General features: G+C 43.3%; 3 protein-coding genes and 1 pseudogene across 3 annotated transcripts; 2 read left to right on the plus strand and 2 right to left on the minus strand.

The window, feature by feature from the left end:
* Positions 1-13364: 13364 nt before the first annotated feature.
* LOC137097766 (tRNA methyltransferase 10 homolog C-like) lies at positions 13365-16643 on the minus strand (annotated as a pseudogene).
* A 2691-nt stretch (positions 16644-19334) lies between these two features.
* Positions 19335-22162, plus strand: LOC132764745 (arylacetamide deacetylase-like 3). The gene is made up of 2 exons (XM_060758794.2): positions 19335-19414; positions 21388-22162. Exons 1-2 carry the CDS (start codon positions 19335-19337, stop codon positions 22160-22162), a joined length of 855 nt encoding a protein of 284 aa, XP_060614777.2.
* Positions 22163-29454: 7292 nt separating this feature from the next.
* Positions 29455-38583, minus strand: LOC132764746 (arylacetamide deacetylase-like 4). The gene is made up of 5 exons (XM_067472908.1): positions 38403-38583; positions 32967-32971; positions 32132-32348; positions 31958-32021; positions 29455-30226 (listed from the first exon to the last, which is right to left on the minus strand). Exons 1-5 carry the CDS (start codon positions 38581-38583, stop codon positions 29455-29457), a joined length of 1239 nt encoding a protein of 412 aa, XP_067329009.1.
* Positions 38584-58160: 19577 nt separating this feature from the next.
* LOC132764744 (arylacetamide deacetylase-like 3) lies at positions 58161-64133 on the plus strand. Its single transcript, XM_060758793.2, has 2 exons — positions 58161-58240; positions 63073-64133. Exons 1-2 carry the CDS (start codon positions 58161-58163, stop codon positions 63845-63847), a joined length of 855 nt encoding a protein of 284 aa, XP_060614776.2. The 3' UTR covers positions 63848-64133.
* Positions 64134-71465: the final 7332 nt, after the last annotated feature.

The raw sequence follows: 71465 nt of genomic DNA on the forward strand, positions 1-71465 counted from the left end.
TGGCACACAGCAAACAGAGAGAAACTGATTGGCAGCTGAACATACTGGAGGGGTTTGAGGGACTGACTATTGTTGACTCCATCATAGCTTGTGGCCAAGAACAACAGCTTTTGAGAACGGATAAGATCACGGTGGAAATCTCTGATTTGATGATCAATAGAGGTAGATGGACCTCAAAGAGGGCAGTCTGTAACTCTCTGGCAGAACTTTTATCAAAGAGACCATCAGATGTCGGAGTGAAGGCCGTAACTTGATTACGTAGAGACTATCAGTCATATGATCACTCTGCTTGTCTTTTAATAACACCTGAAGACAACTTATGGCCTGGTGAGCTTTTAGCGATTTGATCTCACTTAAAAAAGTGTGGTATTACCATCAGGAAGGTACTTGTGGATCCCTATGTTCGCCCCCTTGTCAACAGGTTGGAACCATCTCACCATGTACCATCTGGTTCCAATGGTAAATCCACAAATGGTTCCCCAGTTAGGACCCCCCTCCCTTCTGGACTGTTTCAGTTCGAAACTCCATCCATATCAGCTGCCCCTCCCCAATTCCCCTCCTCAGTTCCCTTGATAATTCCCTTTCTATGATGACATCAGAAACATCTGCTGACGACTCCCAGAGTAGCCCACGATCAAGCCCCCATCCTGTCGAGAGCTGACTAGCCAAGGAGGCTAACTCCCAGGGAGAGGGAGGGGTTCTGGAAGAGGTGGACAACATTCAGGTTGTGTGGGGGAGGAGATTCGCAGGTCACAAATTTGCCAGGGAGAAGCGCAATAGAGTTCTTGTGACCCTGGAGAAGGTAGGTTGTGGTAGACTCCATGGCAGTCCCTCCGGACTTAAGGTCCTGCTGGTAAATGCCAGGTCCATCAATAGTAAGACTGCTGCCATCCAGAATTTGATCATGGATGAGAGGGCTGACCTGGCCTGCATCACTGAGACCTGGCTGGATAAGCTGGGTGGGGTAAATCTCACCCAACTGTGCCCTCCTGGTTTCGGGGCACACCAGCAGGCTAGGTCTGGGGGGCGGGGAGGAGGGGTCGCAATAGTCTTTCGGCAGTCCATCACTGTGGTCAGATGCACTGTTCCGCAATCATCTGGGTTCGAGTGTATTCACCTGAGGGTGGGGAACCGTGATCGCTTGGGGTTTCTGCTGGTGTACCGCCCACCCCGCGACTCAGCAGTCTCCCTGCCTGAGCTAGCAGATTTGGTCTCTAATTCGGCCCTGGTCTCCCAGCACTTGATTGTGCTGGGAGACTTTAACATCCACGCTGAGACCTCTTTAACAGGAGCAGCTTGGGACTTCATGGCCGCCATGATGACCATGGGGCTCTCACAAATTATATCTGGACTCACCCATCAGGCTGGACATACACTCGACCTAGTTTTTGTAGCGGACAGTGGAACAGTCAGAGTGGAAGAACAAAACATCCTTCCATTGTCATGGTCTGACCATCATCTGATCAGTTTTAGGCTATTTGTGACCTCTAACCTTCCCAGGGGTGGAGGATCAATTAAGATGGTCCGCCCCAGGAGACTGATAGATCCGGATGGATTCCTGAAGAATCTTGGGGCTCTTCCTGCCATGGAACCTGGCGATTCTGTTGACACCTTGGTTGATCACTATAACAGTGAGATGACTACGGCAATAGACATGATTGCTCCTGAGGTTCACCGAGGAGCTGGCTGTGATGAAATGCACGAGAAGGGGGCTAGAGTGCATATGGAGGAAATCTCAAGACGCATCTGACCAAGCACAGGCTAAAGCCTCTCTTAGGGCTTATACCGTGGCTATGCGGGTAGCCAGGGAGTCTTTCATGACTTCCCGTATAGTGGGCAGTCATGAAAGTGTACTTTATAGTGTCTGTATCCAATAGATCATTGGAGCTGTTTCGGGTTGTCGGGGAGCTCCTTCACCCGCCTGTGGTGGAGGAGACCTTTGATGACCCAACAACTCAGTGTTGCGAGTTTGCACACCATTTTGCAGGCAAAGTTGCTCAGATACGCCTTGAGGTGGACTCCAATTTTATCACAGTGCCAGGGGAGGTGACTGAGGCATTTGCTTGTCCAATTTTGTGGGATTCTTTTAGGCTTGTTCTTCCTGAGACCGTGGAGGAAGTCCTTGGTGCTGTGAGGGTGACCATGTCCGCTTTAGACCCTTGCCCGTCTTGGCTTATTAAATTGGCCAGGGATGGGTTGACTGATTGGTTTGTGTTGATTGTTAATGCATAATTGGAGCAGGGGGGGTTTCCATCTCAATTCCATGGAATAACGGCTAACAAAAACAATTGGCTACTGCAATACCCAACATTGAAAATCCATCTCCAACACCTCATGAATTTCTTTACTAGTTTATAAACTACTGTAAACTGTTGTCTTCAATACCTTCCTGATTTTGGTGTGGTGACAATAGGGATGGATTGTAAAAGCCCCTTTGTCTTATCCTTTGCTTTCCCCACTAACTGACACGTCTCACATGTCTTGCAGTAAGTGGTGACGTCCCGACCCATGTTTGGCCAAAAGAAACAGGCTTGTATTTTCTCCTTTGTCTTTTTAATGCCTAAATGGCCGCTAAAAGGTACATCGTGAGCCAACTTAAATATCTTAGCACGATACTTCTGAGGTACTACAAGTTGTGTCCTCTCTTCAAACAATGTTGGGCTCTTTTTCCTTCTAACAACTCTGTATAGACCTCACTACCTCTGAGGATGCTTGCCATATATGCAGGCGAAACGTCAGGAGAAATGCCTCTAGAACATGGCCCTATAACCCGAAAAAACCCACAAGAACCTAGTGATTCCAGCCATGAAAGCCTTCGACAATACATAGAACTATTTATGTGACCACATGCTTTCTAGACAAATCTCTGTAATAGCCAAGCTTTAATACCTGCATTGTTCCTGTTCTTGTAAATAAATCTTATTGTTTATTGTTCATCACATCTGACTCAAGTGTGCCTCTGTGCTTAAAGGTTTAAAAGCAGCTTTAAGCAGAAATCAAGAACTTCATGGTGGCAGCGTATGTTTTAAAGAACTAACCAAGAGTGTGTAAAGCAAGTAACATGTTTGTGAATATGAAACATTGATAGTTTATTCAGAAAAGTTAACCAAGTAAATGATACTGACTGTAAGCCTCAAGATTGCAACAGGACATAAATGTAACCACAAGTGTTGGAGCCAGAAGTTATAAATAAACTGTGTTACTTTGTTATTAAAAAAAGAACTAAATTTAAAGGGTACCTCAGAAACACAAGCCTGAGGGCTAATACAATCACTCTCTTTCATGAGGCCCTCTCCCTCATCCCCACCAGTCACGCTTGTGAAGGGGGCGGGAGCAAGAGCAGGGCCTCTCCAGATGATCGAAGAGATTGCGTGGGTTCGTGAACAGATATGCGATAACTCCCTCATCCCCAGGGCCCTCATCCACATCAATATGAACATCATTATGAACATCATTCACATCAGACACAATCACAGGCTGTCCAGGCTGAGCATCAGGCTGACATACAACACCTAGCTTGCTTCTATTTCAGCCCATCAGGGGAGGGAGCAGGAAGTCTGAGTCACTGTCAGAACTGTATAAGATGTCTTGTATTTTTCTATGAATTTATGCTTGTACCTTTTGAAGCGTATTGCTTGTGCTTGCAACCTTTTTGGCTGAATCGTTTTGCCTTCAACCTGGGGAGCTTGTTTCCCTGTCCTGGTTGGTGTGGTTTAGCAGATGCTCACCAAGCACTGACTTCTTAACTGTGGTCATAGCTGAAATCACTACATCAACACCCATCGTAACCTAATCTCAGGAAAAGAGTAGGCAGCTGGGAGGCCTCCCTGTGACTCTCTCGGAGGAATCAACAACATTCATTTGTATATGCATATATTTGATTTGGAACAGTTAAGCATACAGCAACACCCACCCAAAATGCTCCTTGAACACATTTACAAGCTGCAAATAACCCGAGACAAACTCATTACAATTTTTATGAAGTCAACTGGCAGCTTCCTGGATCTTTGACCAAGCAACCTTTTGTCATGTAAATCAGATTTGTAATAACATAATTGCATCCAGAGAAGATTAGGCCATATATTTACATGTGGATTAGAAAGCAAAAAGGTTATCATGACACCCCAGTTACTGAAGGCATGATGATTGCAGAACATGATGATTCCTTGTGATTAATTCACAAGGAAATCTTGGAAATGTCTTTAATGCTAGGTTACTACTAGGAGTTGGATAGTTTGGTTCGGAAAAGCCTGAAAGTCGTAAGAAAACATACGAATTTGGACTTCCGATGCAGTTTTGAACCATGCAGGAAGGGGGGGGGGGCAGGAATCCGAATTTGAATCATTTACCTTTTTTTCTGAAATATTCTATAATGTTTGGGTGTCTCCCAGGGTTATTTTAATTTTCACAACCATTAAGCAACTTTTGTAAAGCCTAAGAACTTTTAAAATCTCATGCTTTCTGATGGCAATGCTAGGTGGGCATGGCTAATCACAGCCATCTTTAACTGTAGGAACTAAGGAATGTTTTAAAGAAGATCGAAAAGTGGGCTTCGCATCCAAGGAATCAAAGTGGGACAGAGTAATGAAGAGAGATCAGAAATTAATAAAACTGCTCTATCAAACTCTGCTGGAGTGGGACTTGGAAAAGGATAGAGTGAAAGAAAATATGACGAATTGGGCTTTCGACATAGGTCACTCAATATTATTGAAGGACTGGGAAACTGTGTGGAAAAAGAAACTAAAATTCACAAAAGCATCAAATATAGTTGAGGGTTGGTATAAGATTTATTTTAGATGGTACTGGACACCCTCACGCCTATCTAAGTTCAACAAAAATTACAGCAATAGATGTTGGAGATGTGAAAAGGAGCTAGGCACCCACTTCCATATGTGGTGGGGGTGCAAAATAATTAAGAAATATTGGTCAACAATACATAAATACTAGGCCTGGGTAACAACGGAAAAATTTGTTTCTAAAATCGATTCTTTTTGGGGGGGGGGTTTTGCGTTTCGATATTTAAGAGAATTCCGAATTTTTTCTTTTAAAAAGTTCGATATTTACAAAATTTCGTAAATGTAAAAAAAATTATGAAACATTAACGAAACAAATACGAAACAATAACAAATTGATTCGTTAATGGCGGACACGACCGCGCAATAAGCTAAAAAACCTCCAAATGGGACAGGGGAACTTCTGTAGCTTCCCTCTCCCTCTGTTGTTGACTGTTGGTGTGATATTATAATTTTTTTTCACTAATTAAACAAAAAACAACTAAAAAACTTGCCCCAGACATGCGGAAATAATAACGAAACGACCTCAAACCGATAACGAAACGAATACATAACGAATCCGAAGCATTTACGAAACGAATTTAAAAATTCGTTTCATTTTTAAGTTGCTCCTGAATGGTTCGTTATTGCTTCGTTATAAAAAAAATAACGAATTTTTAACGAATCACGAATTAACGAAACGAAACCGCCCAGCCCTAATAAATACACCCAAAAAAATCATCAGTGTGAAATTCGAAATGAAACCGGAGTTTTACCTTCTAAATATAATAGACCTGAACTTAACCGAAAATGAAGAGAGGATCTTCTTTTACATAACAGCCGCAGCAAGAACAACAATTGCACAAAAATGGAAAGAAAAAAGCTCTCCACAAATTGAAGACTGGATAAACAAAATCTTCAACTATTTATTTATTTATTTATTTATTTGCTATAGTTGTATACCGCTGTTTCTCAGCCTCGCCGGCGACTCAACGCGGTTTACAACAAAATACAACAATCAACAGTATACAAATTTAAAACCATAAAAGCATAATACACAATATTCGCACATCAATAATAATCCAATGCATCTCCTGACTAAAATCGTGATCCAGTTTCGTCATCCATATTACCAATCCTTTAATCATTACATTCATTGCACCGAATTAACCAAATGCCTGTTCGAACATCCAGGTTTTTAATCTTCTACGGAACACCATCAGCGAGGGGGCTGATCTTACCTCCATGGGAAGGGCGTTCCATAGCCGAGGGGCCACCACAGAAAAGGCCCTGTCTCTCGTCCCCGCCAGCCGCACCTGTGAAGCAGGCAGGATAGAGAGCAGGGCCTCCCCAGAAGTTCTTAGGGTCCTGGTGGGCTGATAGGCCGAGATACGTTTGGATAGGTAGCTTGGGCCAGAACCGTTTAGGGCTTTAAAGGCCAACGCCAGCACTTTGAATTGAGCCCGGTAGCAAATCGGCAGCCAGTGGAGCTGGTGCAGCAGAGGAGTTGTATGCTCCCTGCGCTCCGCTCCTGTTAGTATCATGGCTGCCGAACATTGGACTAATTGGAGCTTCCGGGCCGTCTTCAAAGGCAACCCCACGTAGAAAGCGTTGCAGTAGTCTAAATGGGATGTAACCAGAGCGTGGACTACCGTGGCCAAATCAGACTTCCCAAGGTACGGGCGCAGTTGGCGCACGAGTTTTAACTGTGCGAATGCTCCCCTGGTCACCGCCGAAACCTGGGGTTCCAGGCTCAGCGATGAGCCTGGAACTAAAGACATTAAAGAAAAAGTAACTGGATAAATGGATTTACTCCCTGTGACCCGAACCTGAAGCCAACAACTCCCCCTCTTTCCCCTGACCCCCCACATCTTCTTTCCCCCCTCCCTTCCTCTCGTTACCCTCCTTTTTTGTTTTTGTTTTTTCTACTTTAGTCTACTTTAGACTATTCTTTCCTGCTTATCTTTAAAAACACATTGTTCTCCCTTTTTCACTGTATTTTTTTATTAAAATGAAAATAAAAATTAAAAAAACAAAAACAAAAAAAACTGTAGTTTGTGAAGGCCAGGCCCTAATAGCAGAGATTGCAAAAGGCCCTGCTGTTAAACTACATTTCCCACACTGTATGGCTGCTCATTAGCCAAAAGGGCTGAAGGACCCAAAATAGCTGTCTGTAGCAGTCTTTGTTTAAATCTATATATTACGGCTGGGCAACCACGGAAAAATTTGTTTCTAAAATCGATTCGTTTTTTGGGGGGTTTTGCGTTTCGATTTTTAAAAGAATTCCAAAATTTTTCTTTTAAAAAGTTTGATATTTACGAAATTTTGTAAATTACAAAACAATACGAAACAATTATGAATCGATTCGTTAATGGCGGACGCGACCGCGCAATACGCTAAAAAACCTCCAAATGGGACAGGGGGAACTTCTGAAGCTTCCCTCTCCCTCTGTTGTTGACTGTTGGTGTGATATTTATAATTTTTTTTCACTGATTAAACAAACAACAACTATAAAACTTGCCCCAGACATGCGGAAATAATAACGAAACGATTTCAAAACGATAACGAAACGAATACAAAACGAGTTCGAAACAATTACGAAACGAATTTAAACATTCGTTTCGTTTTTTAGTTGCTCCTGAATGGTTCATTATCGCTTCGTTATCAAAAAAAATAACGAATTTTTAACGAATTACGAAATTACGAAACGAAACCGCCCAGCCCTACTATATATATATAAATGCTCATGTCGTAATGAGTGGCTTAAAAACAAAAGAACTGCTGGGCCAATATCCACCAAATTTGGCAACAAAACTCCTCACCATACAAGGTGTGACCATCAATAATAATAATAATAATAATAAACTGAAAACAACTTAGAAATTCTTAATAAAAGGAGAAGCCATTACAGCGCATGCGTGCAGCTGTGGGGGGAGCGCACGTGCATGTAAGAGAGCTCCTCCATCGTCTCGCGGCAGAACTTGTGGCGGCAATGGCTGCTGGGCCTCCCGGAGCCAGCCACAGCTCCACCAAAGTTTAAAATCTGAAACACCAGTCTGACCGACGGAGACAGAGGGGCCTCTTCGAGCGAGGAAGCAGAAGCAGGAGGCGCCTTCTGCACTCCGTCACCGTGCTGCTGGTGCTGAGCCTGCCATAGCAACTGCGCCTGGGAGAGGCCTCCTCGCCTTTCCCAGGAGGAGTTGCAGGCAGAGAGGACTCCTGCTTCTTCTTTTTTTATAAAATAATCTTATTTATTATTTATTATTTATTTATTTAATGCACTTATTAACCGCCATTCTCAGCCCATAAGGGCGACTCGTGGCGGTGTACAGTACACATAAAAGACAGTTACAAAATCCATTTCAACAACATATAAACAATACACAAATTACAAACTACACTAAAAATCCGCTTCGTCTCTTAGTGGAATCATAGCCAATCTCATATTCCTTGTTCCATTCCAGTTCTCATTACCATATTGTCTTGCTGTTAGCACTTAATTAAATGCCCTCTCGAACAGCCATGTCTTAAGGCTTCTCCGAAAGGACATGAGGGAGGGCGCCTGTCTGATGTGAGCAGGGAGAGTGTTCCACAGCCGGGGGGCCACCACCGAGAAGGCCCTCTCCCTCGTCCCCGCCAGCCGCGCCTGTGACGCAGGCGGGACCGAGAGAAGGGCCTCCCCAGACGATCTCAAGGTCCTCGTGGGCTCGTAGGCCAAGATGCGGTCGGAAAGGTATTTTGGGCCGGAATCTTTATTGCTTTTCTTAAAATATACAGGTATACAGATAGATAGTGTTTGAAACTTTTGGGCTTGTAAAAGTTTCTCACTGTACTAGGCGATGGTGAGGAAGAGAGAGCGGGGGAGAGAAAAGGGGGGAAAAGAGGGGATAAAGATAAAGATATAGATATAGTAAGTGGTATTCAGTTTGTCTTTCAGCCACTTTAGTTTCCTGCTGTTTTGGGTCTCGTCGTCTTATGAGGCACTGATTTCCTGTTGTGTGGTGGGTGTGAGAAAAGAAATTTTGAAATGAGTAGTGAGGGATAGTGGGGGGTTGTGGTTGTTGTGGATGTTGCGTTGACTTCCTGGTATCTTTGGAGGTTTCTGATCCTTTTCCTTCTTCTTTTCTTTTTTCTTCTTTCTCTTTCTTTTGTATCTTGCTCTCCCCTAGTTAACTTTTCTCAGTCTTGTGCCTTTAAATAATTATTTTCATGTTCTTTTCTTTTATTAAGTATGTTGTTACATGCTTCCAGTCTGTTTCGGCCATCGGTATGCCCTTCTTTTTTGATAGTAGATACGTCAGTTTGTCCTTCTTCTGACCCCTCCGTTGCCAGAGATTTGGCCCTCACCACACAGCCGTTTTGGCCCCGCGCATCCTCCCTCCCTCCCTCCGTTCCCCCCAAGAGGTCTCCCAGAGGCCCTACACCAAGCCCCGCCCGGCCTTCCGATGCAGCACGCCTCTCTTCCCGAGCCCCGCCGCCTTCCTGGCCAGGCGCGGCTTTTTCACCCCCCCCCCCCCCCCGCTTCCCCGTAGCTCATGGGGCAGCCACAGTGCTCTGATCCTTCCTTCCCTTATCTTCTGTTTTTCTCCCCTCCCCGCCTCTTTCTTTCCTTCCTTCCTTCCTTTACTTTATCTTCTGTTCTTTGTTTCCTTCCTCCCTCCCTTCCCTTTTTCCCTTCCCTTTCCTCCCCTTCTTTCCCTTTCTGTCCTACCTTTCCTTTCCATTCTTCCCTTCTTCACCTTATCTTCTGTCCTTCCTTTCCTTCTTTGTTATCTTCTGCCCGTTCTTTCCTTCCTTCCCTTCTTCCCCTTCTGTTTCTCCTCCCTCCTACCCTTCCCCTTCATAGAATCATAGAATCAAAGAGTTGGAAGAGACCTCCTGGGCCATCCAGTCCAACCCCATTCTGCCAAGAAGCAGGGATATTGCATTCAAATCACCCCTGACAGATGGCCATCCAGCCTCTGCTTAAAAGCTTCCAAAGAAGGAGCCTCCACCACACTCAGGGGCAAGAGTTCCACTGCTGAACGGCTCTCACAGTCAGGAAGTTCTTCCTAATGTTCAGATGGAATCTCCTCTCTTGTAGTTTGAAGCCATTGTTCCGCGTCCTAGTCTCCAAGGAAGCAGAAAACAAGCTTGCTCCCTCCTCCCTGTGGCTTCCTCTCACATATACGTGGCTATCATATCTCCTCTCAGCCTTCTCTTCTTCAGGCTAAACATGCCCAGTTCCCTAAGCCGCTCCTCATAGGGCTTGTTCTCCAGACCCTTGATCATTTTAGTCGCCCTCCTCTGGACACATTCCAGCTTGTCAATATCTCTCTTGAATTGTGGTGCCCAGAATTGGACACAATATTCCAGATGTGGTCTAACCAAAGCAGAATAGAGGGGTAGCATTACTTCCTTAGATCTAGACACTATGCTCCTCTTGATGCAGGCCAAAATCCCATTGGCTTTTTTTGCCGCCACATCACATTGTTGGCTCATGTTTAACTTGTTGTCCACGAGGACTCCAAGATCTTTTTCACACGTACTGCTCTCAAGCCAGGCATTGTCCCCCATTCTGTATCTTTGCATTTCATTTTTTCTGCCAAAGTGGAGTATCTTGCATTTGTCCCTGTTGAACTTCATTTTGTTAGTTTTGGCCATTCATCTCTCTAATCTGTCAAGATCGTTTTGAATCCTGCTCCTGTCCTCTGGACTATTGGCTATACCTCCCAATTTGGTGTCGTCTGCAAACTTGATGATCATGCCTTCTAGCCCTTCATCTAAGTCATTAATAAAGATGTTGAACAGGACTGGGCCCAGGACGGAACCCTGCGGCACTCCACTTGTCACTTCTTTCCAAGATGAGGAGGAAGCAGGAGGCGCCTTCTCCACTCCGTCACCGTGCTGCTGGTGCTGAGCCTGCCATAGCAACTGCACCTGGGAGAGGCCTCCCCGCCTTTCCCAGGAGGAGTTGCAGGCAGAGGGGACTCCTGCTTCTGACCCCTCCGTCGCCAGAGATTTGGCCCTCACCACACAGCCGTTTTGGGCCTGCGCGTCCTCCCTCCCTCCGTTCCCCCCAAGAGGTCTCCCAGAGGCCCTGCACTAAGCCCTGCCCGGCCTTCCGATGCAGCACGCCTCTCTTCCTGAGCCCCGCCGCCTTCCTGGCCAGGGGCGGCTTTTTCACCCCACCCCCCGCTTCCCCGTAGCTCATGGGGCAGCCACAGTGCTCTGATCCTTCCTTCCCTTATCTTCTGTTTTTCTCCCCTCCCCTCCCCTCCTCTTTCTTTCCTTCCTTCCTTCCTTCCTTACTTCCTTCCTTCCTTCCTTCCTTTACTTTATCTTCTGTTCTTTGTTTCCTTCCTCCCTCCCTTCCCTTTTTCCCTTCCCTTTCCTTCCCTTCTTTCCCTTTCTGTCCTACCTTTCCTTTCCATTCTTCCCTTCTTCACCTTATCTTCTGTCCTTCCTTTCCTTCTTTGTTATCTTCTGTCCGTTCTTTCCTTCCTTCCCTTCTTCCCCTTCTGTTTCTCCTCCCTCCTACCCTTCCCCTTCCTTCCTTCCTTCCTTCCTTCCATTTCCTTCTTCCCCTTATCTTCTGTCTTTCCCTCCCTTCTTTCCCCTTCTGTCCTACGTGGGGTGAAAGAGCGAAGGGCCCGTCGCACCCCCCCCCCCCACAAGCAACTCCCAAATGTCATGGTCTTCCCCAAACTCCACCGTGTTCAAATTTTGCCATCTTTCTGTTGGTTCACAGTGTTCTCCAGATGTAAGCGGACTGCTATTATTGTTGTTGTTGTTGTTGTTGTTGATGTTGTTGTTGTTGTTGTTCTTATTCTTATTATTAACCTGAAGCTGGCTATCTCTCAGGAGTGGTTAGATTGTTTTATAGTGGTTAGTTATAGTTTTATAGTTGTTGTTTGTTTTATCACACCAACAGTCAACAACAGAGGGAGAGGGAAGCTTCAGAAGTTCCCCCTGTCCCATTTGGAGGTTTTTTTAGCATATTGCGCAATTGCGTCCGCCATTAACGAATCAATTCGTAATTATACGAAATTTCGTATATTTCGAAATTTTTAAAAAGAAAATTTCGGAATTATTTAAAAAAATGAAACGCAAGGGCCCCCTAAAAACAAAACAAATTTAGAACCAAATTTTTCTGTGGTTACCCAACCCTATTACAAACATGTCTAATTTGGCCAGAAAATACTGGAATCTTATAAGAGACATCCCGGGATGTGAGAGACCCCCATTGATAGCACACAAAAGGACTCAAAATATTGGTGATATATTAGTACACTCAGATGTAACCCACAGAACTCGGACCCCCAGGTCCAATTTGGTTGGCAATTACCGTTGTGGGCACTGTTCAGTATGTTCGCTACTGGTGGAAACGAAAATTCTCATACATCCACACCTATCATTTGAGTTCAAATTTTCCCATTTTGCGACCTGCACCTCGAAGGGATTAGTTTATTTACTCATTTGTAGTTGTAATCTTTCCTATGTGGGTCAAACTCGCAGAGAGATAAGATCAAGGATAATTGAACACAGGAGTAAAATCAGAAATCATTCCAGGGAGTCTATACTCTACAAACACTTTGATGATTTACACCATAGCCCAGAATCCTTTAAGTTCCATATCCTTGAAGTGGTTACTCATTCCCATCAAATTGATTTCCACAATAAACTTCTACGGAGAGAAGCATACTGGATTTTTAGATTAAGGACAGAATACCCACATGGTCTGAATGAACTAAATTTGTACAATTGTTACACATAATCTCTGGACTTCAATTATACTACATCCCTACTTAAATACATGGAGAGCACCCACAGTGCCATCTGGTGGTTGCTGTTCACAACCCTTGCTCCTATGGCTCTAACTGAGCTTCCCCTTTTCACCTGAAGTAGTTCTTTTCCCTTTAAATAGAGGGAACCCACAGATCTTTCCCATACTCACAGCCAGAACTTAACATATAGCAGAGTATCATGTGAGTACCCTCTTAATGTGTAAAATGCTTTAATATTTCCACAAAATAATCATTTTTAACATAGTAATTTTCAAATTCTCATAGTCACATTTCGTTCCTTTTATGTAGATACTAGGCTTGGGCGGTTTTGTTGGTTAATTTCATAATTCGTTATTAATTCGTATTTAAATTAGCTTACGATCCAATATTGAGCCATGCAGGACTACTGTGAGGAGTAATTAAAAATCGAAACAATTTTTCCAATTTATTTCGTATTGTTTCGTAATTGGTTCAAAATTTGTTTCGAAATTCGTAATTGTTTCATAATTATTTCCGAATGTCTGGTGCAAGTTTTATAGTTGTTGTTTGTTTTATCAGTAATAAAAAAAATAAATTATCACACCAACAGTCAACAACAGAGGGAGAGTGAAGCTTCAGAAGTTCCCCCTGTCCCATTTGGAGGGTTTTTTAGCATATTGCGCAGTCGCGTCCGCCATTAACAAATCGATTCGTAATTTTACGAAATTTCGTATATTTCGAACTTTTTAAAAGGAAAATTTCGGAATTCTTTTAAAAAAACGAAACACAAGGGCCCCCCTAAAAACGAAACGAGTTTAGAACCAAATTTTTCCGTGGTTACCCAAGCCTAGTCCAGAGCCCTACGATTCATGCCTTCAGATTCCAACATCTGTTTTACTGCATTTTCCATTTCTCTACGTGACATATAGTTTTCATAATCCATGTCGAACACCAAAGGCTGACCAAAGATCATAGCCTGTGCAGCTCTCCAGTTGTAGAGAGCATCTTCTGATCTGGACCAAAACTTCAAGAGAAATGTATTTTCTAGCTCACCATCACTATCTTTCTGAGCTGGTGGATTTAATTCTCCCCTTTCTGCCTTTTTTCTGCCTAAAAACGTGGCTGTTTGAACAGGCGTTTGGATAAATAGTGCAATGAACACGATGAATATAGGAAACGGAATTATGGATGACGAATTGGATCACGATTTTAGTTACGAGACGTTAATGTGTTGTTATTGAGATGTCATTAGTTTGTATTTTATATTGTTAATGGTTTTAATATTGTATGTTGTTGGATTGTCTTTTGCTCTTGTTGTGAAGCGCGTTGAGTCGCCTACGGGCTGAGAAACTGCGGTATGCAAGCAAATAAATAAATAAATAATTTTTTTCTCTCCTTCTTTTCTTTCTGGACTTTCTTCAGAATTTCTTTTTTAGCCAAGAATTGTAAATATTCCCTTTTGGAAGTTTTAGTTGGAGATTCTATTAGGATCTTTAAATCCCGTTCACTGATATTTTCTGGAATGGCTTTACCTGAAAGCCTCCACATTTCAATAAGTTCCTTGTCAAGACCCAGGCGGACCAGCAAGGCAAGACAGCAGTTAAGGAGTTAAACAAAGGTCTTTGATGTCAATTAACATAAGAAAAAGGGCTCTTAAAAGCAGAGCGGTAAACACAAAAGGGCTTGCAGCCAGCAAGAATGTAAATAAACCAAGTCCCAGTCAGTCCTCGCTGGGAAAAGGAAAGCAGCAATAACACAGGCAGTAAGGCTTGAAGTCAGCGGCAAAAACTCAGTCCATTCCAAATCCAAACAAAACAGCAAACAGCAATCCGCATGAAGAGCGGTCCAACGAAGTCACCAAGGAATAAGCAGGAGTGTAGAGTGGTCAGGCAGTCCGAGTGTCAGGACAGGAGATAAGACTCACGAATCCAGTTCCGGCAAGGTCGTCCACACAATCAGGAATCCACGAAGCTGTAAGCAGGAGCTCAGGGCAAGAGTTAAACACAAGGCACACGGTAACACGACACTTTGAACTCTGCAACTAGACTGCTCCCAAACTGCTCCTTAAATCTCATCCGAGTCGCTGGAGTCACTTCCAGGTGCATCCATTTCCACAGGTGAATCACGACTTCTCCATTGCTGCCATTCTGTACTTCGGACTGCTTCCTGCAAAGTAGTATCTGAAACCCAAGTGTCAGTAAAACCCTGGAACTCATCACTAGAAGTGGGAGCATTAACCACATCTAACACTTCCTGGACCTTGGTCCAATCCAGCTCTTCCTCTTCGCTGTCAAACTCCTCACAATCAGCTACATCTTTAAGGCGTTTAGAAACAGATTCCTCATCACTATCCGTGCTGCGTGCTACTCGCTTTACACCGCGGTAATCCTCCACCTCCATTTCCTCGCGAGTAAACCCCTCAAAATCCTCCTCATCTGTAGGCTCTAGGAACAAGTCTCTAATACGCTTCAGCTGTTGCTGAGCGTCTTCCTCTTCCAAACCTCGTTTCCTTCTACTACTAGTAGTAGGTACATGAGACAGACGCTGAGTCACAACATTCCTTGGTAGCTGCTGCACGGGGGTTTTCCTCACTCTCTGATGTTCCTTCACTACTTTCTTCTTGCACAGTAGTTTGCATTACATCTTTCCATCCATCCAAATCTAATTTCTCAGTTGTATTTGGCACAGTATTTGTGTTCAACCAAGCAGACAAAACCAATGTTCTGCAAGTCATCATCTTGCCAGGTGTTACTAAAAGTATTTCCTTTTTCATTCTATTTTGTACAGCCAACTGGAAGACAGATCTTTGGACAACATTCAGTTAAATATTAATGTTGATCTTATAAAGTGATGTTTGAATTTTTTTTTCTATTTTTGTCTTCTTGTTCCAGAGGTACCCATGCCACCCGACTCTCAGGTTGAACCCCTCCAGTACTAACACTTTCTCTCTTTTTAAGCCAGGTGTACAGAAGTGTTTATTATAATGTGTTTAAAACTGTATTTGTGTTTTACATTGGTTGCCTATGGCTGGAGCGGCCCAGCTGTGAGAGATATGTTGCCATGGAAACAAGGCAGAAGAGGAGGTGGGAGGAGCTTAGAGAGAAAAAGGTTTGAAAGTGACAGTTAAGTTTCAGTCAGGAGGAAGAGACCCTGAGAGAGTAGCAGAGTCAAATAGGGACTCTGAGAGAGTAACTCAGTCAGGAGGAAGAGACCCTGAGAGAGTAGCAGAGTCAAATAGGGACTCTGAGAGTGTAACTCAGTCAGGAGGAAGAGACCCTGAGAGAGAGCAGAGTCAGATAGGGACTCTGAGAGAGTAGCAGAGTCAGGGAAGAGACTCTGAAGAGTGAAGGAGTGTAGAGATAGTTAGTGTTCGTGAATATTTCTTCAGCTAGGGAGCTGAAGGGTAAAACTCTGTTAGATTTCTTTGGTTAAAAAGAACTAACAGAGGCTTTGTACGATTGCCAGTCGGTGGAAGACTGGAGTTCTATTATTTGATCCAGTATAGATCAAACAGTGAGAATATTCACAGCAGGGAACACTGAATAATAGACACCTTCACCAGAGCAAGAGTTTATAAGTTGTAACATCAAAAGCCTGAATTGTATCTCAACCAAGTCATATTGTAACCATCAAGTATATGCCAAGCTGAACATCTTTATATTGCAACCACAAGCTTTGTTCAACAATAAACTTGTTCTCTTTGTTATGTTAAAACTGCCTCATCTCCATTGATTTTACGTTCGGTGCATTCCACTCTACCAAAATTACCTCACAACATAAACAGAGACTAACAGAGACTTTAATACCAGCGTCTCTATACATTATGGTGGCAGTTTAATTAGCATTGACGGAGGTTCCTTACAGTTTTTGGTGGCATTCGGTGGCATTAATACTTCTTTACACCAGGTAAACTCACAGGCATCATAATACAATTTAACATCTGATAGGCCCAGGCCTCCTCTTTTTTATTGTCCGTCAAGTTTCTGTGTTTTATTCTCAGTTTTCTGCCTTCCCACTTTGCACTTTAACAACACAACTGTTCAATGCTAAGGCTTCCCACCAAAATGGAACTATAGAGGAGAGTCTACAGAACGAGCCAGTACCTGCCGCATACCAGGACTGCCATCTGTTGAGGAGTTACGAAGGTGGAGGCATTACTTTGCATTCAACCGTCGTATATTAAGCTAAAGCACAGTTCACATGATGTGTCCCTTGAAAAAGGATTAGGAAAGAGGAGGGGAAGCTTGGAGGAAGGGAAGGGAACCGATGAACCCCTCAATAAGCTTCACGGAGCCCCAGGGGTTGTGCGGAGCACAGTTTGAGAACTGCTGTGCTAGATTAAGCTAAAATGTAATTCAAATATTGTCTCCCTTGAAAAAGGGTGTCATGGTATAAACTGCGTGGATGGCATGCATCTGACATAATTAGCCACTCCCTAACCAATTAATGACTGTCTGGGCAGGAGATGGCATTTCATAATTAATTAATTCCCTATGAAATGGTGAGACCGATGGGATGCAGAAACTCAGAAGTCATCCAAGAGAAAGGACAATCCTTTCATCCTTGTATGTCAAGGGGATGGCATTTCTTGCCACTCTGGGGATGCTCGTGTTGTATTCCAGCCTTCTTGCTCTCTTCTTGAGGGCTGCATGGGCCATTTATCGTGATCAGAGAAGGCTGCACATTCCCCCGGGAATCAAATACCCCATAACACTACGAATTTTGTATATCGGAGCCAAAGTTGGAGTGCGTGCGGTAAGTCCTCTGGATTTTAATGCACTTCTCTGTGTCTTTGTGTACATGTTTTGGTGGCACCATCATACAGATGCTTTCTTTCTCTGTGTCGCACCAAGACAAGGGCCTTCCGAAGGGGATGGGTTGCTTTGACTCAGCTCACGGGGATGGATGGTCTCAAATCTTCAGTTCTGATTTTCAGCCTGTAAATGTGGTTCTAGTTCTCAGTTTTGGATGAGCTCCAGAAAAGGTTAAAATAAGGTGGCTTGTCATACAACCTCCAGACCCATTTGTACCTGAAAATGGGACGATATTTCCTTAAGTTCTCTTCAGAGAGAACCTTTCTTTCCAAAGTCAAAACTTGCTTGTTGGAAACTTCTAGAGATATTTGTATGCTCTTTGAGACCATGAGAGCACCGTGATACCATGTCTAGGTTCATCAGGATCCTGCGATTTGCAGTTTGTTGTGGAATAGGAGTTCTTGCTCTAACACTCTCCCGGCACACATCAGACAGGCGCCCTCCCTCATGTCCTTTCGAAAAAGCTTTAAGACCTGGCTGTTCGAGAGGGCATTTAATTAAGTGCTAAGCAACAACATTACGGTAATGAGAACTGGAATGGTATAAGGAAAATGAGACTGGCTATGATTCTACTAAGAGACGAAGCGGATTTTTATGTAGTTTGTATTTGTTGTATAGTCATATGTTGTTGATACTGGCCTCTGTAACTGTCTTTTTGTGTGTACTGTACACCGCCATGAGTCGCCCGTAAGGGCTGAGAATGGCGGTCAATAAGTGCATCTAATAAATAAATAAATAAATAAATAAATAAATAAAAATGGTCCTTCTCCAAGATACAGTTCATGGTAGGTTTTCATATCCAGATCAAATTGGCCTTCGTTCTTGTTCAAAGAGGTGTCTAAAAGTCCATAGAGCACTATGTAAACACCTGATAGTCGACAGTGCCCCAATATGACATTGGGAGAGGCACCAACGAAACAAAGAAGGGAGGGAGGGAGATGGGCCCTCTCTTCTTCCCAGTTGTAGACGCTTCTTCTGATGCTAGAATGGGGCACCAGCAATGACCAGGAATTCAGGTGGCTAGCTGAGAGTAGCCATGCCAAGACAGAAGGTGAAGTTATGTTCTGACACAGTCTCAGTCTTTCTGGACGATGCCACCCAAGCACTGCAACAGGTTTGTGAATGTGCTGACACACACTGCTGTGTCCCTTCCAAAAAGGCAACCCAAAAACCCTAGGGTCTCTGTCCAATTAGACCCTAAGAGGTGAGAAGTTCTGGTATGACAGATTTATTTGATCAGATCTCTCTGTTGGGTCGACAAGTGCCACACACTGAGGACGCAGCTCAGGGGGTTTTATAGTCTTAGGTTTTAAGCCTGGACAGACACACAAACTATTTCACTCACACTTCTCTTTCCCATTGTTCTCATCTGGTGCCTCCTTGTCAACAATTGACAACAGCAATTCACAACCATTTCCCCCCATTGATGGCTTGCAGGTCTTTTGAACTTTCTCTTCTTTCAGCTAACTCTTTCTCTTGTGGCTTTGACTAGAAATTTTTCCATCTCCCTCTTTTTGTCTAAACCTGTTCCTGGCTTGGTAATTTTCCATTGTTTACATTTCTCTTTGCCTCAGTCCCATCAAACGTTCATGGCATGATCTCTTCTAGGTTCGGCCTAAGGCTGTCACTTTCTGTACGTAAGCCCTGTGTCCACATGACATTTATTTCTCCTTTATATTTTCCTGTAAACAGGAATCATTCTTTAAAAAAACTGGCTTGCACAATCCATTCAAATTAGTTGGGTGGTTGTACAGAAGATTTGTACCCAAGTCGAGACGAACGCTGACGATCAAGGACTTGGTGTTTGATGATGTTCCGGTCAGAGTATATTGGCCCAAAACAACTCCTTCTGGGAAGAGAAGAGGAGTGGTTGTCATTGCAGGAGGTGGTGGAGTTGCGGGAAATATTGGTAAGTTCTCCTGGAAACAGAGTTCAGGTAGAGTATATAGGATGTTTCTATGTACATAGTCATGAAACCCATCAGTAATAATCTCTCTTGAAACATGATGTGTTTTTCAGGGATAACTGACATACCATGCCGCTACATTGCCCAGGAAACGGATTCTGTCGTTATGACTGTTGCGTAAGTGACTTCATACTCATTCTGGCTCTATCAGAATGGACATTCTCCCACACTATTCAATCTATTCCCTTTCCAAGAAACTTGGAAAGACACAGAGGCTATTTAAATTTCCACACACAGAGGCTATTTAACATTCCAGCTACATGAGGGTATTCTGGTCACCAGGGGAGTTGTGACTTCACCGTCCACTTGTGACATGCTCTATTGGACAGATGTACTTCCTCATTCTTTTGCATGCTTGCTGGAGATTTTATGATGTTGTAAATTAGTAAAATTAGCCTCCCCGCATAAGCGGTACCTATATTTCCTACTTGACAGATACAACTGTCTTTCAGGTTGACAGCAAACTGCACAAATGGTCAGAAGCTGACTCCGACCCAGGCTGGTGTCGAACTCTTGACCTCTTGGTCAGTAGTGATCTTAATGCAACTGACTCCCAGCCAGCTGCGCCACAGTCCCAGTTCGGTATTTCCTTTCTCAATAAACTATTTTCCTATTGGAGAAGCCAACAAACAAAGAAAGAGGGTGTCTCTCATCCCAAATGGATGCCTTGTTTCAAAATGTTAAGGGAGATGCAGAACGTTCCTTTCCAAAATGTCAATCATGTGGTTGAAAAATTCATATCATGACTGTACTCTGTTATTCATGGTGAATAAAAATGTATGAAGGAAAATGATCCCAGGTGATTTTAGCCTGAAGACACTCATTATTTTTTTTGAAAAAATATCAATCCTATGTGGGGCTGCATTTGAAGACGGTTCGGAAACTTCAGCTAGTTCAATGGGTGGCAGCCAGATTACTAACTGGGGCGGCATACAGGGAGCATACCACCCCCCTGCTATGCCAGCTCCACTGGCTGTCGGTCCATCTCCGAGCCCAATTCAAAGTCCTGGTCTTGACCTATAAATCTCTATACGGTTCTGGCCCAGCTTAGTTGTCCAAACGCATCTGCCCCTACGTCCCACCTCGTAATCTAAGATCATCCGGCGAGGCCCTGCTCTTGCTCCCGTCAACACCACCCGTCAACACCTTTTCCCAGCTGGAAAAGGCCTGGGGTTGCAGTCTTCCTCATGAGGAGCCCCAAAGCCAGGAGCAGGAGAGCTTGCTGGAGATGTTCCGGCCTCTTCTATAGCAGCCTCAGCAGCAGACTTTTCTAGCTCTCTAACCCTTAATATAGGAGTGTTGAATGAAATGTTATGCCTCCACCTTCGTAACTCCTATATTAATGAGTCCCCCTCGGGGTGAGAAAAGCGGTATAGAAATACTGTAAATAAACATAACACCCGGGATAAGTGAAGGAACACTGTACACAAAAACAACACTGTGCACATCCCTACAGGGCACTGGACTTGAATTGTATCTTATAGGCCTGGGTAACAACGCAAACATTTGTTTCTAAAATCGATTTGTATTTGGGTTTTTTTTTTGTTTCGACATTTAAAATAATTACAAATTTTTCCTTTTAAAAAGTTCGATATTTACAAAATTTCGTAAATGGTAAAAAATTAACGAATCGATTTCCGAAACAATAACGAATCGATTCGTTAATGGCAGACGCGACCGGGAAATACACTAAAAAACCTCCAAAAACTTCTGAAGCTTCCCTCTCCCTCTGTTCTTGACTGTTGGTGTGATATTATAATTTTTTTTCACTAATTAAACCATAAAACTGGCCCAGACATGCGGAAATAATAACGAAACGACCTCAGAACAATAATGAAACGAATACAATAACGAAATACGAAGCATTTACAAAACGTGTTTAAAAATTCGTTTTCTTAAATGATTGCTCCAGAATGGTTCGTTATCATTTTGTAATTGGAAAAATTAACGAATTATTAACTAATTACAAATTAACGAAACGAAACCGCCCAGGCCTAGTATCTTATGTTTTTAGGATATTCTGTGTCTAAAATTCAGAGAACGTTATCATGTGGATTGCGGATTCAGACCGTTTCTCATTTCTGCTTCAGGTTTCGTTTGGCTCCAGAACATCCGTTCCCAATCCCAGTCATGGATTGCTGCACAGCTATTATGCACTTTTTGAAAAATGCTGAGGAATACGGAGTGGACCCACATCGCATTGTTCTCCATGGACAAAGTAGCGGAGGGACATTTGCTGCAGCCGTTTCTGAATATTTGGCAGGCAGGAAAGATCTCCCAAAGCTAGGAGGCCAGGTCCTCATCTATCCGGGTTTGCAGGCCGTCGATTTAAATTTGCCTTCTTATCAGCAAAACCATTCGGTCCCTTTCCTGTTCAAGAAACATGCCTTGATGCTTGCTACCCTGCTTCTGACTGGGAAGGAGATCAACGTGGAGGGCGTCATGAAGAATGCTCATCTACCCGAACATGTGTGGATGAAATACAGGAAATGGGTCAATCCCGATGACATTCCAGAAAGATTTAAGGGCAGGGGTTACGTGCCCATGGACCGGCCTCCTTTTCACCAAGAACTTTACGAAATCATAAAAGAAGCAACCAACCCCATGTTTTCCCCACTTTTAGCAGAAGATGACGTGATCCGCCAGCTCCCCAAGACTTTCCTTTTAACCTGTGAATATGATATATTCCGAGATGACGGGCTCTTGTTCAAGAAACGGCTAGAGGACAACGGTGTCCCAGTGACGTGGTATCACATCAAGGACGGATTCCACGCAAATTTGTTTGGCCTTGGTCGTTGGCCACTGGAATACCCAGGAACGAAACTCCATTGCCAGCATATATATAATTTCATTAACAGTATATAAAACACATGTTTTATTTTAGTATCGAAGGCTTTCATGGCCGGAATCACTGGGTTGTCTCAGGTTTTTCAGGCTGTATGGCCATGTTCTAGAAGCATTATCTCCTTACGTTTCTCCTGCATCTATGGCAGGCATCCTCGGTGGTTGTGAGGTCGGTTGGAAACTAGCAAAATTTCTGCTTTCAACCTGCTAGGTGAGCAGGTGAGCTGGGGCAAACAGCGGGTACTAACACTGACCTAGGCTTGAACTGCTGACCTTTTGGTCAGCAGGATTTTTCTGCAGCACAGCAGCTTTCCCTTATCTGACATTCTGTCTCATCCAAAACTCTTATCGAACACCCCCCTTTTCCTCCATTTCCTCTTCAGTTAAAGGAGCGCTCCCCAACAGGGGCGGCCCAACCATTACGCAGAGTAAGCATTTGCAGTATACTTTGTTTTGCCCAGGTTCAGAGGCGGTGCTTCCTCCTCCTGATGTGAAGGCGAGGTGCTGTCACCCCAAGGAGGTGGAGGAGGCAGCGGGAAAGGAGGCGGCCAGTTAGGCTCTCAGAGGAGGCAGCAGCGAGGAGGAGGTTTCTGCCAAAGAGGGCCTCAGCGGCAGCGGTGACTTCCCCCTCGCCCCTCTGCTGCTCCGTGCTCCTTCCTTGCCAGGCTGGGTGCCCAGCCTGGCGAGGAGGGAACACAGAGCAGTGGAGCCGCAAGGGCGAGGCCGCCGCCGATGAGACCCTCTCCTGACCCCCTCTGCTGCTCCATGCTTGAGTCCCCTTCTTGTTTTTACCATGTTCATCTTAAATCCTGTCACTTCCCGAAAAAAAAAATCTTTTGGATTCAATTCTGTAAATTATTACATGGGTCTTCTACAATTCCTAATACATCATCTGCAAAGGCATGTATTTTATACTCATGTTTGCCAATTTTTGCTCCTTTAATAGTTTGGTCTTCTCTTTTCTTTCATTAACGGTTCTAATGCCATTATGAATATTAATGGGGATAGGGGACATCTCTGTCATGTTCCTTTGTTTATATTAAATTCTTCTGTTGTTTGACCATTTATCATCAGTTTGGCTTTTTGTGAGTTGTATATCGCGTTTATTGCATTATTAAATTTAATGCTGAGAAGAATGTGCATTTGCTGAGGGTGGCAACGGCAGGACCTAACAATGGAGGTGTTTTACCTCAGGCACCTTTTGTTCCCACCGCTGCCACCAATTGAGAAGATGCAGATTGTGCAGATGTGGATGATTATGGAGGGAATTAATCTCAGGCCTCAATTGTGTATAAGAATATATTATAGGGGAGGCCAATTATTTGTAAATTAAGATAACTGCCACCAACGTGAGGAATTTGATGTACCACCGATGAGATCTGGCTCTACAGACGCAGATTAATTGAGATGAAACGGTCTTCAACAAAAGATAACAAGTTTATTGTGTACAAAGCGTATGGTTGCAGGCTGTTAAATAACTTATAGAACTTTGAATATCACTTGGTTTGTAATACAGTCCAGTCTTCCAGATGACACAGCTTGTGGCTAACTTTTACTGAGGTGAAGCTCTTTAGTGAACAATGTTTCCTACTATGAATAGCCTTCCAATTTGATCTTTCCTTGATCAAATCTCTGATCTCTAGTCCTTCCTTGACTAGGGATCTTAACAAGCTTCCTTTAGTCTTTTTTGACTAAAGAAACTGGCCAGGTTTCTCTCTTCAGCCCTCCTAGACTGAAAAACCTCCAGCTGCTCACACATGCCTCTCTCCCAGGCTTTTCAAGCCCCCACACTCTCTCACACTCTGGCCCTTTTCCAAAGACGCCTATAACTTTTCCTGCTTGACTCCGCCCACTTCTCACTCTCCTGAGCTAGCCTGCCCGGTCTCCTTGGCAACGCTCACTGTGGATTCAAACCAGATAACTCTAGTTTTAGCTACTGTTACAAACACAAATATATACTCTAACAGTTAAACACATACATAGTATCAATGACTTCTGCACAAATGTCCATATCTAATTCTTGTATCAACAATTTTTAAAAGTCCCAATTTAAATTATCAAATGCTTTTTCTTATTGCCTTTGTACTAGATGGGATTTTTACCATTCTTTCATAATACTTCATCCCTTATTCTTTTCTTAGAGAATTGTATGATTACATCCCTTGGCGTCTTATTTTTCCTAGCATAGAATGATGAGATCCTGTAAATTTGGTCAATTTCTTGTTCCAATTCATCTTCTTCAGATTCCAAACACACAGCGATTAATTTAGTTATAATTTGTCTTATGTCTTCTTTTGTTTCCTCTTGTATATTCCTGAATCTTAATTGGTAATCCATTTGCATTTGTAGTAATTTTTCTTGTTCTAGTTCCATTTTCTCATTTTGTTTTGTAAGGAATGAATGTCTGAATGTATGTAGAAGAGAAGAAACAGGCCTAAAAGGAAAACCAACATGGAGTTCTTGCAAGGCATGATGTGGGATGAACTTGGCAGTCGAAGCAAGGAGGCAGCAAGGCATAACTGAATGACAATGAACAATAAAGTGTGCGGTCAAGCAAGTATCGAGTGTGCAGAAGGTACCACATAAGTCATGAGGATGTCCTTAACTGGAACGGACTTGAAAGGAACAAAACAACCTGATTATTAAAAAGAAAAAAAAGAAGAAAAATGGATTTTGGTCTCTAAATGCAAGGGACCCCAAGAGCATGCACGCTTCCTGATCCATGGCAATGGAGCGTGCGCACCTCCTCGGAAAAGACTGATAATCTTTGCCGGAGGAGGCCTGTGTGTGCGTGAGTATGCATGAATGTGTGTGCGCATGAGAGCTCTCCTTGATGAGATTCTGATATGATTCTGTGATTATTGTTTTTCAATAAATGTTACATGAATAGTGTCAAAACCAAATTTGGTCTCTAAAGTGTCTAATTGATGTAAACTACCTTACTATTCCTTGAACACTCTGCACAAAGAACAGGAACCTCTTTGGGTTCATAACATCCCCGCCAAACGTGCTTGTGACCAAGGCAGGGCCTCCCCAGATGATCTTAAAATCCTCAATGGTTCGTAAGGGGAGATACGTTCAGACAGGTAAGTTGGGTCAGAACCATTTAGGGCTTTATAGGTCAAAGCCAGCACTTTGAATTGGGCCCAGTAGCAAACTGGCAGCCAGTGAAGCTGGCGCAACAAGGGGGTTGTATGCTCCCTGAGCGCCGCTCCTGTTAACAACCTGGCTGCCGTTCATTGGACTAGTTGAAGTTTCTGGACCGTCTTCAAAGGCAACCCCACGTAGAGAGCATTGTAGTAGTCTATACGGGATGTAACCAGAGCGTGGACTACCGTGGCCAAGTCAGACTTCCCAAGGTACGAGCGCAGCTGCCACACAAGTTTTAACTGTGCAAATGCTCCCCTGGTCACAGTCTCCTACTATTACCCATCTGATGTGGTGCTAGACACCTAGAATACTAACAACAGGGACTTAAAAGGTTAAGGAAAGGCAACACTTCAGAGCTAGAGGTGCCCAGGAGGAAGTGCCCAGATGCGAAAGAGGAACGTGGAAATCAAAGATAGAAGGAAGAAGGAAGGACGCTTCTGCTTCCAGTCCTGACTCTCCCCCCCCCCTTTTCTCCCTCCTCCTCCTCTACTTGCCTTTTTTACTTACTGGGAATGGAAAGAGAGTTGGGAAGCAGGGATGGTGCCAGGTAATTTTCAGGGTTAAGCAAACAGAATTTTGCCCCCCCCCCCCAACCAATCACTGAAAATTTATATAATTAGATAATTTTAAAATATAATGTTGGCCCTCCAGATATTTCAGACTTCCTACTGGCTGTTTGGAATTGTGGGAGTTGAAGTCCAAAACACATGGAGGACCGAAGTTGGCCCATGCCATATATGTATATTAGACTTTGGTGATCCAAAAAAAAAAAAGGTTCAAAACTCGTTTCGGATGTAGGGGATGCTGGCGATTCAATTTTGAAATGATTTACGAAATTTTAATGAAAAAAAGATTGGCAATATTAGGAAATCCGAATCGCTTCGTTTGCTTCGTTAATGGAAGGTGCCCTCCCTCCCTCCAGAACCATTAAGCAATTTTGGCAAAGCCTAACAAACAGTTTCAAAATCTCGCGGTTTCTCTTCCTTTCCTGGCGGCGAGCTGCGATGCAGAGGGACGAGGTTGTTGCAACTCAGAATAGGATTCACCTTGCTCCCAAGCACCACCAGACCAAAGCTGTAGAATTTATAGTTTATTGAGGAAAAGATCCAAAGAATGGAAGTGATTAAGTAGATACAAAGTCCCAAAGGTCAGGTTAAATGCAAAATACAGTTCCAAGAAATATTCAGGTTAAAACAAAGCACAATCCTTTCAGCAAAAGTCATGAAACAGGAAACACAAGCCTTCGAGCAAAAGTCAAAACACAGTCAAAAACCCCACGGAGAAACTCTGGCTTCAAGCCCTAGAACTTCGAGGCAGGAACAAAACCCATGAAGCTGTTGGCTAACAAGCTGCGTTGAACTGACAGGTTTACAGCGTCTGTGAAACCCCTAAATAGGCTTTCTAAACATCAAAACACCAAACAGTCTAGTCTCACACTGGTCCCATGACCCTTCGCTGACCTAGCTTCTCCTGGAAGCGATCCGTGAACTCCTTCTAACGGTTTCGTTATCAGTGTGAGAAGGCACCTGGCTGGCCTCTTCTTCAGCTGCATTCCTTTCCTGTGAGAAAGGCTTCCTAGAGGCCGCAACTGGAGGCTGAGGCACAGAATACTGGCCAGGAGAGCCAGGGATCTGGATCCCATCATGCTGCTCAGGACACTGAACCACAACAGAGGTGGGCATGGCTAAGCACAGCTCTTCCTGATGGCCACTAGGGGCATGGCCTTCAAGAAGAGCTGTGCTTAGCCACGCCCACCTCGTCCCTCTGCATCGCAGCTCGCCGCCAGGGAAGGAAGGGAAACCATGAGATTTTGAAACCATTTGTTACGCTTTGCCAAAATTGCTTAATGGTCTTAAAATCAAAATAACTGTGGGAGACATCCGAAAATAATTCCGAAGAATGGGTAAGTGGTTTCAATTCGGAATTGCTCCTCCCAATATTCCTGCATGGCTCGATATTGATTCAAAAGTGAATTTAATCCGAATTAATTATGATTTTAGAAGCTTCCGAACGAACTTGCCCAAGCCATATATATATATATATATTAGGATTGGGCGGTTTCGTTCGTTAATTTCGTAATTCGTTATTAATTCGTATTTAAATTAGCTTACGATCCAATATTGAGCCATGCAGGAATAGTGTGAGGAGTAAATTAGATTCGAAACATTTTTTTCAATTTATTTCATAATTATTTTGTAATTATTTTGTAATTATTTTGTAATTATTTCGTCATTATTTTGTAATTATTTTGTAATTATTTCGTAATTATTTTCGCATGTCTGGTGCAAGTTTTATAGTTGTTGTTTGTTTTATCGCACCAACAGTCAACAACAGAGGGAGAGGGAAGCTTCAGAAGTTCCCCCTGTCCCATTTGGTTGGGTTTTTAGCATATTGCACAATTGCGTCCGCCATTAACGAATCGATTCGTAATTATACGAAATTTCGGAATTATTTGAAAAAACGAAACGCTTGGTTACCCAAGCCTTATATATATATATATATATATATATATATATATATATATATATTCCTTTGAGGCATGAAGGGGGCCTCGGCGGCGCCAGCTTCCCCCTCCGCTACTCTGCGCTCCTCCCTTGCAAGGCTTGGAAGCCCAGCCTGATGAGGGACCCTTTGAGGCATGGAGCAGCAGAAGGCCTCAGCAGCAGCGGTTTCCCTCTCACCCCCTGTGCTCCTCTGTGCTCCTTCCTCCCCAGGCTGGGTGGCAGGCTTGGTTGCCCAGCCTGGCAAGGAAGGCACAGAGCAACAGAGGGACAAGGAGGAAAGCGCTGCCAAAGAGGGCCTCGGCGGCTTCCTCCTTGCCCCTCCATTGCTCTTATCTCCTTCTTCGCCAGGCTTGGCAGCCCAGTCTGGCAAGGAAGGGACCCTTTCAGGCATGGAGCAGCAGAGGGGGCAAGGAGGAAGCCATTGTCGAAGAGGGTCTCAGCAGTGGCAGCTTCCTCCACGCCCCTCTGCTGCTCTATGCTCCTTATCGCCAGGCTGGGTGCCAGCCTTGGGAGCCCAGCCTGGCAAGGAGGGGACGTTTTAAGGCATGGAGCAGCAGAGAGAAGGTCAGGAGAAGGGCATTGCCAAAGAGGGTCTCGGCGGCGGCGGCTTCGCCCTTACCCCTCCGCTGCTCTGTGTTCCTTCCTCGCCACGCTGGGCACCCAGCCTGGCGAGAAAGGAGCACGGAGGAGCGGAGGGGCCAGGGGGAAGTCACCGCTGCCGCTGAGTCCCTCTTTGGCACCAGCCTCCTCCTTGCTTCCGCCTCCTCCGAGAGCCTAACTGGCCCCCTCCTTTCCTGCTACCTCCCCTGCCTCCTTGGGGCGACAACACCTCGCCATCACCTCAGGATGAGGAAGCGCCGCCTCTGTCCCTGGGCAAAACAAAGTATACCGCAAATGCTTACTCTGCGTAATGGTTGCGCCGCCCCTGTTGGGGAGCGCTCCTTTAACTGAAGGGGAAATGGAGGAAAAGGGGGGTGTTGGATAAAAGCTTTGGATAAGACAAAATGTCGGATAAGGGAAAGCTGGATAAGTGAGACTATACTGTACTTCCCTTCTTTAATGTGTTTGTTATTTATGTACTCACATTTGTTTTCGAACTGCTAGGTTGGCAAAAGCTGGACTAAAGCTCAGGCACTCACCCTGATCCAAGCTTCGAACTATCAACCTTCCGGTTGGCAAGATTCATTGCAGCTTGGTGATTACCCTGCTGTGCTAAAGCCCGACCTCTACATGGAACACTTTTTGCCATGGAAGACTTTGAAAAACAAGCCCTGGGAACAGCAACAAAAAAGCCCACTGCGTGGTTCGGTTTTCTGTATGAAACCTTTACCATTTTGAGCCATAGGGGCTGAGCTTAGCACAAAAGACTAAGCTGCTGTGCTGCAGAAAAATCCTGCTGACCAAAAGGTCAGCAGTTCAAGCCTAGGTCAGTGTGAGTACCCACTGTTTGCCCCAGCTCACCTGCTCACCTAACAGGTTGAAAGCAGAAATTTTGCTAGTTTCCAACCGACCCCACAACCACCAAGGATGCCTGCCATATATGCAGGCGAAATGTCAGGAGAGAATGCTTGAAGAACATGGCCATACAGTCTGAAAAACCTCAGACAACCCAGTGATTCCGGCCATGAAAGCCTTCAACAATAAAATAAAACATGTGTTTTATATACTGTTAATGAAATTATTTACATGCTGGAAATGGAGTTTTGTTTCTGGGTATTCCACTGGCCGACCATGGCCAAACAACATTCCGTGGAATCCGTCCTTGATGTGATACCACGTCACTGGGACACCGTTGTCCTCTAGCCGTTTCTTGAATAAGAGCCCGTCATCTCGGAAAATATCGTATTCACAGGTTAAAAGGAAAGTCTTGGGGAGCTGGCGGATCACGTCATCCTCTGCTAAAAGTGGGGAATACATGGGGTTGGTTGCTTCTTTTATGATTTCGTAAAGTTCTTGGTTAAACGGAGGCCGCTCCATGGGCACGTAACCCCTGCCCTTAAATCTTTCTGGAATGTCATCGGGATTGACCCATTTCCTGTATTTCATCCACACATGTTTGGGTAGATGAGCATTCTTCATGATATCCTCCAAGTTGACCTCCTTCGCAGTCAGAAGCCGGGTAGCAACCTTCATGGCCCGTTTCTTGAACATGAAAGGGACCGAATGGTTTTGCTGATAAGAAGGCAAATTTAAATCGATGGATTGCAAAGCCGGATAGATGAGGACCTGCCCTCCTAGCTTTGGGAGATCTTTCCTGCCTGCCAAATATTCAGAAACAGCTACAGCAAATGACCCTCCGCCACTGTCTCCATAAAGAACAATGCGATGTGGGTCCACTCCGTATTCCTCTGCATTTTTCAAAAAGTGTATAGTAGCTGTGCAGCAATCCATAATTGGGATTGGGAATGGATGTTCGGGAGCCAAACGAAACCTGAAGCAGAAATGAGAAACGGTCTGAATCCGCAATCCACATGATAACGTTCTCTGAATTTTACACACAGAATATTCTAAAAACTCCTGTTACAATTCAAGTCCACTGTGCCCAGTGTTGTTTTTGTGTCCAGTGTTCCTTCACTTATCCCGGGTGTTACGTTTATTTACAGTATTTCTATACCGCTTTTCTCACCCCGAGGGGGACTCAAAGTGTTTACACATAATTAATGGCAAAATTCAATGCCAGTACAATTACAATTATACACTACAATTTGACATAAATCAAGTTAAAAACAGTACATCCACAAGCAATTAAACAATCATTAAAACAATAAAACAGTCTTGTCCACCAAATCGCCGTTCCAGTCATTGTCTTTCCGAAATGCTGCATACATTTACTTCTACTCCCCGAAGGCCTGGTCCCAAAACCATGATTTTAATTTTTCTGAAAGCCAGGAGGGAGAGAGCGGATCTTACCTCATTTGGGAGTGTGTTCCATAGGCGGGGGGCCACAGCCGAGAAGGTCCAGTCTCTCGTCCCTGCCAGGCGCATCTGTGCTGTTGACGGGAGCGAGAGCAGGGCCTCCCTGGATGATCTTAGATTACGAGATGAGACGTAGGGGCGGATGCGTTTGGACATGTAAGCTGGGCCAGAACCGTATAGAGTAGGGCTGGGCGGTTTCGTTTCGTTAATTCGTAATTCGTTAATAATTCGTTAATTTTTTCAATTACAAAACGATAACGAACCATTCTGGAGCAATTTTTTAAAAAAACGAATTTTTAAACACGTTTTGTAAATGCTTCGTATTTCGTTATTGTATTCGTTTCGTTATTGTTCTGAGGTCGTTTCGTTATTATTTCTGCATGTCTGGGGCAGGTTTTTTGTTTAATTAGTGAAAAAAAATTATAATATCACACCAACAGTCAACAACAGAGGGAGAGGGAAGCTTCAGAAGTTTTTGGAGGTTTTTTAGCGTATTTCGCGGTCGCGTCCGTGAATAAAATAGTACACTCATGATATGAATTTTTCAACCACATGACTGACATTTTGGAAAGGAACGTTCTACATCTCCCTTAACATTTTGAAACAAGGCATCCATTTGGGATGAGAGACACCCTCTTCCTTTGTTTGTTGGCTTCTCCAATAGGAAAATAGTTTATTGAGAAAGGAAATACCAAACTGGGACTGGGAATCAGTTGCATTAAGATCACTACTGACCAAGAGGTCAAGAGTTTGACACCAGCCTGGGTCGGAGTCAGCTTCTGACCATTTGTGCAGTTTGCTGTCAACCTGAAAGACAGTTGTATCTGTCAAGTAGGAAATTTAGGTACATTTATGCGGGGAGGCTAATTTTACTAATTTACGACATCATAAAATCTCCAGCAAGCATGCAAAAGAATGAGAAAGTACTCCATCGGTGTCACAAGTGGACGGCGAAGTCACAACTCCCCTGGTGACCAGAATACCCTCATGTAGCTGGAATGTTAAATAGCCTCTGTGTGTCTGTCTATATATGTTGTGTGTCTACGGCATTTAATATTTGCCCTGTATATGTACATTGTAATCCGCTCTGAGTCCCCATTGGAGTGAGAAGGGCGGAATAGAAATACTGTAAATAAATAAATAAATAAATAAATCTTTGAGTCAAGTTTCTTGGAAAGGGAATAGATCGGATAGTGTGGGAGAATGTCCATTCTGATAGAGCCAGAATGAGTATGAAGTCACTTACGCAACAGTCATAACGACAGAATTGGTTTCCCGGGCAATGCAGCGGCATGCTTGGTCGGTTCCCTCTGAAAAACACATCATGTTTCAAGAGCGATTATTACTGATGGGTTTCATGACTATGTACATAGAAAAATCCTATATGTTCCACCTGAACTCTGTTTCCTGGATAACTTACCAATATTTCCAAAAACTCCACCACCTGCTGCAATGACAACCACTCCTCTTCTCTTCCCAGAAGGAGTTGTTTTGGGCCAATACACTCTGACCGGAACGTCATCAAACACCAAGTCCTTGATCGTCAGTGTTCGGCTCCACTTGGGTACAAATCTTCTGTACAACCACCCAACTAATTTGTATGGATTGCCCAAGCCAATTTTTTTTAAAAATGATTCCTGTTTACAGAAAAATATAAAGGAGAAATAAATGCCATGTGGACACAGGGCTTACGTACAGAAAGTGACAGCCTTAGGCCGAATCTAGAAGAGATCATCCCATGAACGTTTGATGGGACTGAGGCAAAGAGAAATGTAAACAATGAAAAGTTACCAAGCCAGGAACAGGTTTAGACAAAAAGAGGGAGATGGGAAATTTCTAGTCAATGCCACAAGGGAAAGAGTTAGCTGAAAGAAGAGAAAGTTCAAAAGACCTGCAATCCAGCAAAGGGGGAAATGGTTGTGAATTGCTGTTGTCAATTGTTGATAAGGAGGCGCCAGATGAGAACAATGGGAAAGAGAAGTGTGAATGAAATAGTTTGTGTGTCTGTCCAGGCTTAAAACCTAAGACTATAACACCCCCTGAGCTGCGTCCTCAGTGTATGGCACTTGTCGACCCAACAGAGAGATCTAGTCAAATAAATCTGTCATACCAGAACTTCTCACCTCTTAGGGTCTAATTGGACAGAGACACTAGGGTTTTTGGGTTGCCTTTTTGGAAAGGAGACAGCAGTGTGTCTCAGCACATTAACAAACCTGTTGCAGTGCTTGGATGGCATCCATATGGTCCAGAAAGACCGAGACTGTGTCAGAACATAACTTCACCTTCTGTCTTGGCATGGCTACTCTCAGCTAGCCACCTGAATTCCTGGTCATTGCTGGTGCCCCATTCTAACGTCAGAAGAAGCATCTACAACTGGGTAGAAGAGAGGGTCCATCTCCCTCACTCCCTTCTTTGCTTCGTTGCTGCCTCTCCCAATGTCATATTAGCGTACTGTCGATGACCAGGTGTTTACTAGGCCTGGGTAACAACGGAAAAATTTGTTTCTAAAATCGATTTGTATTTGGGGGGGTTTTTTGTTTCGATATTTAAAATAATTACAAAATTTTCCTTTTAAAAAGTTCGATATTTACGAAATTTTGTAAATGGTAAAAAATTAACGAATCGATTTCCGAAACAATAACGAATCGATTCGTTAATGGCGGACGCGACCGCAAAATATGCTAAAAAACCTCCAAAACCTTCTGAAGCTTCCCTCTCCCTCTGTTGTTGACTGTTGGTGTGATATTGCAGACCGCATCTTGGCCTACGAGCCCACGAGGACCTTGAGATCATCCGGGGAGGCCCTTCTCTCGATCCCGTCTGCCTCACAGGCACGCCTGGCGGGGACGAGAGAGCGGGCCTTCTCGGTGGTGGCCCCCCGGCTGTGGAACGCCCTCCCTACTGAAGTTAGACAGGCGCCCTCCCTTATGGCCTTTCGTAAGAGCCTGAAAACATGGCTCTTCGAGTTGGCCTTCAACTGAGTGCTATATCTTTGGCAATGATGACCGGAATGGACCACGACTATGAGACTGACTATGACCCATGATATGACGAAGCGGATTTTTAGTATATGTCAAGTAGTAGTAGCATGTTATGTATTGTTCTGATTACTGTAAATTGTCTTTTCTATGTTGTTGTTCACCGCCACGAGTCGCCCCCTGGGCTGAGAGTGGCGGTAAATAAGTGCAAGTAATAAATAAATAAATAAATAAATAAATATTATATATTGTTTTCACTAATTAAACCATAAAACTGGCCCAGACATGCAGAAATAATAACAAAACGACCTCAAAACAATAACGAAACAAATACAATATCGAAATACGAAGCATTTACAAAACATTTTTGAAAATTCGTTGTTTTTAATAATTGCTCCAGAATGGTTCGTTATCGTTTTGTAATTGAAAAAATTAACGAATTATTAACGAATTACGAATTAAGGAAACGAAACCGCCCAGCCCTAGTGTTTACATAGTGCTCTACGGACGGTTGGGATCAGCAACAGTGGCAGCATGGACACAACCCATTCTCTTCCCCCCTGTGCTGGTGTATGGTCCAGACAGAGAACCAGTTCAAATAGACCCAATCCAGCTGTCCAGTTGACCTCAAACCTGGAGCTTCAAGCAAATTCCAGGATATTCCCCAACCTTGTCTGAAGTTGGAAAGAGTGGGTTCAACCCAGAATAACTCAAGATGCTCAGCAAAAGTACAAGAATGTCATGATACAATTCATGGTGGGATTTCATACACAGCTCAAATTGTTTTCAATAGGGCTGGGCAATTCGTTTCGTTAATTCGTAATTCGTTAAAAAATTCGTTAATTTTTGAATTACGAAACGATTACAAAACTTTTTTTTTAACCTGGAAGTGTTTTTAAATATCGAAACGGCAGGCGCCAAAAAATTTTGTATTTCCGTCCATTTCGGAAATACGTAAGATGGCCGCCTGCGGATGCTTGCTGAGAGGGCGAGCTTTTACTTTTCCTTGGAAGGGAGAGGGGCGAGCGAGCGGCGAGCGAGAGGGGCGAGCGAAAGGGGCGAGCGAGCGGCGAGCGAGAGGGGCGAGCGAGCGGCGAGCGAGAGGGCCCGCCAGAGTGAGTGGCTGCCTTCCCTCCTTAATAATAATTTTAATTTCTCCTCCCTATTCTACTAAATTAATAATTAAATTTAAAAAATATTTTAAAAATATTGAAAAAAAAAGGGGCGCCATCTTTACAAAATGTTTTGTAAATATTTACGAAATTTTGTAAATACCGAACTTTTTTTTGGGAAAGTTTTGTAATTATTTTAAATATTGAAACAAAAAAAACCCCAATTACAAATCGATTTTAGAAACAAATTTTTGCGTTTTTACCCAGGCCTAGTTTTCAATTCTTGTTGAAGGAATGTCTAAAAGAGACCTGTCACTTGGGTTGCTATTTCCACACTTGTGAGCTCTGCCCTCACAGCCCATAGGACAGATTTCTTTTAGACACCTCCTTGAACAAGAACGAAGGGCAATTTGATCTGGATATGAAAACCCACCATGAACTGTATCTTGGAGAAGGTCCCTTTTTAGAGCAAGAACTCTGATTCCACAACAAACTGCAAATCCCAGGATCCTGTTGAACCTAGACATGGTATCAAAGTGCTCTCATGGTCTCAAAGAGGCTACAAATATCTCTAGAAGTTTCCAACAAGTATGTTTTGACTTTGGAAAGAAAGGTTCTCTCTGAAGAGAACTTAAGGAAATATCGTCCCATTTTCAGGTACAAATGGGTCTGGAGTTTGTATGACAAGCCACCTTATTTTAACCTTTTTTGGAGCTCATCGAAAGGGGCGCTTCCAAAACTGAGAACTAGAACGACATTTACAGGCTGGAAATCAGAGCTGAAGATTGGAAACCATCCGTCCCCATGAGCTGAGTCAAAGCAACCCATGCCCTTCAGAAGGCCCTTGAAAGAAACAAGAAGATCTTAGTAAACTAATCAGGTAAATGCCACGGAAGATGAGACCTGAGAATAATGAGAGGGAGGAAGAAATAAGTAAGAAACGGAAGAAGAGGGAGGAGAGGAAGACGAGAGAAAAGAAGAAGAAAGACCCTCAAGAAGATACCGAAAAGTCACAAAAATAATTTTAATTATGTTTGTATGGGTTTTTTTTGGGGGGGGGGGGGTTGTTCTGTTTTTTTCACACACACACCCCCCCCCCCCCCCCCCAGAATCATAGAATCATAGAATCAAAGTGTTGGATGAGACCTCATGGGCCATCCAGTCCAACCCCTGCCAAGAAGCAGGAATATTGCATTCAAATCACCCCTGACAGATGGCCATCCAGCCTCTGTTTAAAAGCTTCCAAAGAAATAGCCTCCACCACACTCCGGGGCAGAGAGTTCCAGTGCTGAACGGCTCTCACAGTCAGGAAGTTCTTCCTCATGTTCAGATGGAATCTCCTCTCTTGTAGTTTGAAGCCATTGTTCCATTGCGTCCTAGTCTCCAAGGAAGCAGAAAACAAGCTTGCTCCCTCCTCCCTGTGGCTTCCTCTCACATATTTATACATGGCTATCATATCCCCTCTCAGCCTTCTCTTCTTCAGGCTAAACATGCCCAGCTCCTTAAGCCGCTCCTCATAGGGCTTGTTCTCCAGACCTTTGATCATTTGAGTCGCTCTCCTCTGGACACATTCCAGCTTGTCAATATCTCTCTTGAATTGTGGTGCCCAGAATTGGACACAATATTCCAGGTGTGGTCTAATCAAAGCAGAATAGAGGGGTAGCATTACTTCCCTGGACCTTGACACTATGCTCCTCTTGATGCAGGCCAAAATCCCATTGGCTTTTTTTGCCGCCACATCACATTCCTGGCTCATGTTTAACTTGTTGTCCACGAGGACTCCAAGATCTTTTTCACACGTACTGCTCTCGAGCCAGGCATTGTCCCCCATTCTGTACCTTTGCATTTCGTTTTTCCTGCCAAAGTGGAGTATCCTGCATTTGTCACTGTTGAACTTCATTTTGTTAGTTTTGGCCCATCATCTCTCTCATCTGTCAAGATCGTTTTGAATCCTGCTCCTGTCCTCTGGAGTATTGGCTCTCCCTCCCAATTTGGTGTCGTCTGCAAACTTGATGATCCTGCCTTCTAGCCCTTCATCTAAGTCATTAATAAAGATGTTGAACAGGACCGGGCCCAGGACGGAACCCTGCGGCACTCCACTTGTCACTTCTTTCCAAGATGAAGAGGAAGCATTAGTGAGCACTCTCTGTGTTCGTCCACTTAACCAATTACAGATCCACCACACCTTACCTTGTTTCAATATAAAGCTTTTCTTGACCCCTGAATCGAAAGGAAAGCATTTCTCTTTTCCTGCAGATGACTTGACCTCTGTTGCGACTGAGAAATTTGTCTCTGTTTATAAAAGTCTTGCTTTCTATCTTCACTCTTATTACTAGGCTTGGGTAACCACAGAAAAATCATGGGGGACCTTGTCTATGGCCTTACTGAAATCCCTGTTTCTCTGTGTGTGTTTTTTCTCTCTCTGCTTCTTCTTCTTTATCTCTCACCCCCCCCCCCCCCCCCCACCACCACCATGCTTCTCTTTTAAACTGTTTTTGGAAAATTCAATAAAGATTATGAAACTAAAAAAATTAAAAAGAAGGCCCTTGTCTTGGTGCAACACAGAGAAAGAAAAAATCCATATGATGGTGCCACTTATGTATTTAAGGCTTAGGCGATCCCTCGTTGGATGAGTAAGATGGTCTTCCATTATGGATTTCCTTGTGGGTCCGTATGTGGCTGTAGAGCCCTATTCTTGCTCTGCATCTTCTTCCGCAGTGAGGGCATTGGTTTCCAGGTGGAAGGTGGTCCCGGTCGGAGTTGGCTTGACGCGCCTTCCTCCTGGCACGTTTCTCTCTTTCACCCTCCACTCGTGCCTCCTCAAATTCTGCAGCACTGCTGGTCACAGCTGTCCTCCAGCTGGAGCGCTCAAGGGCCAGGGCTTCCCAGTTCTCAGTGTCTATGCCAGAGTTTTTAAGGTTGGCTTTGAGCCCATCTTTCAATCTCTTTTCCTGTCCACCAACGTTTCATTTTCCACTAGGTTCTTGTGGGTTTTTTCGGGCTATAGAGCCATGTTCTAGAGGCATTTCTCCTGACGTTTCGCCTGCATCTATGGCAAGCATCCTCAGAGGTAGAGACCTCTACCTCTGAGGATGCTTGCCATAGATGCAGGCGAAACATCAGGAGAAATGCCTCTAGAACATGGCTCTATAGCCCGAAAAAACCCACAAGAACCTAGTGATTCCAGCCATGAAAGCCTTCGACAATACGTTTCATTTTCCGTTCTTAAGTTCGGAGTAGAGCAACTGCTTTGGGAGACGGTTGTCAGGCATCCGGACAACGTGGCCGGCTCAGCAGAGTTGATGTTGGAGGACCATCGCTTCAATGCTGGTGGTCTTTGCTTCTTCCAGCACACTGACGTTTGTCCGCTTGTTTTCCCAGGAGATTTGCAGGATTTTCCGGAGGCAGCGCTGATGGAATCGTTCCAGGAGTTGCATGTGACGTCTGTAGACAGTCCACGTCTCACAGGCATAGAGCAGGGTTGGGAGGACAATAGCTTTATAGACAAGCACCTTGGTCTCCCTACGGATGTCCCGGTCCTCAAACATTTTCCAGAATGAAGTATTTAAGACACAGAGAAGTGCATTAAAATCCAGAGGACTTACCGCAAGGATTCCAAATTTCATTTGAGTATGCATAATTCGTAGTGTTATGGGGTATTTGATTCCCGGGGGAATGTGCAGCCGTCTCTGATCATGATAAATGGCCCATGCAGTCTTCCAGAAGAGAGCAAGAAGGCTGGCATACAACGCGAGCATCCCCAGAGTGGCAAGAAATGCCATCCTCTTGGCAAACAAGCATGAAAGGACTCTCCCTTCTCTTGGATGACTTCTGAGTTTCTGCATCCCATCGGTCTCGCCATTTAATAGAGAATTAATTAATAATGAAATGCCATCTCCTGCCCAGACAGTCATTAATTGGTTAGGGAGTGGCTAATTATGTCAGATGCATGCCATCCATGCAGTTTATACCACGACACCCCTATTATTTGTCGTGTCAGAACAACCAGTCAAATTATATTACATTTCTAACAGAGCAAAGCAAACAAGCAGATTACAAAATTTGTGAGTATGAGAGTTGATTAAATGTCCTTTGACCAGTATCTGGCCACTTGGAGTGCCTCTGGTGTTGCTGCAAGAAGGTCCTCCATTGTGTATGTAGTAGGGCTCAGGGTGCATTGCAGCAGGTGGTCAGTGGGTTGCTCTTCTCCGCACTCGCATGTCGAGGATTCCACTTTGTAGCCCCATTTCTGAAGGTTGGCTCTGCATCTCGTGGTGCCAGAGCGCAGTCTGTTCAGTGCCTTCCAGGTCGCCCATTCCTCTGTGTGCCCAGAGGGGAGTCTCTCATTGGGTATCAGCCATTGGTTGAGGTTCTGGGTTTGGGCCTGCCACTTTTGGACTCTCTCTTGCTGAGGTGTTCCAGTGAGTGTCTCTGTAGATCTTAGAAAACTATTTCTAGATTTAAGTCGTTGACGTGCTGGCTGATACCCAAACAGGGGATGAGCTGGAGATGTCTCTGCCTTGGTCCTTTCACTATTGGCTGCTACTTCCCGGCGGATGTCAGGTGGTGCAATACCGGCTAGACAGTGTAATTTTTCCAGTGGTGTAGGGCGCAGGCACCCTGTGATAATGCGGCATGTCTCATTAAGAGCCACATCCACTGCTTTAGTGTGGTGAAATGTGTTCCACACTGGGCATGCATACTCAGCAGCAGAGTAGCACAGCGCAAGGGCAGATGTCTTCACTGTATCTGGTTGTGATCCCCAGGTTGTGCCAGTCAGCTTTCGTATGATATTGTTTCTAGCACCCACTTTTTACTTGATGTTCAGGCAGTGCTTCTTGTAGGTCAGAGCACAGTCCAGAGTGACTCCCAGATATTTGGGTGCGCTGCAATGCTCCAGTGGGATTCCTTCCCAGGTGATCTTCAGAGCTCGGGATGCTTGTCACCCTTTTTCAAGGGAGACAATATTTGAATTACATTTTAGCTTAATCTAGCACAGCAGTTCTCAAACTGTGCTCCGCAGAACCCTTGGGGCTCCGTGAAGCTTATTGAGGGGTTCAGCCGTTCCCTTCCCTTCCTCCAAGCTTCCCCTCCTCTTTCCTAATCCTTTTTCAAGGGGTACATCATGCTTTAGTTTAATATATGATGGTTGAATGCAAACTAATGCCTCCACCTTCGTAACTCCTCAACAGATGGCAGTCCTGGTATGCGGCAGGTACTGGCTTGTTCAGTAGACTCTCCTCTACAGTTCCATTTTGGCAGGAAGCCTTAGCATTGAACAGTTGTGTTGTTAAAGTGCGAAGTGGGAAGGCAGAAAACCGAGAATAAAACACAGAAACTTGACAGACAATAAAAAAGAGGAGACCTGAGCCTTCCAGATGTTAAATTATATTACGATGCCTGCGGGTTTACCTGGCTTAAAAAGAGAGAAAGTGTTAGTACTGGAGGGGTTCAACCTGAGAATCGGGTGTTATGGGTACCTCTGGTACAAGAAGACAAAAATAGAAAAAAATTCAAAAATCACTTTATAAGATCAACATTAATAAGAATTTGGGAGAAATACAAAAAAATATTTACCCTATATTCTGGCGTATAAGACTACTTTTTAACCCAAGAAAATCTTCTCAAAAGTCAGGGGTCGTCTTAGACGCAGGATCGTCTTATACGCGGGAGTAGTCGTATACATGGGAGTAGTCTTGTACACTGGTACAAGAAGACAAAAATAGGGGGGGGGGAATCAAAAATCACTTTATAAGATCAACATTAATAAGAATTTGGGAGAAATACAAAAAAATATTTACCCTATATTCTGGCGTATAAGACTACTTTTTAACCCAAGAAAATCTTCTCAAAAGTCAGGGGTCGTCTTAGACGCAGGATCGTCTTATACGCGGGAGGAGTCGTATACATGGGAGTAGTCTTGTACACTGGAGTAGTCTTATACGCTGGAGTAGTCTTATAGAGTGGGTGGTGAAACTTCCAATCGGATTGGAGAATCTGTGTTTGCCGCATATGGTGGGGGGAGCTCAAAAATGGCAATGGCTGTGTCCCTGCCATATGAAAGCATTAAGGGTGACGCTGTACAAGTACGGTAGAAGAAAATCCATTCATCAGGATTCGTGGACTTAATGCAGTCCCGATGATGAGGTGAAGGGGCACCTCACCAGGAAGGTGTAATGAAGGCCGGAGCAAGCTGCAGGCGTCCAGGACACCCGGGGTATGGAAAAAAGAGATAGAGCGGCTCTGGACCCAGACAAACACACCTCTTTTACCTGTCTGACCTCCTCCTCTGCCTCTCAGATCTCGCTCCTGAAGACTGCAGTGAAGCAGTGCAGGTGCGCACGTGAGAGATCTGAGAGGCAGAGAAGGAGGTACAGTAATAGGAAAATTACCATATTGAAATCAAATCTGATGCTTTTTTAAAAAAATTGGTGTGCGATGGAAGAGGGGTAATCTTATATGGCGAATATATCCCAAACTCTATATTTTAACTGGAAAAGTTGGGGGGGGGGTCTTATATGCCCAGTAGGGCTGGGCGGTTTCGTTTCGTTAATTTGTAATTCGTTAAAAATTCGTTATTTTTTTGTTAACGAAGCAATAATGAACCATTCTGGAGCAACTTAAAAACGAAACGAATATTTCAATTCGTTTCGTAAATGCTTCGTATTTCGTTATGTATTCGTTTCGTTATTGGTTTGAGGTCGTTTCGTTATTATTTCCTCATGTCTGGGGCAAGTTTTATAGTTGTTTCTTGTTTAATTAGTGAAAAGAAATTATAATATCACACCAACAGTCAACAACAGAGGGAGAGGGAAGCTTCAGAAGTTTTTTTAGCGTATTGCGCGATCGCGGCCGCCATTAACGAATCGATTCGTTATTGTTTCGTTATTGTTTTGTAATTTTTTTACCATTTACGAAATTTCGTAAATATCGAACTTTTTTAAAGGAATATTTCGGAATTCTTTTAAATATCGAAACGCAAAAACCCCCAAAAAACGAATCGATTTTAGAAACAATTTTTTCCGTTGTTACCCAGGCCTAATGCCCAGTCGTCTTATATGCCAGAATATACAGTACTCGAAAACCCCAACATGGATTTCTCCCTTAGAAGCAGGCGAAAGGAGACTTCTAGGATGGACGGAGTGGCCTACCTACAAGGATATACTAATAAAGAAGGCAGGAGAGATTCAATTAAGATCACCAGAAGAGATCTCCTCACAATATAGGAATGTATCATGGTTCCAATATTACCAACTAAAAAAAATACTTCAAAAAAGACTCACAAGTCAGTTTTGTGGGAAAAGATGAGTTTTGGGAACCCTTAATACAAAAAGACAAGAAGAGCATAACCAAGATTTATGCAAAGTTATTAGAATGGACCACTGAGACTGAATCAATAAAAGAATGTATGGTTAAATGGTCCAGGAACGTAGGGAGATCAATAAAGTTGAAGGAATGGGAACAGATTTGGAAGGTAAAATTAAAATACAGGTATGCGATTGAATTAAAAGAAAATTGGCACAAGATGTTCTTCCGCTGGTACATCACCCCACAAAAATTACGCCTAATGTACAAAAAGACATCAAACAAGTGTGTTGGGGTTCAGCCTGCGTGTGAACCTGAACCTGACCCTCTGATTGCTGAACCTGAACCTGATTCTCTGATTGTATTTTTTCTGATGCTACTGAAAATGTATTTCTCCCTGATGGTAATGAAAATGATTCTGAGGTCAGTGGCTTGGAAAGTGAAACTACACATTCTGATGAGAATGTTGCAGAGCCAAGCGGTGATAGCTCTCCAGAGGAGCTAACACCTGGCTTCCTTAATGAGGATAGAGAAGGACAGATTTGGAAAAACAGGAGTGAATTGCAGAGTCTGCGAAGGTCAAGCAGATTAAGGGAAAAGGAAACACAGGCTTCAAAGCCTGGAGGCGTGTCACGAAACAGCTTCTTCAGTTTTAAGTGCCTCTCGCCGGGTTGTCTCGTTAGATCAGGCATCGTTTAGACTGAGGCATTACCTTGGCAGATTTCCCTGTTTCCTGTGGCCTACATCCCAAGAGGCTTCTAGGGCTCCAAGTATGGTTAGTGGTTTGCTAACAGGTTCCAGGTTTTTACAGTGTTGCTTTTGGATTTTGATCTAATTCATGGATATTCCTGACTGCTGAATTTTACTGTGGCTTTTTGACTTTGCATTTTCCTCTATTTTGTAACCATTTTTTCATCAATAAAAAGGGATTGTTTTTCCCACAGTCAAGTGTGGTGGATTGTTATCTTATGGTCTTGTTTCCTGCTCTGGGTTGCAACAAAGTGTTGGAAATGCGAAACGCAGACGGGAACACTTTATCATATGTGGTGGTCCTGCCCTGAAGTAAGAAAATATTGGGAAATGATACAGGAAGCCAGACAGAAGATCTTACAAACTACAATACAATTTAAACCAGAATACTTCGTACTTGGTATTACAGATGAAGACATTGAGCTCGACAAAAATAAAAATAAATTGTTCACCTATTTGACCGCTGCCGCATGGATCCTTTTAGAAATCGAAGGAAACGGCATCTGAAGAAGATTGGGAGAATAAACTATGGGAAATAATGGATACATTGACTTTTTACTGAAGAGACTCAGGGGGAAAACCTCTGAATCCTACTGATTGGACATTATTCAAGGTTAAAGCTTCAGACAAAATACTCTGGTTCTTGTGACTGAGCTTTTAAAAAAAACCGCATTGAAAACAGCAACATCAAGCCCTTGTGGTGCATACACGTGCACAAATACAAAGTGAAGTAAATCATCATCATCATCATCATTTAATTACTTATTAATCGCCCTCCATCCAAGATGCTCTAGCGATTTACAAGCTAAATTGTAAAGGATAAAAATACATACATACTAGAGCTGGGGGTTTCGTTTCGTTAATTCGTAATTCGTTAAAAATTCGTTATTTTTTTTGTTAACGAAGCGATAACGAACCATTCTGGAGCAGCTTAAAAACGAAACGAATTTTTCAATTCGTTTCGTAAATGCTTCATATTTCGTTATGTATTCGTTTCGTTATTGGTTTGAGGTCATTTCGTTATTATTTCCGCATGTCTGGGGCAAGTTTTATAGTTGTTTTTTGTTTAATTAGTGAAAAAAAATATAATATCACACCAACAGTCAACAACAGAGGGAGAGGGAAGCTTCAGAAGTTCCCCCTGTCCCATTTGGAGGGTTTTTAGCGTATTGCGCGGTCGCGTCCGCCATTAACGAATCGATTCGTTATTGTTTCGGCAATTTTTTTACCATTTACGAAATTTCGTAAATATCGAACTTTTTTTTTAAAAAAATTCGGAATTCTTTTAAATATCGAAACGCAAAAAAACCCAAAAAATGAATCGATTTTAGAAACAAATTTTTCCGTTGTTACCCAGGCCTAATACATACAGATATTGATAAAATTAACATAGATAAAATGCTCTAATGAAAAGCCAGATCTTAAGTGCTAGAATAAGCCTGATGGAAAAATTCCTTGCTCCAACGATGTGTTGATGATTAACATAAACCAATCGATCAGACCATCCTTGGAATCATCTAACTACGATGATTCTGGAAATAGCAGCATCAGACATGGAAACCTGAAAGGGTACCATAGCTGGAATTGCTTTTAATGATTTATTTAGCTTGGGTTGCGTACGTATTTACGTGGATTTTCATCTTTAGGACTTTCTCATCCCCTTCTGCCCTATCTGCAGATAGAACTGAATTTTATGATTCACCATCTTGCCCTGTCTGGAGTTCGCAGTCAGGCTCTCAATTGGTTCAATTAATTTCTTTGTGCGTAGAATATATGGACCAAGTCTCCGAAATTTCCCCCCTCCTATTCGGGGTACCCCAAGGTGCAATTCTCTCCCCTCTTCTTTTCAACATCTACGTTAGACCCCTTGCCAGTTTGGCTCGGAGATTCGGCCTGGACTGCTACCAATATGTGGACGATACCGAACTCCTGTTGCGCTTGGAGCCTGGAGTAACGTCAATACCTGACAATTTCACCTTATGTCTGGAGGCTCTGACGAACTGGCTATGTGCTAGCAGACTGAAAGTGAATCCGGCGAAGACTAAGATCCTACAGCATGGCCACCCGATAGGTCCGACCCATCCGTTACCTACCTTTGATGGCGCTGCTCTATCTCCATCGCCTACCGTTAAGAGCCTAGGTGTCGTTTTGGATTCACAGCTGACGATGGAAGCTCAGGTCGCTGCTGCCAGCAAACAGGCCTTTTTCCATCTACGACAAGTGAGACAACTGGCACCTTACCTGTCGGATGAGGCTCTGGCAACAGTCATTCAATGCCACGGTCACATCTAGGCTGGACTATTGTAATGCCTTGTATGTTGGCCTTCCTATTTCTACGACCCAAAAGCTCCGTATTGTCCAGAATTCTGCAGCCAGGTTACTCACAAAAACGCCAATGAAATGCCATATAACACCAGTGCTGCGGCATCTACACTGGCTCCCAATTGAGTATCGTGGTTTGTATAAGATGCTGGTCCTGACCTTTAAAACTTTTTATGGCCATGTTCCACTGTATCTTAGAGACCGTCTCTCCTTCTCCCATCATTGGAGGTCACCACGATCATCCCAACGCAATTTGCTCTATATACTGGGTCCTAGGGAAGTGCACTTGGAAAGCACCAGATGCAGATGGGCCTTTTCTATTTCAACCCCTGCCTTTTGGAATTCCTTGCCTCCCTATTTGAGAGCCATGTGTAACTTAGGGCATTTTATCCTAGCACTTAAGACCTGGCTTTTTACTAGAGCATTTGACCCATGTTAATTTTAATATTTGTATGTATGTGTTTTATCCTGTATAATTTCTGCAATGTAAATCACCTGGAGCATCTCAGATGGAGGGCGATTAATAAGTAATTAAAGATGATGATGAACTATTTATGTAACCACATTCTTTCTAGACAAATCTCTGTAACAGCCAAGCTTTAGTACCTGCATTGTTCCTGTTCTTGTAAATAAACCTTATGGTTTATTGTTCATCACATCTGACTCAAGTGTGCCTCTGTGCTTAAAGGTTTAAAAGCAGCTTTAAGCAGAAATCAAGAACTTCATGGTGGCAGCGTATGTTTTAAAGAACTAACTTTAAAGGGTACCTCAGAAACACAAGCCTGAGGGCTAATACAATCACTGTCTTTCATAAGTTACCTCAAGTAAGCCAAGGGCTTATAAAGATTGCTATGTGAGTGGGTGCCAGTGCATTTTCAAAAAGGTTTTTCAGCCAGGAAGAAAGTGCCAGCTTTCTATCTTCAGCTTTTTTGGGTTTTGGAGCTCTTAAACGCAGGAGCCTCATTCCAATCTCAAGTGGTGTTTTGTAGGTCTGAGTAACAACGGAAAAATTTGTTTCTAAAATCGATTCGTTTTTTGGGGGTTTTTGCATTTCGTTATTTAAAATAATTACAAAATTTTCCTTTTAAAAAGTTCGATATTTACGAAATTTCGTAAATGTGAAAAATAATTACAAAACATTAAAGAATCGATTTCCGAAACAATAACAAATCAATTCGTTAATGGCGGACGCGACTGCGAAATACGCTAAAAAACCTCCAAAAACTTCTGAAGCTTCCCTTTCCCTCTGTTGTTGACTGTTGGTGTGATATTATAATTTTTTTTCACTAATTAAACAAAAAAACAACCATAAAACTTGCCCCAGACATGCGGAAATAATAACGAAATGACCTCAAAACAATAACGAAACGAATACAATAACGAAATACGAAGCATTTACAAAACTATTTAAAAATTCGTTTTTTTAAAAAATTGCTCCAGAATGGTTCGTTATCGTTTTGTAATTTAAAAAATTAACGAATTATTAACGAATTACGAATTAACGAAACGAAACCGCCCAGCCCTAGTGTTTTGCTGTGTTTATTATTATTTCCCAAATAAATCCTCAACATCTTTATAGGGGGCTTGACTGATATCTTTGGGGAGTTCCTGAGATGGGGGGCCACCATAGAGAAGGCCCTCTCCCTTGTCCCCACGCCTGTGAAGGGGGCGGGAGCAAGAGCAGGGCCTCTCCAGATGATCAAAGAGATCACGTGAGTTCGTGAACAGATATGCGATAACTCCCTCATCCACATCAATATGAACATCATTATGAACATCATTCACATCAGACACAATCACCTGGCTTGCTTCTATTTCAGCCAATCAGAAAAGGGAGCAGGAAGTCTGAGTCACTGTCAGAACTGTATAAGATGTCTTGTATTTTTCTATGAATTTATGCTTGTACCTTTTGAAGCGTATTGCTTGTGCTTGCATCCTTTTTGGCTGAATAGTTTTGCCTTCAACCTGGGGAGCTTGTTTCCCTGTCCTGGTTGATGTGGTTTAGCAGATGCTCACCAAGCACTGACTTCTTAACTGTGGTCATAGCTGAAATCACTACATCAACACCCATCGTAACCTAATCTCAGGAAAAGAGTAGGCAGCTGGGCGGCCTCCAAACCCTCCTTGTGACTCTCTTGGAGGAATCAACAACATTCATTTGTATATGCACATATTTTATCTGGAACAATTAAGCATACAGCAACACCCACCCGAAATGCTCCTTGAACACATTTACAAGCTACAAATAACCCGAGACAAAATCATTACAATTTTTAGTCAACTGGCAGCTTCCTGGATCTTTGACCAAGCAACCTTTTGCCATTTAAAGCAGGTTTGTAATAACATGATTGCATCCAGAGAAAATTAGGCCATATATTTACGGGTGAATTAGAAAAGCAAAAAGGCTATCATTACATTCCAGTCATAGAATCATAGAATCATAGAATCAAAGAGTTGGAAGAGAACTCATGGGCCATCCGGTCCAACCCCCTGCCAAGAAGCAGGAATATTGCATTCAAATCACCCTAAACTTTCCGTTTGTAGGAGTTGTTGTTTTTTGAGTGATTCTGATATAAGGATCAATTTTTTATTTTTAGGGTTTTTAAAAAGTAATTCCTCGTTCTTGTTTAATTTTTTCTAGAATCTCTTTAACTTCTTTGTTTTTATTTTTCCTGTTAATGTTGTCTTGTTGAATTAGGTATCCCCTCATGACTACTTTCATGGCCTCCCATTGTATGGCATCGGATGTATCTCCACCTTTGTTTAAATTTAGGTATTCTTCTAACAATTTCCTTTTCCTTTCAATATCTTTTTCTTTCTTCAACAAATTATCTTTCAGTCTCCATCTAAAAAATGTTTCATTTCCTCTAATTGTCATTTCCAAAGCGCAGTGATCAGAGAAAGTTCTCACGGCTATCATTATCTTTTTTACTTCTAGAGTCAGTGTTTTAGTTGTCCATGCCATATCGATGCGAGACCAAGAATTGTGTCTTCCGGAATAATATGTGTAGTCTTTTGTCACACCTTTGTGATGTCTCCATGTGTCTTGTAAATTTAATTTTTTCTAATTGTGATAAAAAAAATGGGAAGGAGGCTGGCTCTGTTTGTACCTGTGAGTTTTTTGGTGTTGCAATAAGATTTGTCCAGGGAGGCATCTACAACCCCATTAAAGTCCCCTAGTATTATTAACTCATCCCACTTTTCATTGTCTATTTCTTTTTTAGTTTCTTTATGAATTTCATTTTAGGGCCGTTTGGGCAATAAATATTGCAAAATAATTTTTTTTGATTCTTTATTTCAATTAAAATGCCAATATATCTTCCTTCCGGATCTTTAAAGATTTGTTTTGGTCTAAGCCAGTCTTTAGCATATACCACCACTCCTCTTTTTTCTTTTCACAACAAGATGCGTAGAATTCTTTTCCTAATTTGTCTTGGATTAAATATTTGGTGTGTCTGCTTGCCATGTACGTTTCTTGAAGAGCAATGAGGTCCGGATTCTTTTGCTTCAAGAAGTTGAATTTCTTCTTTTATTAGGTGAGTTGAGGCCATTAATATTATTGGAGTATATTCTTATATCCCTACTCATGAGTATTTTCCGTCATCTCCCACTGCAGGACTTCTTGGGGTAGGACCAGCTGATAATTTTCTGTGAGAACTCTCATACTCTCTTAAGTTCTCTTTCCTCTTGTCTGACTCGCATCATACTGTGTTTTCCTTCACTGTCCTCGTGTTCCTCTCCTGCTTGGTCCTTTCCTTTATCCTGCCTGGTATTGGCGTCTCTTGATCTCTTTCCATTTGTATTGTTGTGGGATTTACTTTGCGGGGGTTCTTGTGCCTTAGCCTTGACTTTATTTACATAAAAAGTTTTTGCCGATTCCTCCGAGTTCAGCCAGTACCTTTTGTCATTCAATGTGACTGTGATGCCTTCCGTTTTTTCCCACCTCAATTTTATCTTCTTTTTGATGAGTTCTTCTGCTAAGAAGGTATATTTTCTCCTTCTGGCAAGGGTTTGTTGAGTCACTTCCTTCATGATGATAATTCTTTGATCTTTGTAGAATACTGGTTTCTCTACATTTTCTTTCAGTATTACATCTCTTGTACTTTTACGGCAAAAGCTGATCACCACGTCTCTGGCTGTTTTATGTTTTTTGGCGTATCCTGTTGGTACTCTGTAGACACTGTCCACATCCTGGCCAATTATTTCGGTGCTCACATCCAGTAGTTCTGCGAGCAGGGTAATCATTATCTGTTTGACATTCTCATTTTTCGATTCTTCTAGGTTTCTGATTCTTAGTTGGTATTCTAATTCTCTATTTTCTAGGAGTTCTACTTGTTGCTGTATTTTTTGGCTTATATTTTCTACTTTGTTTATTCTAATCTTCATTTTCCCTATAAATAGAAGGTCAGCTGCTGACTTCACCTTGTTGTCTTGTTTTTTTATTCGTGTTCTATTTTGAAATGGTCGTATGACTGATCAAATAAATAAATACTATTATTATTATTATTATAATCTCCATTTTCCCTTGAGAATTTATTAGTTTCTGGTTTTCCTTTTTCATTTTGTCTACATCCTCCTGTATTTTGCATATGTCTCCTTTTAATTCTATCTTCATGCTCTCAATTTTGTCTTGCAATTTTTTATGATTTTTCTCCTGCTTAGCTGATAATTGTTTAATTTCAGCTAAAATGGTATTCAATACTGTTTCTTCTGTCAAAGAGTCTCTTTTTGCTTGCGTCTTTTGTAGCTGTGTTTTCCTTTTTACCCCTTGAGTTGCCATTGCTGTTCTTCTTTGTTTTTGGTTGGTTTTTCAGCTCCTGCCTTTTCTTTTGTTAGGCAATGGGGGCTAACTGGGTCCCAGTCCCAACACTCCCTAGCCTGGGGGAAGATTCCTTTACTCAGATGAGGAGTGAGGGGAAGGGTCTTATTGTTTAGCCCTCAGGGGTTTTTTTAATTATTATTATTATTATTATTATTATTATTATTGTTGTTGTTATTTTTATTATTATTATTATTGTTTACTTACTTACTTATTTATTTATTTATTTTATAAGCCCCCTTAAAAAAATCCTCCCTGCCTCTTCTTTCCCTCCTTTCTTTTTTCCCCTTCCTTTTGTCTTTTCCCCCCTAAATTTCCCCCCTTTGAATTTGACTTTTATTTATTTTCTCTTATTTACTCTTATTTGTTCTTAATTGTTTGTTATTGTTTTACCTTCTGTGTCCTTTAATTGCTTCCTTCTTTAAAAGGGGTACTTCTAATTTCTTCTAAGTTCTTCCCTTCCCTTTATATCCTTCGTTCTTCTTCTTTTCCGCTCTTCTTCCGCCCTACTTCCGCCTTCTGGTGGTTTGCTTCGTTGCGCTCTCATCTGTAATCTCGCGATATTTCTGCTCTCGCCGATTCCCGCTGTGACTTTCCCGCGAAGTTTCGCGGGATCTCGCAAGGCCTTGCACGATCTCCTTTGTTCTCGCGCGGTCCCTTTGCTTCTCGCGCCGAGCTCCACGTGTCTTCGCCATCCTGCTCCTCCCCCAATGGCCTCCTCCTCCTCATCATCACCCTCTCAAGGTCTTCTTCTCAAGGCCAACTGGGAGATAGGGGAGATAAGGCCGTTGTCCCTGCTTCTCCAACGTCCAGCGGTTTCAAGGTCAGTTTTTTCCCTTTAATTCTTCATGGCATCCCACTTTACTTTAGGGTACTTCGGGGTACTGGTATAGGAGGGATATGGGAGGGAGGTTTTCTCCAGTTTGTGTTCTCAGCTTTCTTAGCTTTCCCTTAACGATTCTGGGTTTAAATTGTTATGGAGTTGTTCTGGGTTTTAGGTGTTGCTGCCGCAGCCCGCTATCCCATGAGCCTTTCGCCCTCTGGCTCCCTGCCAGCCAGCCCTCTTCGGGTTGGTCGTTGGTTGCCTTGAACTCTGGCTCCAGTTCTGCTGTCCCTTTCGGGAGGGAGCAATTCAAGGTTTAGCTCTACCCAACCGCGGAGTTTTGTTAAATTAGATACAGTTAGTTAGGTATTTAAGTGGATAAGTTAAGGGGTCCTTCCCCCCTCCTTCTTCCTTCCTTCTCCTTCTCCTTCTCCTTCTCCTTTTACCTTAGTTGCTGATGGATCTTTTAGTGTCCTTTGTCATGCAGAGGATCTTCCTGTTGCTATCTGTTGTCAGCTTAAGTTCTTGGAAGAGCTCCTGCGTTGTTCCGTAATGGTCCTATTTTTTGTTGAAATTCTCCTTCTTCTACTCGATTTCTTGTGTCAGTGACGGATGGAGTTTTAGGAAGCTTTGCTTCCTGCCTGAGCTTGAGCCCCCCTGTTGCGCTCCGTTGCCGGGTGTCTTTAGGTATCCCCTTGAGGGGGGTACCTCTTTGACACCGTCGTCCGAAGGCACCATAGGATCTTGCCTCCGTGACCTCAGTCCATCAATGGAGGAGAGGTAATAATCTACATCTCTGGCTCAAAAAACTCAGGCTTCAAAAAACTCAGGCTTCTCCTAAAATAAGGCATCTTCATCTTTACAGCAAGTGAGAAATCAAAATAAACCTGAAGTAAATAGCTATTTCACCATAGCCTCCTCAGAGTAGCAACCTCCAAACTGCTCCCCTGAGCCAAGCCTTTGTCCACAGGTCTCCTCAGAGAGAAAGGCTCTCCAGAAGCTCTCCTTCAGGATTTCCCCTTCAGCATGTCTCCATCAGCTTCTCCTGCTGGAAACTCCATGCTGGTAAAAGAGAACTCCAACAGCAGCCCACCAAAAGTCCAGCATCCACCACCATGTATTCAAAAACCTCAAACAGTTGTAGCCCCTTGGGTGTGGTACAAGATTGCTGGTTGACCTACTTAGCCAGCTGAACAAGATAATTACACACAATAAGGTTTCTCTTCACACACACTCAAATGGTCCTGCAAGGCATTAGCATAATAAAAACCTTCATAAATCAAACTCAAAAATCCCTAAATCCTCTAGGACTTGGTTGTGTTTTTGCACTCCTAGTGGCTTGGTCAAAATATCTGCAAGGTTCTCTGTAGTACTACAATTGGTCAGTGAGGTTTTACCATCTCTTACAACATTCCTGACACAAGTGTACTGAATGTCTATATGTTTGCTCCTTTGCTTCACCCTTGCTTGTGTTGCCATTAAAATACAAGTTTTGACTGTATGGTTAACAGCTTTAAAAATCCCTTGAAAAAGGATTAGGAAAGAGGAGGGGAAGCTTGGAGGAAGAGAAGGGAACCGCCGAACCCCTCAATAAGCTTCATGGAGCCCCAAGGGCCCTGCGGAGCACAGTTTGAGAACTGCTGTGCTAGATTAAGCTAAAATGTAGTTCACATAATGTATCCCTTGGAAAGGGAACAGGAAAGAGGAGGGAAAGCTTGGAGGAAGAGGAAGGAAACCATTGAGTCCCTCAATAAGCCTCACAGAGCCCCAAGGGTTCTGTGGAGCACAAATGGAGAACCGCGGTGCTAGATTAAGCTAAAATGGTTTGTTGCAATAATTAATTATTCATTTCCATCCTGCCTTAAGCAGGCAGTGGTAAAACCTCTATTAAAGAAGGCCTCCCTTGACTCAGCCATACACCCATTTCCAACCTCCCTTTTCTGGGAAAGGTTCTGGAGCGGGTGGTTGCCTCGCAGCTTCAGAGATTCCTCGATGACACCAAATCAAATCAAATCAAAACATTTATTTCGGTCATTGACCAGCACAGGAAATAGAGTCACATTTCCATACAAACCTGGCATGTTTGGTACATTAAAAATATAAATATAATTACTAAAAACACAATATGGGTGAGGGAGCAGAAGGGGAAACCGGGTAAAAACATACAATGCCCAGATCCATCACCAAATTGTAGATTCAGGGAAGACTACTGGACACACAGTTGACTTTTGGAACTAGTCATTCCCTGACGGATTTTGTATGCTGCTGCACAGAACTTTGCGACATTGTAGGTTGTAGCTGAATTAGTATCTGCAAGTAGCAGGGAGGTATAAAATTGTCCTGAATGGCCTGGGTGCTTGTATAACAGAGGTAAGAGAAGCCTGGCAAGGGTATCCCTGTAGAACGGGCACTGAAGGAGCACATGTTCTATTGTTTCTACATGACCCAAGTCACAGGGGCAGAGTCTCTCTGGGAAAGGGATCTTCCGGTAGCGGCCTTCGAGTACAGCTGATGGGAGAGCGTGGCATCAGGCCAGGGTGAAAGCCCTTCGATGAATAGGAACCTCTAAGTATGTTAAATATGCCATAGCTCCCCATAGGTATCTGCTGTCTTCACTGATAAGGACGGTTGGAGCCGAGGCCAGGTCTAGTTGGCACTCTGTGTCTGTGATACGTTGTTTAATAAGTGCTTTGGCTTGATTGTAATCCATAGCTAATAGTAGACCTGGAGAAAATCCCAACGAGGAGATTTTGGATGCTACCGCCTGCTTCCATGTGGATTGGAAGTCATCCCCCATGGTTAGTGGGGCAAGGCCAAGGGGTGCACGGGACAGTCTGAGCCAGAGGTTAACTATGGCCACCCACACCCTGGCCTCCACTCTCATAAAACCCATCTCTAGTCGCAGGGTGGCATTAGAAACACATTTAGGTACCTGCAAGGCCGATCTCAGAAACATGGACTGAACCACCTCTAATGGGGCAAAACTGGGGAAGGGGCCCAGCTGAGCACCATACAAGAGTTGGGCTAATGACTTAGCTTCAAACAGCTTGAGCGCTGCTGGTGTGAAGTGGCCCCCTCTTGTCCTGAGATATTTAAGAATGGCAATTGAGCTCCTCTGCGTGGTGTTGGCTACTTGATCCCCATGAGCTCTTCTGCTACCATTAGATTGGAAAACTACACCTAGATAGTTGAAGGATGTAACTTGTTCAATTTTATGACCATCTATGCTCCAAGAGTAAGTCCTGGGCCTATTAGCGAAAGCCATGATTTTGGTTTTATTGTAATTGAGTTGGAGCTGATCTGTGTTGCAATGTTGTATTAATGCTCTCAAAGCTCTTTTGAGCCCAATGGGTGTTCTAGAGAGTACAACAGCATCATCTGTATAAAGCAGGATGGAGATGTGTCTAATAACTTTGCATAAATCTTGGTTATGCTCTTCTTGTCTTTTTGTATTAAGGGTTCCCAAAACTCATCTTTTCCCACAAAACCGACTTGTGAGTCTTTTTTGAAGTATTCTTTTAGTTGGTAATATTGAAACCGTGATGCATTCCTATATTGTGAGGAGATCTCTTCTTGTGATCTTAATTGAATCTCTCCTGCCTTCTTTATTACTATATCCTTGTAGGTGGGCAGTCTCCTTTTGCCTGCTTCTAAGGGAGAAATCCATATTGGTGTTTTCAAGTAAATGTTTTTTTTTTTTGTATTTCTCCCAAATTCTTATTAATGTTGATCTTATAAAGTAATTTTTGATTTTTTTTTCTATTTTTGTCTTCTTCTCTTCTTGTACCAGAAGACAGGGTACCCAACCCATTAGGCTTGGGTAACTAAGGAAAAATTTGGTTCTAAACTCGTTTTGTTTTCAGGGGGGCCCTTGCGTTTCGTTTTTTTAAAGAATTCCGAAATTTTCCTTTTAAAAAGTTCGAAATATACGAAATTTTGTAAAATTACGAATCGATTCGTTAATGGCGGGCGCGATTGCGCAATATGCTAAAAAACCCTCCAAATGGGACAGAGGGAACTTCTGAAGCTTCCTTCTCCCTCTGTTGTTGACTGTTGGTGTGATAATTTATTTTTTATCACTGATAAAACAAACAACAGCTATAAAACTTGCACCAGACATATGGAAATAATTACGAAATGATTACGAAACAATTTTGAACCAATTACGAAACAATACGGAAAAATTGGAAAAACTGTTTCGATTTTAATTACTCCTCACAGAAGTCCTGCATGGCTCAATCTTGGATCGTAAGCTAATTTAAATACGAATTAATAACGAATTACGAAATTAACGAACGAAACCGCCCAAGCCTAGTACCCATGCCACCCAACTCTCAGAGTGAACCCCTCCAGTACTAACACTTTCTCTCTTTTTAAGCCAGGTAAACCCGCAGGCATCGTAATATAATTTAATATCTGGAAGGCCCAGGCCTCCTCTTTTTTATTGTCTGTCAAGTTTCTGTTTTATTCTCGGTTTTCTGACTTCCCACTTCGCACTTTAACAACACAACTGTTCAATGCTAAGGCTTCCCACCAAAATGGAACTGTAGAGGAGAGTCTACTGAACAAGCCAGTACCTGCCGTATACCAGGACTGCCATCTGTTGAGGAGTTACAAAGGTTGGAGGCATTACTTTGCATTCAACCATCATATATTAAACTAAAGCACCGTTCACATGATGTACCCCTTGAAAAAGGATTAGGAAAGAGGAGGGGAAGCTTGGAGGAAGGGAAGGGAACCGCTGAACCCCTCAATAAGCTTCACGGAGCCCCAAGGGTTCTGCGGAGCACAGTTTGAGAACTGCTGTGCTAGATTAAGCTAAAATGTCATTCAAATATTGTCTTCCTTGAAAAAGGGTGTCGTGGTATAAACTGCATGGATGGCAAGCATCTGACATAATTAGCCACCCCCTTAATGACTGTCTGGGCAGGAGATGGCATTTATAAATAATTAATTCCCTATTAAATGGCGAGACCGATGGAATGCAGAAACTCAGAAGTCATCCAAGAGAAGGGAGAGTCCTTTCATGCTTGTTTGCCAAGAGGATGGAATTTCTTGTCACTCTGGGGATGCTCGCGTTGTATGCCAGCCTTCTTGCTCTCTTCTTGAGGATTGCATGGGCCATTTATCGTGATCAGAGAAGGCTGCACATTCCCCCGGGAATCAAATACCCTATATGGGTACGAATTTTGTATGCCGGACTCAAATTTGGAATGCTTGCGGTAAGTCCTCTGGATTTTAATGCACTTCTCTGTGTCTTATATACATAAGTGGCACCATCATACAGATGCTTTCTTTCTCTGTGTCACACCAAGACAAGGGCCTTCCGAAGGGCATGGGTTGCTTTGACTCAGCTCATGGGGACGGATGGTTTCAAATCTTCAGCTCTGATTTCCTGCCTGTAAAAGTGGTTCTAGTTCTCAATTTTGGAAGCGCCCAGTTCGATGAGCTCCAGAAAGGGTTAAAATAAGGTGGCTTGTCATACAACCTTCAGACCCATTTGGACCTGAAAATGGGACGATATTTCCTTAAGTTCTCTTCAGAGAGAACCTTTCTTTCCAAAGTCAAAACATGCTTGTTGGAAACTTCTAGAGATATTTGTATCCTCTTTGAGACCACGAGAGCACTGTGACACCATGTCTAGGTTCAACAGGATCCGGGGATTTGCAGTTTGTTGTGGAATCAGAGTTTGGCTCTAAAAAGGGTCCTTCTCCAAGATACAGTTCATGGTGGGTTTTCATATCCAGATCAAATTGCCCTTCGTTCTTGTTCAAGGAGGTGTCTAAAAGAAATGTGTCCTATGGGCTGTGAGGCCAGAGCTCACAAGTGTGGAAATAGCAGCCCAAGTGACAGGTCTCTTTTGGACATTCCTTCACCAAGAATTGAAAGCAATTTGAGCTGGGTATGAAATCCCACCATGAATTGTATCATGACATTCTTGTACTTTAGCTGAGCATCTTGAGTTATTCTGCGTGGAACCCAATCTTTCCAACTTCAGACAAGGTTGGGGAATATCCTGGAATTTGCTTGAAGCTCCAGGTTTGAGGTCAACTGGACAGCTGGATTGGGTCCTATTTGAACTGGTTCTCTCTCTGGACCATACACCAGCATAGGGGGGAAGAGAATGGATTGTGTCCACGCTGCCACTGTTGCTGATCCCAACGGTCCATAGAGCACTATGTAAACACCTGGTCATCAACAGTGCCCCAATATGACATTGGGAGAGGCACCAATGAAACAAAGAAGGTAGGGAGAGGGGCAGGGAGGGAGATGGGCCCTCTCTTTTTCCCAGTTACAGAGATGTTTCTTCTGATGTTAGAATGGGGCACTAGCAATGACCAGGCATTCAGGTGGCTAGCTGAGAGTAGCCATGCCAAGACAGAAGGTGAAGTGATGTTCTGACACAATCTCATTCTTTCTGGACCATATGGATGCCATCCAAGCACTGCAACAGGTTGGTAATGTGCTGAGACACACTGCTGTGTCCCTTCCAAAAAGGCAATCCAAAAACCCTAGGGTCTCTGTCCAATTAGACCCTAAGAAGTGAGAAGTTGTGGTATGACAGATTTATTTGATCAGATCTCTCTGTTGGGTCGACAAGTGCCACACACTGAGGATGCAACTCAGGGGGTTTTATAGTCTTAGGTTTTAAGCCTGGACAGACACACAAACTATTTCATTCACACTTCTCTTCCCCATTGTTCTCATCTGGTGCCTCCTTATCAACAATTGACAACAGCAATTCACAACCATTTCCCCCTTTGCTGGCTTGCAGGTCTTTTGAACTTTCTCTTCTTTCAGCTAACTCTTTCCCTTGTGGCTTTGACTAGACATTTCCCATCTCCCTCTTTTTGTCTAAACCTGTTCCTGGCTTGGTAATTTTCCATTGTTTACATTTCTCTTTGCCTCAGTCCCATCAAACGTTCATGGGATGATCTCTTCTAGATTCGGCCTAAGGCTGTCATTTTCTGTACGTAAGCCCTGTGTCCACATGACATTTATTTCTCCTTTATATTTTTCTGTAAACAGGAATCACTCTTTAAAAAAACTGGCTTGCACACTCCATTCAAATTACTTGAGTGGTTGTACAGAAGATTTGTACCCAAGTGGAGTCGAACACTGACGATCAAGGACTTGGTGTTTGATGACGTTCCGGTCAGAGTGTATTGGCCCAAAACAACTCCTTCTGGGAAGAGAAGAGGAGTGGTTGTCATTGCAGAAGGTGGTGGAGTTAGGGGAAATATTGGTAAGTTCTCCTGGAAACAGAGTTCAGGTGGAGTATATAGGATTTTTCTATGTACATAGTCATAAAACCCATCAGTAATAATCTCTCTTGAAACATGATGTGTTTTTCAGGGCCAACTGATCTACCATGCCGCTACTTTGCCCGGGAAACCGATTCTGTCGTTATGACTGTTGCGTAAGTGACTTCATACTCATTCTGGCTCTATAAGAATGGACATTCTCCCACACTATTCGATCTATTCCCTTTCCAAGAAACTTGACTCAAAGAATTATTTATTTATTTATTTATTTGTGGTATTTATTAGGGCTGGGCGGGTTCGTTCGTTAATTTCGTAATTCGTTATTGATTCGTATTTAAATTAGCTTACGATCCGATATTGAACCATTCAGGAGCAACTAAAAATCGAAACGAATTTTTCAATTCATTTCGTAATTGTTTTGAAATCGTTTTGAAATCGTTTCGAAATTGTTTCGTTATTATTTCCGTATGTCTGGTGCAAGTTTTATAGTTGTTGTTTGTTTTATCAGTGATAAAAAATAAATTATCACACCAACAGTCAACAACAGACGGAGAGGGAAGCTTCAGAAGTTCCCCCTGTCCCATTTGGAGGGTTTTTTAGCGTATTGCGCAATTGCGTCCTCCATTAACGAATCGATTCGTAATCGATTCGTAATTGTTTCGTAATTTCCAAAATTTCATATATTTTGAACTTTTTTAAAGAAAAATTTCGGAATTTTTTTAAAAAACGAAACGCAAAACCCCCTAAAAACGAATTGAGTTTAGAAACAAATTTTTCCGTGGTTGCCCAGCCCTAGTATTTATGTATTGTCGAATTTATTTATTTATTTATTTCACAGTTTTCTATACCGAGCTTCTCAACCTCATTGAGGGACTCAGCCCGGTTTCCAGCCATAAAAAACATATACACTCATTAAAATATCATATATCACAATTACAAAAACAACTTTAAAAACACTATATATAAAACTACAGTGGTCAATCGTCCTATTAAGATGGATCTACATCAACTTCCATCCAGGGTCCTATGGTGTTGTCTCGTTCATCGAAGGCCTGACTCCACAGCCACGTCTTCACCCGTTTCCTAAATGTTAGGATGGATGGGGCGGTTCTGGCCTCCAGAGGGAGAGAGTTCCAGAGTCGCGGGGCCACCACCAAGAAGGCCCTGTCCCTCGTCCCCACCAGGCGCATTTGCGAGGCCGGTGGGACTGAGAGCAGGGCCCCTCCAGATGATCTTAATAATCTTGATGGTTCGTAGGGGAGAATACGTTCGAAGAGGTAAACAGGGCCGGAGTCGTTTAGGGCTTTATAGGTCAACACCAGCACTTTGAATTGTGCTCAGAAGCTAATTGGCAGCCAGTGGAGCTGGCGTAACAGCGGAGTGGTGTGCTCCCTGTACCCCTCACCCGTTAGTAATCTGGCTGCCGCGCGTTGGACTTGCTGTAGCTTCCGGGCAGTCTTCAAAGGCAACCCCACGTAGAGAGCATTGCAGTAGTCTAAGCGGGATGTAACCAAAGCGTGTACTACCGTGGCACATCTCAGACTGCTGCTGCTGCTCCTGCCACAGGGGTCCTGAATCCTTCCATCCAGCTTGGCTGCCCTGGGCTGCTTGTGAGTAGGAGAAGCCCCAGGCCCTTTCCAACTGGGTGCGACTCAGCAATCCTCCAAGGAGGGAGTGACTATAAAGCTGCTCCTAAAGCAGTGGTTAACCGCTGCCATTCCATGAGTTTTCCATCATCTCATCTGCTATCCATCAAATCCGGAAATTGTGTTGACCATCTCTTCGGCCCGATTAGTGTGGCATCTCGTTGTCTTCCAATTTTGGATAGAATTTTAGATAGATTGTGCTGACCATCATTTAATTCGTCTATGCTGACTTCCTTGATTGTGTGGACCATCTTTTTGATTGTGTTAACCATCCTTGTCTGTGCTGACCTCTTTTGATTCTGTTAACTATCGCTGATTGTGCTGACCATTTTTAGCGTGTCTGGTGCGGAGCACTAATTATTGTTCTGTTAATAAGTGATGTGTATAATTATCTGGGGTGTTTTAGCACTTTACCTGACCAGCACTTTAAATCTACTACCTTTGTGACAACTGGATCATTAATTCATTGAGCCTCAGCGCTTTAATTGTTTCAACCAACCATCTTGCGTTGAGTCCTCCATGACGCACTTTACTTTAGCACTTTAGAGCTGATTGATAAAGCCATTGTACTTTAAAGCCGATTTAACAGCTACCACCCATGTCGTTACCCATTCCCTGGCATTTGTTATTCTTGCTGCTAATTGTTTATGATAGAGAGAAGGAGTGGAGTAGTTCTGAAAGACCTGTTTATAACACATTAGGATTGGGAAATAAACTATGGGTTAATGTTATGGCCACCGTACGCGTCATGGAGGAGGGAGAGGGTTCCATTAACCGAGGAGCCCCCATAGAAGTCGTGGTGGGGAGGGGGAGATACGGGAAAGGGAGACCTTTAATTCGGCCTAGGGAATGTGGAACAACATTAGTAATCCCAAATCGGTCTCCTGATATGATAAGTCGGTGTAACCAGGCTGGCGGTCCCTCCGAATTGAAAGTTGTGCTGTTGAATGCCAGATCTGTCAATGGTAAAACAACTTTCATCCAGGATTTAATCCTGGATGAACAGGCAGATCTGGCGTGCATCACGGAGACCTGGTTGGACGAAGCGGGAGGCGTGAATTTGACCCAGCTTTGCCCGCCAGGTTTCTCTGTGCAGCACCAACCGAGATCCGGAGGGCGGGGAGGCGGAGTTGCAGTGGTCTATAGAGATTCCATTCTTCTGACCAGGGCCCCCATCCCGCAGTCTACAAATTTTGAATGCGTCCACCTGAGGGTGGGTGACCGGGACAGATTAGGGATTCTGTTAGTGTACCGTCCACCTCGCTGCACTACAGTCTCCCTACCTGAGCTTGCGGGGTTGGTTTCGGACCTGGCATTGGAGTCCCAACGGCTGCTTGTGCTGGGGGACCTCAATGTCCATGCCGAGGCTGCCTTATCGGGAGCGGCTCAGGACTTCATGTCTACCATGGCAACCATGGGGCTGTCCCAACAGGTATCTGGCCCCACCCACTGTGCTGGACATACATTGGACTTGGTTTTCTGCCAGGGATGGGAGGAAGGTGGCGGTGTTGAGGAGTTATCCATCTCTCCGTTGCCATGGACCGACCACCACCTGGTCAGCTTTAGACTCACTGCACCCCCCAACCTCCGCAGAGGTGGAGGACCCATTAAACTGGTCCGCCCCAGGAGGCTTATGGATCCAGATGGATTCCTGATGGCTCTTGGAGAATTTCCCGCCACCTCGGTTGGTGATCCTGTTGATGCCCTGGTCGCTCTCTGGAATGGGGAGATGACTAGGGCAATAGACACGATCGCTCCAGAACGTCCCCTCTCAAGTAGCCGAGCTAAACCAGCCCCTTGGTTCACCGAGGAGCTGGCAGCGTTGAAGCGAAAGAAGAGGGAACTAGAGAGCGTGTGGCGTTCGGATCCGAGCGAGCCAAATCGAACACGGTTTGTGTCCTTTTTAAGGGCATATGCCGCGGCAATAAGAGCCGCAAAGAAGACCTTCTTTGCGGCCACTATTGCGTCTGCAAAGAACCGTCCGGCTGAACTGTTCCGAGTTGTCAGAGGCCTATTAAAACCCACCACCCAGGATGGGTGCCCTGATGACTCGGCAGCTCGCTGTGAAGCTTTTGCTCAGTTCTTCGCAGACAAAGTCGCTTTGATCCGCTCTGGACTGGATACCATATTAACGGCAGTATCTGAGGATGTAACACGAGCATCTGCTTGTCCGATTTTGATGGATTCATTTCAATTGGTTCAATCCGAGGATGTGGACAAGGTGCTTGGAGGAATGAGAGCTACCACATGCATCCTAGACCCCTGCCCATCCTGGCTTCTGAAGGAGGCCAGAGGGGGATTGGCCGAGTGGGTGAAGGTGGTGGTTAATGCCTCCCTCCGGGAGGGCAAAATTCCAGCCAGCTTAAAACAAGCTGTGATAAAACCGCTGTTGAAGAAACCATTACTGGATCCCACTCAATTCGTCAACTATCGGCCTGTTTCCAATCTCCCCTTTTTGGGCAAAGTCATGGAACGTGTGGTGGCCCCACAACTCCAGGCATTCTTGGTAGACACGGATTTTCTGGATCCGGCACAGTCTGGCTTCAGGCCGGGGCATGGTACCGAGACAGCCTTGGTCGCCTTAGTGGATGATCTGCGTCGGGAGCTCGACAGGGGGAGTGTGTCCCTGTTGGTGCTGCTCGACCTCTCAGCGGCCTTCGATACCGTCGACCACGGTATCCTTCTGGGACGCCTCGCGGGGATGGGTCTTGGAGGCACTGTCCTGCAGTGGCTCCACTCATTCCTCGAGGGTCGGTCTCAGATGGTGTTACTGGGAGACTCCTGCTCAACTCCACAACCTTTGTCTTGTGGGGTTCCTCAGGGTTCAATACTATCTCCCATGCTGTTTAACATCTACATGAAGCCGCTGGGCGAGATCATCCGGAGTTTCGGAGTGCGATGCCATCTGTACGCAGATGATGTCCAACTCTGTCACTCCTTTCCACCTGCTACTAAGGAGGCTGTCGAGGTCCTGAACCGGTGCTTGGCCGCTGTGACGATCTGGATGGGGGCGAACAAATTGAAATTGAATCCAGACAAGACAGAGGTACTCCTGGTTAGTCGTAAGGCCGAACAGGGTATAGGGTTACAACCTGTGTTGGACGGGGTCGCACTCCCCCTGAAGACGCAGGTTCGCAGTTTGGGTGTGATCCTGGACTCATCGCTGAGCCTGGAACCCCAGGTTTCGGCGGTGACCAGGGGAGCATTCGCACAGTTAAAACATCCCTACAGGGCATTGGACTTGAATTGTAACAGGAGTTTTTAGAATATTCTGTGTGTAAAATTCAGAGAACGTTATCATGTGGATTGCGGATTCAGACCGTTTCTCATTTCTGCTTCAGGTTTCGTTTGGCTCCAGAACATCCATTCCCAATCCCAGTCATGGACTGCTGCAGAGCTACTAAGCACTTTTTGAAAAATGCAGAGGAATACGGAGTGGACCCAAATCGCATTGTTCTCTATGGAATATGTAGCGGAGGGACATTTGCAGCAGCCGTTTGTCAATATTTGGCAGTCACGAAAGATCTCCCAAAGCTAGGAGGTCAGGTCCTCATCTATCCATTTCTACAGGCTGTCGATTTCAATTTGCCTTCTTATCAGCAAAACCATTCAGTCCCTTTGTTGTTCAAGAAACAGGCCTTGAACCTTGGCATGCTATATCTGACTGGGAAGAGAGTCAACGTGGAGGACGTCATGAAGAATGCTCATCTACCTGAACATGTACGGATTAAATACAGGAAATGGGTCAATCCCGATGACATTCCAGAAAGATTTAAGGGCAGGGGTTACGTGCCCATGGAGCGGCCTCCGTTTAACCAAGAACTTTACGAAATCGTGAAAGAAGCAACCAACCCCATGTATTCCCCACTTTTAGCAGAAGATGACGTGATCCGCCAGCTCCCCAAGACTTTCCTTGTAACCTGTGAATACGATATTTTCCGAGATGATGGGCTCTTGTTCAAGAAACGGCTAGAGGACAACGGTGTCCCAATGACGTGGTATCACATCGAGGACGGATTCCACGGACTTTTGCTTGGCATTTTTCGTTGGCCACTGGAATACCCAGGAACGAAACTCCATTTCCAGCATATAAATAATTTCATTAACAGTATATAACACACATGTTTTATTTTATTGTCGAAGGCTTTCATGACCGGAATCACTGGGTTGTCTTAGGTTTTTCAGGCTGTACGGCCATGTTCTAGAAGCATTCTCTCCTGACGTTTTGCCTGGCGAGGAAGGAATACAGAGCAGCGGAGGCGCAAGGGCAAAGCCGCCGCCGCTGAGACCCTCTTTGACAATGGCCTCCTCCTTGCCCTCTCTGCTGCTCCATGCCTGAAAGGGTCCCTTCCTTACCAGACTGGGTTGCCAAGCCTGGTGCCCAGCCTGGCGATGAAGGAGCACGGAGCAACGGAGGGGTGAGGGGGAAGCTGCCACCACTGAGGCCCTCTTTGGTGGCATCTTCCTCCTTGCCCCTCTGCTGCTCTGTGCCTCAAAGGGTCCCTTCCTCGCCAGGCTGGGCTCCCAAGCCTGGGGAGGAAGGAGACAAGAGCAATGGAGGGGCAAGGAGGAAGCCGCCGAGGCCCTATTCGGCAGTGCCCTCCTCCTTGTCCCTCTGTTGCTCTGTGCCTCAGAGGGTCCCTTCCTTGCCAGGCTGGGCACCCAAGTCTGTCGTCCAGCCTGGGAAGCAAGGAGCACAGAGGAGCACCGAGGGGCGAGGGGGAAACCGCTGCTCCTGAGGCCCTCTTCGGCACTGGCCTCCTCCTCGCTCCCTCTGCTTCTCCGTGCCTCAAAGGGTCCCTCATCAGGCTGGGCTTCCAAGCCTGGCAACCAGCCTTGCGAGGGGGGAGTGCGGAGTAGTAGAGGGGGAAGCTGCCGCCGCCGAGGCCCCCTTCGTGCCTCAAAGCTATATATATATTAGGGCTGGGCGGTTTCGTTTCGTTAATTCGTAATTCGTTAAAAATTCATTATTTTTTTTGTTAACGAAGCGATAACGAACCATTCTGGAGCAGCTTAAAAACGAAACGAATTTTTCAATTCGTTTCGTAAATGCTTCGTATTTCGTTATGTATTTGTTTCGTTATTATTTCTGCATGTCTGGGGCAAGTTTTATAGTTGTTTTTGTTTAATTAGTGAAAAAAAATTATAATATCACACCAACAGTCAACAACAGAGGGAGAGGGAAGCTTCAGAAGTTCCCCCTGTCCCATTTGGAGGTTTTTTAGCGTATTGCGCGGTCGCATCCGCCATTAACGAATCGATTCGTTATTGTTTCGTTATTGTTTTGTAATTTTTTTACCATTTACAAAATTTCGTAAATATCGAACTTTTTTTAAAAAAAATTCGAAATTCTTTTAAATATCGAAACGCAAAAAAACCCAAAAAACAAATCGATCTTAGAAACAAATTTTTCCGTTGTTACCCAGGCCTAATATATATATATATATATTGCTTTGGGCAAGTTCGTTCGGAAGCATCTAAAATCATAATTAATTCGGATTAAATTCACTTTTGAATCAATTTCGGGCCATGCAGGAATAGTGGGAGGAGCAATTCCGAATTGAAACCACTTACCCATTGTTCGGAATTATTTTTGGATGTCTCCCACAGTTATTTTGATTTTAAGACCACTAAGCAATTTTGGGCTGTGGTGTTGGAGGAAAGTTCTGGGAGTGCCTTGGACTGCGAGAAAATCCAACCAGTCCATCCTCCAGGAAATAAAGCTCGACTGCTCACTGGAGGGAAAGATACTAGAGACAAAGTTGAGGTACTTTGGGCACATCATGAGGAGACAGGAAAGCCTAGAGAAGACAATTATGCTGGGGAAAGTGGAAGGCAAAAGGAAGAGGGGCCGACCAAGGGCAAGATAGATGGATGGCATCCTTTAAGTGACTGGACTGACCTTGAGGGAGCTGGTGGTGGTAACGGCCGACAGGGAGCTCTGGCGTGGGCTGGTCCATGAGGTCACGATGAGTCGGAGACGACTGAACGAATGAACAACAACAACAACAAGCAATTTTGGCAAAACCTAACAAACGGTTTCAAAATCTCATGGTTTCCCTTCCTTCCCTGGCGGCGAGCTGTGATGCAGAGGGACGAGGTGGGCGTGGCTAAGCACAGCTCTTCTTGAAGGCTATGCCCCCAGTGGCCATCAGGAAGAGCTGTGCTTAGCCATGCCCTCCTCTGCTGTGGTTCAGTGTCCTGAGCAGCATGATGGGATTCAGATCCCTGGCTCTCCTGGTTGGTTTTCAATGCCTCAGCCTCCAGTTGCAGCCTCTAGGAAGCCTTTCTCACAGGAAAGGAATGCAGCTGAAGAAGAGGCCAGCCAGGTGCCTTCTCACACTGATAACGAAACCGTTAGAAGGAGTTCGCGGATCGCTGCCAGGAGAAGCTAGGTCAGCGAAGGGTCATGGGACCAGTGTGAGACTAGACTGTTTGGTGCTTTGATGTTTTGATGTTTAGAAAGCCTATTTAGGGGTTTCACAGAAGCTGTAAACCTGTCAGTTCAACGCAGCTTGTTAGCCAACAGCTTCATGGGTTTTGTTCCTGCCTCGGGGTTCTAGGGCTTGAAGCCAGAGTTTCTCCGTGGGGTTTTGGACTGTGTTTTGACTTTTGCTTGAAGGTTTGTGTTTCCTGTTTCATGACTTTTGCTTAAAGGATTGTGTTTTGTTTTTACCTGAAGATTTCTTGGAACTGTATTTTGCATTTAACCTGACCTTTGGGACTTTGTATCTACTTAATCACTTCTATTCTTTGGATCTTTTACTCAATAAACTATAAGTTCTACAGCTTTGTTCTGGTGGTGCTTGGGAGCAAGGTGAATCCTATTCTGAGTTGCAACAACCTCGTCCCTCTGCATCGTAGCTCACCGCCAGGGAAGGAAGAGAAACCGCGAGATTTTAAAACCGTTTGTTAGGCCTTGCCAAAATTGCTTAATGGTTCTGGAGGGAGGGAGCGGCATCTTCCATTAACGAAGCAAATGAAACGATTCGGATTTTTTCATTAAATTTTTTCATTAAAATTTCGGAAATCATTTCAAAATTGAATCGCCAGTGTCCCCTACATCTGAAACGAGTTCTGAACCTTTCTTTTTTTTTTTTGGATCACCAAAGCCTAATATATATATATATATGGCATGGGCCAACTTCGGTCCTCCATGTGTTTTGGACTTCAACTCCCACAATTCCAAACAGCCGGTAGGAAATCCAAAATACCTGGAGGGCCAATATTATATTTTAAATTTATCTAATTATGTAATTTTTCAGTGATTGGTTGGGGGGGGGGGTGGTGCCAAAATTCTGTTTGCTTACCCCTGAAAATTACCTGGCGCCATCTCTGCTTCGCAACTCTCTCTCCATTCCCAGTAAGTGAAAAAGGCAAGTAGAGGAGGAGTGGGGAGAAAAGGGGGGAAAGAGTCAGGACTGGATGCTGAAGCGTCCTTCCTTCTTCCTTCCCTCTTTGATTTCCACGTTAATCTTTTGCATCCGGGCACTTCCTGCTAGGCCCCTCTAGCTCTGAAGTGTTGCCTTTCCTTAACTTTTTGAGTCCCTGTTGTTAGTATTCTAGGTGTCTAGCACCACATGAGATGGGTAATAGGAGGAGACTGTGACCAGGGGAGCATTTCCACAGTTAAAACTGATGCGCCAGCTGCACCTGTACCTTGGGAAGTTTGACTTGGCCACGGTAGTCCACGCTCTGGTTACATCCCATATAGACTACTACAATGCTCTCTACATGGGGTTGCCTTTGAAGACGGTCCAGAAGCTTCAACTAGTCGCAACGAATGTCAGCCAGTTTGTTAACAGGAGCGGCGCTCAGGGAGCATACAACCCCCTTGTTGCGCCAGCTCCACTGGCTGCCAGTTTGCTAATGGGCCCAATTCAAAGTGCTGGCTTTGATCTATAAAGCCCTAAATGGTTCTGACCCAACTTACCTGTCTGAACGTATCTCCCCTTACAAACCATTGAGGATTTTAAGATCATCTGGGGAGGCCCTGCTCTCGGTCCTGCCATGGTCACAAGCACGTTTGGCGAGGATGTTATGAACCCAAAGAGGTTCCTATTCTTTGTGCAGAGTGTTCAAAGAATAGTAAGGTAGTTTAGATCAATGAGACACTTTAGAGACCAAATTTGGTTTTGACAGTATCCATGTAACATTTATTGAAATACAATCATCACAGAATCATATCAGAATCACATCAAGGAGAGCTCTCATGTATACAGATATTCAGGTATACTCACGCACACACAGGCCTCCTCCGGCGAATATGATCAGTCTTTTCCGAGGAAGTGCGGATGCTCCATTGCCATGGATCAGGAAGCATGCATGCTCTTGGGGTCCCCTGTATTTATAGACCAAAATCAATTTTTCTTCCTTTCTTCTTTTTAATAATCAGGTTGTTCTGTTCTTTCAAGTCCGTTCCAGTCCAGGACATCCTCAATCCAGGCCTCCTGACTTATGGGATACCTCCTGTACACTCCCCACTTGCTTGATCACACACCTTATTGTTCATTCAGTTATGCCTTGCTGCCTCCTCGCTTTGACTGCCAAGTTCATCCCATATCATGCCTTGTGAGAACTCCATGTTGGTTTTCCTTTTAGGCCTGTTTCTTCTCTTCTACATGCATTCAGACATTCATTCCTTACAAAACAAAAGGAGAAAATGGAACTAGAACAAGAAAAATTACTACAAATGCAAATGGATTACCAATTAAGATTCGGGAATATACAAGAGGAAACAAAAGAAGACATAAGACAAATTAGAACTAAATTGCTCGCTGTGTGTTTGGAATCTGAAGATGATTTGGATCAAGAAATTGACCAAATTTACAGGATCTCATCATTCTATGCTAGGAAAAATAAGACACCAAAGGATGTAATTGTACAATTCTCTAAGAAAAGAATAAGTGATGAAGTGTTACGAAAGAATGGTAAAAAATCCCATCTAGTACAAAGGCTATAAGATCCCCATCCTTAAAGAATTCCCACAAATGACTTTAAATAGAAGAAAGAAGTACTACTTTCTTACTGAAGACCTAAAAAAATAGAGAAATCAGATACAAATCGTAGAGATGTGAAGGAATAATGGTAACATATAACGAGGAAAGGTATTGGCTAACGAGTGAAGAGAAGGCCAGAGCCTTTTATGAAAAATCAATGCAAGGATCAGAACAAGGAGACAAACAAGAATCTACCCCTAGAAAATGAAATAAAAAGCAAGATATGACTCCCCTGAAGAATATAGTACACTAATGATGGGACAAGGACGGGCACCAGTAACAACAAAAACTTAGAGGCTGTAGCGGTTGGTTTGGAGGAAATGGCAACTGGGATCTCTGAATTGGATATTGGTAATGTTGGATTGGATTTAGAAGAAAATGAATAAAATGGCAGAGAGACAAATAAAGTGCTTTTCAAATAATATCAATGGTCTTAATTCACCCCAGAAATGCAAAAATTTATTTAATAAATTGAAACGAAATAATTATGACGTAATAAGTCTCCAGAAAATGCATATTTGTCATAAACATGCAGCACACCTCTCAAATATAAAATTGGGAAAGATTTATTACTCCTCTTTTGAGAAAAAGATAAAAGGAGTAATTACTTATGTAAAGGAGAACATTCTATCAGAGTTAGCTTTCAAGGACCAAGAGGGAAGGTGTGTAGCAGTAAAAATAACCATTGGAGATGCTAAAATTGTAATATGTAACATTTATGCACCTAATGGACCAAAAACAAAATGTATTCAATACTTGAGAACCAATTTGAAGAAAATTGGATTAAATGATGAACTTCTCCTGATTGGTGACTTCAATGGGGAATGAATAATCATTGGGATAAAAGCAAAAATAAAAGGAAGGGTGATTTTGGAAACGGTATCCTCCCTCAGAAATTTCATGAATTGCAAGAAGAATTTGACTTAAATGATACATGGAGAGTAAGAAATGAGCAAAAGAAGGGTTATACTTTTTTCTCATAGACATCAATCATGGTCATTATATTAGCTACAAATATTAGCTACAAAAGTTCAGGACTTTAATATACTTCAGAGACTTGGAAATAATAATTTACCAAAAAAATCAGTATAGGAAATGGAGGTTAAATTAGAATCTAATTAAATTGGAGGAAGATAAAGAAAAATACAAGAAGATAATTCAAGACTACTTAGCAATAAATGATACTATTGAGACAAAACCACAAGTGACCTGGGATGCTTTAAAAGCAGTTTTAAGAGGCCATCTGATACAACATAATGCCAGGAAAAATAAGGAAAGAAATAATGATAATAAGGCTATAATGACTAAAAGAGCAATAAAGGAGAGCGAACTTAAGAAGAATCCAAAGAATCAACAATTGAACAGAGATCTGAAGATTTTAAAGCAAGAATAGTTACCCTTAGAATTCGAATATCAAGCCAGGCAAATGAAATTCCTCAAACAGCAGTCGTTTGAGAATGCCAACAAATCACGGAAATGGTTAGCCAGACAAGTTTCAAAAAAGAAACAAGCTAAACAAATAACAAGAATAAAAGTAGGCGATAAAGATATAACGACGGATAAAGGAATAATGGAAGAATTTAGGAAATATTATAAACAATTATATTCCAAAGAACAAATAAGTAAAGAAGAAATAATCGATTATATAGATACATTCAAATTTCAGAAAATAAATGATGTGACTAGAGAAAAGTTGAATAAGCAAATAATGGAAGATGAAATAGAGAAAGCAATTAACAAAATGGACTCAGACAAAGCTCCTGGCCCAGATGGATATACAGCAGGGTTTATAAATCGCAGAAACAGGTATTATGAGGCAATCCTTATTTAAAAAAGGATTGAATGAGGCAATGACATTCCAAAGGATCCCTGATACACGGAGGGATGCAGAAATAATTATGTTACATAAAGAGGGCACAATAGACACAGATATTAAAAATTACTGGTCGATCTCTCTCCTTAATATGGACTATAAAATCTTTGCAAACATTCTTGCTGGGAGGTTAAAGGTTTTTCTTAAGAGAATGGATGGAAGAAGAACAAACAGGCTTTCTCCCAAATAGATATATGAAGGACAATATTTGGATAGTTCTGGACTTAATAGAATACTATGAGTTAAATCATCAGAAGGCATTGGCTATCCTAGCATTAGACGCAGAAAAAGCATTTGATAATATAAATTGGGACTTCTTTAAATTGTTGATACAAGAATTAGATATGGGCACTAAATTTAATAATGCAATAAACTTGATATACAACTCACTAAAAGACAAACTGATGATAAATGGTCAAACAACAGAAGAATTTAATATAACCAAAGGAACATGACAGGGATGTCCCCTATCCCCATTAATATTCATAATGGCATTAGAACCATTAATGAAAGATATAAGAGAAGACCAAACTATTAAAGGAGCAAAAATTGGCAAACATGAGTATAAAATACATGCCTTTGCAGATGATGTATTAGGAATTGGAGAAGACCCATGTAATAATTTACAGAATTGGATCCAAAAGATAAATGATTTTGGGAAAGTGGTCGGATTTAAGATGAACATGGTAAAAACAAAAATATTAACCAAGAATGTAGAGAAGAAGAAACAAGACAAGATCAAAGAATCAATAGGATTGGAAACTACAAAGAAATTAAAATACTTAGGAATATGGATAACGGCAAAAAAATGGACAATTGCTTAAAAATTGAAGTTATCCCTGTTGGGACGTATTTCTTTAAT

Source organism: Anolis sagrei, chromosome 13 (genome assembly GCF_037176765.1).
Source record: "Anolis sagrei isolate rAnoSag1 chromosome 13, rAnoSag1.mat, whole genome shotgun sequence".
NCBI classification, from domain to species: domain Eukaryota; kingdom Metazoa; phylum Chordata; class Lepidosauria; order Squamata; family Dactyloidae; genus Anolis; species Anolis sagrei.

Bases quoted from the DNA above. Each gene is read 5' to 3' on its own strand.
- LOC132764745 (XM_060758794.2), top strand. From the start codon at position 19,335: ATGATGTGTTTTTCAGGGATAACTGACATACCATGCCGCTACATTGCC. The intron at 19,415-21,387 runs GTAAGTGACTTC...TTTCTGCTTCAG, and splicing joins TCTGTCGTTATGACTGTTGC to GTTTCGTTTGGCTCCAGAAC.
- LOC132764746 (XM_067472908.1), bottom strand. From the start codon at position 38,583: ATGGCATTTCTTGCCACTCTGGGGATGCTCGCGTTGTATGCCAGCCTT. The intron at 32,022-32,131 runs GTAAGTTATCCA...TGTGTTTTTCAG, and splicing joins TGGAGTTTTTGGAAATATTG to AGGGAACCGACCAAGCATGC. The intron at 30,227-31,957 runs GTAAGTGACTTC...TTTCTGCTTCAG, and splicing joins TCTGTCGTTATGACTGTTGC to GTTTCGTTTGGCTCCCGAAC.
- LOC132764744 (XM_060758793.2), top strand. From the start codon at position 58,161: ATGATGTGTTTTTCAGGGCCAACTGATCTACCATGCCGCTACTTTGCC. The intron at 58,241-63,072 runs GTAAGTGACTTC...TTTCTGCTTCAG, and splicing joins TCTGTCGTTATGACTGTTGC to GTTTCGTTTGGCTCCAGAAC.